Source organism: Mya arenaria, chromosome 5, assembly GCF_026914265.1.
Source record: "Mya arenaria isolate MELC-2E11 chromosome 5, ASM2691426v1".
Classification (NCBI taxonomy): domain Eukaryota; kingdom Metazoa; phylum Mollusca; class Bivalvia; order Myida; family Myidae; genus Mya; species Mya arenaria.
Genome location: NC_069126.1, coordinates 11,172,721 through 11,244,809, shown reverse-complemented (window position 1 = coordinate 11,244,809; position 72,089 = coordinate 11,172,721). Strand labels below are relative to the sequence as shown.

The following is a 72,089-nucleotide window of genomic DNA, read 5'->3' as shown; positions in this document are numbered from 1 at the left end:
AATAAAGAAGTCGTCACCGAGTGCGTTGTGGTCTGGATGAGCACATTAGACTACTTTTCATCACTATACAGTCTGTGTCTCGATACGATTATCGCTAGATACCGCAGCCCAAAATGGAAACGAAAAACCAGTCTACAAAAATAAATAGTAACGAGTACCTGGCTGCCACATAGTAACGAGTACCTGCCTGAGAGCATAACGTTAATCTACGTCATCAATTTCTGTTTGATTATCGGAAAACGAAAGTAGGCATTTCTAAAATTAGTTTTATATCTATTGTGCAGGAATTGATCACCGATTATGTTCATATCTATTTTGAGGATAGCATATTTTCTGCAAATTTTAAACTGCAATTTTTTGTGAGTGTCTTTAAATTCAACTTGCATTTTTCAATTTTGGTTCGCATTTTGCGAGTGTGCGAGTGCCGAAAATGAAATATTGTTCAACTTCAAGATAATATATTGTTCAACTCCAAGATCATATATAGTTCAAACACAGTGTTCAACTTCAAGATTCTATATTGTTCAACTCCAAGATCATATATAGTTCAAACACAGTGTTCAACTTCAAGATTCTATATTGTTCAACTCCAAGATCATATATAGTTCAAACACAGTGTTCAACTTCAAGATTCTATATTGTTCAACTCCAAGATCATATATAGTTCAAACACAGTGTTCAACTACGATTCTATATTGTTCAACTCCAAGATCATATATAGTTCAAACATAGTGTTCAACTTCAAGATTCTATATTGTTCAACTCCAAGATCATATATAGTTCAAACACAGTGTTCAACTTCAAGATTCTATATTGTTCAACTCCAAGATCATATATAGTTCAAACACAGTGTTCAACTTCAAGATTCTATATTGTTCAACTCCAAGATCATATATAGTTCAAACACAGTGTTCAACTTCAAGATTTGATATTGTTCAACTCCAAGATCATATATAGTTCAAACACAGTGTTCAACTTCAAGATTTGATATTGTTCAACTCCAAGATCATATATAGTTCAAACACAGTGTTCAACTTCAAGATTTGATATTGTTCAACTCCAAGATCATATATAGTTCAAACACAGTGTTCAACTTCAAGATTCGATATTGTTCAACTCCAAGATCATATATAGTTCAAACACAGTGTTCAACTTCAAGATAATATATTGTTCAACTCCAAGATCATATATAGTTCAAACACAGTGTTCAACTTCAAGATAATATATTGTTCAACTCCTAGATCATATATAGTTCAAACACAGTGTTCAACTTCAAGATTCGATATTGTTCAACTCCAAGATCATATATAGTTCAAACACAGTGTTCAACTTCAAGATAATATATTGTTCAACTCCAAGATCATATATAGTTCAAACACAGTGTTCAACTTCAAGATTCGATATTGTTCAACTCCAAGATCATATATAGTTCAAACACAGTGTTCAACTTCGAGATTCTATATTGTTCAACTCCAATATCATATATAGTTCAAACACAGTGTTCAACTTCAAGATTCTATATTGTTCAACTCCAAGATCATATATAGTTCAAACACAGTGTTCAACTTCAAGATTCTATATTGTTCAACTCCTAGATCATATATAGTTCAAACACAGTGTTCAACTTCAAGATTCTATATTGTTCAACTCCAAGATCATATATAGTTCAAACACAGTGTTCAACATCAAGATTCTATATTGTTCAACTCCAAGATCATATATAGTTCAAACACAGTGTTCAACTTCAAGATTCTATATTGTTCAACTCCAAGATCATATATAGTTCAAACACAGTGTTCAACTTCAAGATTCTATATTGTTCAACTCCAAGATCATATATAGTTCAAACACAGTGTTCAACTTCAAGATTCTATATTGTTCAACTCCAAGATCATATATAGTTCAAACACAGTGTTCAACTTCAAGATTCTATATTGTTTAACACCAAGATCATATATAGTTCAAACATAGTGTTCAACTTCAAGATTCTATATTGTTCAACTCCAAGATCATATATAGTTCAAACACAGTGTTCAACTTCAAGATTCTATATTGTTCAACTCCAAGATCATATATAGTTCAAACATAGTGTTCAACTTCAAGATTCTATATTGTTCAACTCCAAGATCATATATAGTTCAAACACAGTGTTCAACTTCAAGATTCTATATTGTTCAACTCCAAGATCATATATAGTTCAAACACAGTGTTCAACTTCAAGATTCTATATTGTTCAACTCCAAGATCATATATAGTTCAAACACAGTGTTCAACTTCAAGATTCTATATTGTTCAACTCCAAGATCATATATAGTTCAAACACAGTGTTCAACTTCAAGATTCTATATTGTTCAACTCCAAGATCATATATAGTTCAAACATAGTGTTCAACTCCAAGATCATATATAGTTCAAACACAGTGTTCAACTCCAAGATCATATATAGTTCAAACACAGTGTTCAACTTCAAGGTTTTATATTGTACAACTCCAAGATCATATATAGTTCAAACACAGTGTTCAACTCCAAGATCATATATAGTTCAAACACAGTGTTCAACTCCAAGATCATATATAGTTCAAACACAGTGTTCAACTCCAAGATCATATATAGTTCAAACACAGTGTTCAACTCCAAGATAACAACAATGTGCAAAATGGGGATCGATAGTTATTCACTAAAAGAAAAAAAACTCTTCGACGGCTAGTGAGAACATACATATCTTCATACATACTTATTAACAGTGGTGCATATCCAGTAAAATGATCCCTAAAAGTACATGTACAAAATTGTGTTGTCCTGAAATTCTTACAAAGACTTCAATTGTAGAGAACTACCTATCTAAAAGTCTTTCACAACCTTACTAAAATGCTAGCTCGGGACTACCCAGATGAATAAAATACATGCACGGTAGATCAATGTTTAATTGAAAGCAAGTCATACAACAATGTGCTAAGTAGGTCACCTTTGTTGACAAAGAACACATGCTATGTAGATCATGAACGCATCAACCAAAAAAATGTAAATCAATTCCTTTAAAATTTGCTCGAAAATTAATCATCTATGTAAGAAAAGGCGATTAAAGCTATAGAGCAGCGTCAACATTTAAATACACATGTTAAACTGTGAGGCATTTCCTGTTATTGGGTCCTGCTCAGAAAGTCGCCATGTTCTAATTGCAGCGGTTGTCCCACATTTACTAACACTAAGAAGTGTGCAAAAACTACCTCTAATCTACCTGTGAAATCTAGTCGTTGAAAGCGTTGGAATTTTTTTTTAGTACATCTGTCAGTGCCAACACAATTCACAATAACAACAACCACAAAGCCATTTACAACTACTACGCATACACCTATACTATTACGGTGCCAACAAGAACCAATACTATTCCTACTTATATACCACTAACACCCGTACAGCAACAACATAAGGAAAAGAAAAAAACTGTCTCTACAGCAACCGCCACTGCGTCTACAACTGCAGCGAGAACTTACAGCAACAACAACAACAACAACAAAAACGACAACAAAATCAACATAATCATCGATTCTTTAAAACTACTACATATACCTGCGATGAATTTGATTTCATGGTACATAAACAACCGGCTTCGATCACAAATTTTCCATGTTCGAAATGTGTGACAAATGAGGTCTTCTCCCAAGATATATCAACAATCTATAGTCCGATATGGTGCATTTAGGCGTATTTTATTACTTTACTTCTCCTATATTAAAATTAAAAGAAAACTTGGACGATTTTAGAGGGGGCGCGGGGCGGGTGCCCCCCCCCCCCATTGCGCTTGTGATTGCAACTATCAATAATTTATTATGTTTATCGGTATGACTCATATTTCGCTAACAATGCTGTCTTCACTAGCGGTCAATGGGTAAGGGAGAACCCTGCCACACAGCCCCCTAAAATGGTCTAATTTAATATTTCACGTCGATGTGGTAAAATAATAATGCATTAATCAAACAATAATGAACTAGCGAATCCAGGAAAGGGGCGGACGGGGGGGGGCATCCCCCCCCCCTTAAATCGTCCAAGTTTACCATTTTGTTTTAATAGAGGAAAACATAAGCCATAAAATACGCCCAAAATGCACCATCGGACAAGAAATGGTTAGCTTCTTTATTTGGGAGTACCCCCCACCCCCCAAAAAAAAAAAAAAAAAAAAAAAAAAATACCAACACATTATACCAATTAAATCAAGGTTAACCTCAAATCCTGGATCCGCCCCGGAAATGCACAATTTAAGGATACTACTGGCGTTTGTTTCTTTCGCTAGGAGCGGTGCAGATGCCTCAGGTGCGCCCCTTTATCTGACATACTTGAAGCGCCTCAATGCACATATTTCACTAAACATTGCAGTGTCTCATATATCGCTAAGCAATGCGGTTTATAAATGCACCTTTTCAAACTGTAAACAATACCTGGAAAACCTTCCTAAATCGAGGGTGTTTTATGTTGATAAATTGTAACGGAATAGTTATTTTGAAACAATACTATCACACCATCGTAGCACAGCAATGACGAATATTTATGTTGAAATGGAGCAGCTATCGATAGCTTAAACACGCTGTAAAGACTTATTGAACTACTTGACTGATCAATTCAACCTTTCGTAAATATCAGTAGCGTATAAAGAGATGCAGTAAACAAGATTACATTTAAATATTAGTTTTTGGACAGTAAAAATGGAGATTAATTCAGTTTTCGGAATTGTATTCGGACTTTATTGTATGTTTTATTTTATGAATTCTAACAGATCCTTAACGATCGAATTTCATTCCCTTATTTTAAGTATTATAATACATGGTTGATTTAATAATAAATGATACAAATCAAATAGTTAAAGCATTTCTAACTGCACACGTTATTATCATGATTTAAACTGTGCTTCTTAGTGATTTATGTTTGCCTTTAATCAGAGATAAATAGTGCTTAATGTTTGAAACGTTATACACTTCGGGATAATATTATCAATCAGGCCTAAAAAAATACATTTGGTTCGGGTTACCCAACCCTACCTACGGAAAAGGCTCCGACCCTTTCGGGTTTTTAAGTGACACTAGTAGTTCACATCAAATAATTAACCTTTAATTACTCTCTAAATAATGCATTTATGGAAAATATTAAATACTGATAACAAGATTGTTACTGTGTATTTAATAGTGAAAACGCACATATATTATATATGACTGGTGGGTCCTAAAAGATTAACAGTGATCTACTATCATCTCAAAAGGTAGAAATACCGTGTTTTCTGCACCTTTCTTTCAAATTAAACACGGTATCCTTTATGAGAACCATTGTTTTCGATATTTATTCATCCTTTTGCTAAATCAAAACACTTGCATTACTGTTGGTACATCTTATTTGGGAATAAGAGTGCATCTTCAAGTGTTTTAGTACGTAGTTTTGATATTTAACACTTTAAACAGAAGATTACTTTAACACCATCCTCCAATGATGAAAATAACGTTCCATATAAACCTAATAAAAATAGAATAAGAAAATGCCCACCGGCTCTACCTGTTTTTGAAAAGGATGTAACCCTAACCAACTCATTTTATTTTTTTGCCTCATCATCAGCATCATCAGCATGAACAATTAACCATAATGTAACGACCATACGCATGCGTTATATATGAAATAAGTAAACATCTATAAATTAAAAAAAAAAAATTCTGCTGCTGTTGCTTCTACTGCTACTAGAAGTAGTGCTTCACCACCACGACCACCACCTCAACAACCACCACCACCGCCACCAACACTGAATATTTACATTCACACTTCATTCCTTAACGATGGTTGTTGTTTATCAATTGCACTTTATTTCTGTATAAAGTGCAATGGCATTTCCCATCGATATCGCGTGCGTTTGTTCGATACTTCTGTCCTGTCATTGGGCGCAATAATACTAAGGGGCGGGGCATATGAATTTACTACGGAACTATTTTTTTTTTAATGAAATCGTAGTAAAATTATTGGCAACATGCAACACTGTAATCTGAGGTAAAGCAGTTAAAACAAAATAAGCAACGATAATTTAATTGATTTTAATGTAGATGATTTCATGATGGATGGAACAGTTGAAGAAACGTTTGTGTTTAAAAATGCTGCTACATGTAAATGTCACGAAAATGCAAAAACAGTTAGTTCAAAATAACCTCTATTACGGGTGCTTGTATGACGTCATTAGTGATGTCATTGAAAAGGTTTTACATTAAGCTCGATTCGGGCCGCAACATAACTCGACAGCTGCATTTTGTTTCGACGTCATTTTTTTGCAGTGTTCATTCGTTTTGAAAGTGTTGTTTTTTCGAAAAATTGACTGGATTACTGGGATTATTTTTACACAATACCTATTTGGTAATCAATTAATTACCTATTCAGTCCTACTTTAACCATTATTTGTTTTGATAACTAATTTAAGCCTGAACATTTTGTAAACATGTTCTTGATAAAATGTACAGCATCTTCAGCATCAGAGAAAAATATTTCTCTGTTCATTGCATACGACGTAATGGAATCATGTCCATATAAGTCGTATGTTATGAATAAAATCGACAGAAATAACTAAAGTTCGGAGGAGTTAGTCGTTTTAGACATAATTTAGTGCTTTTAATAGTCAAAACAACTGCAGAAAAAAAACTATAAATTTGCATCAGCTTGCCAGGAAAAGACAACTTAGCAGAAAATATGTAAGTTATATGTGGTTTATTTCATGTTTTGGTGTTTTTATGCAGCTACATCATATATTCTAAAATATGTTTTTGTGCAAAAGTTTGCATCGTTGACCAACTTTCGGTCAGAAACCAGGTCGCTCAGCCTTCATTGTTATGATGCGGGCCCTGAAAGCGCATATGTAAAACAAAATTAACGGCACGTGGATTTGCTGAATAATGCACGTTTTCTACCGATAACGCCCGAGTTTTTGCGTTTTTATACACCACGATAACGGACCGAAAACACACATTGTATGCAAAAATACGTATTTATAATATTCTTGACCTTAAAATATAGAAAATAAACATATAAATAAGGAACTATTTTATCTGTGCATTCATTGTCGTATAAATTAGGGTACGGTAGCTGTTCTAATTTACCCACCGTTGAGAACAACGAGAGAAAGAAAAGAGAAAATGCTCTTGAATAATCAATTTATTTTATCAGAAATGTAGATTTAAATGAATGTAAATATAAGTATTAATCCTTAACACTTCTCCGACAAGTACTACTACTACTACTACGACTACCACTACCTCTACTACCTCCACTACTACCACTACCACCATTTCAAACTCAGCCACGACTACTACTAACACCACTGCCATAACCATTACAAATGCCATTGTCACTATTCACCATACCAACCACTACCACTGCCACTACCAATACCATTGCCCTTACCAGTACTAATTCAAATGCCACGGCCAGCACCACTGCCACTACCAACTACCAAATATACCACTACAAATTCCACTGTAACTTCTCCTACCTATACCACTTCCACTTCACCGCTACTACCACGTCGATTGCCACTGCCACTGCCATTCCTACTGCCTCTGCCACTACCAGTACCGCTGCCACTACCAATACCTCTGCAACTACCAATACGGCTGCCACTACCAATACCTCTGCCACTACCTATACCACTGCCACCACCATTCCTACTGCCACTGCCACTACCTTTACCACTGCCACTACCATTCCTACTGCCTCTGCCACTACCTATACCGCTGCCACTACCATTCCTACTGCCACTACCACTACCTATACCGCTGCCACTACCTATGCCACTACCACGTCCATTGTCACTGCCACTACCATTCCTACTGCCACTTCCAATGCCACTGCCACTACCTATGCCACTACCACGTCCATTGTCACTGCCACTACCATTCCTACTGCCACTGCCACTTCCAATACCACTGCCACTACCTATGCCACTACCACGTCCATTGTCACTGCCCCTACCATTCCTACTACCACTGCCACGACCTATACCACCGCCACTAACAAAGCCACTACTAAGTACATTCCCTATGTCACTATCAGTGCTTCTTCCACGTCCATTGTAACTGCCACTACCATTCCTACTGCCACTTCCACTACCTATACCACTGCCACTACCAAAGCCACTACCACGTCCATTGCCACTGCCACTACCATTCCTACTGCCACTGCCACTACCATTCCTACTGCCACTACCACTACCATTCCACGCCACTGCCACTACCATTCCTACTGCCACTTCCACTACCATTTATACTGCCACTGCGACTACCATTCCTACTGCCACTGCCACTACCATTCCTACTGCCACTATCACTACCATTCCTACTGCCACTTCCACTACCTATACTAATGCCGCTACCAAAGCCACTACCAGGTCCATTGCTACTGTCACTACCATTCCTATTCCCGGTGCCACTTCCTATATCACTACCACTACCTATACCACTGTGACAGCAGACTTCCCGAAAGTTGAAAAAAAGTGGCAGACATTCTGTCTGACAAGAAATAAAAATCTGTCAGACCGAAAGAAAATCTGTCAGACCGAAACTAGAGGAACAAAAACGAAGTAATAACATTGCTTTATTCATCAATAGCAGCTTACTTCTAAATAAAGGCTTTATTGTATGTCTTTTATGAAAATCATCAGTCTGTTAAAATTCAAAAGTTCATCTGGATATTCAAAACACTCCTCATCAATAACGGGGTTAAAGTCCTGTTTGTCAGGAAGAGTGTTAAATCTCAATTTTAAGAGCCTGATGTAAGGACTTTCAAGCACATGATTTACAGAATCCTGTGTTATCTCAGTATCAGACACATGTGAAAATTCTGAGGCAAGGTCTTTTATATCCTGCTGGCATCCCTGCTCAAAAACGCTAGACATTTTCAGTGTTGGACAGGGTGACAACCTCCTGTGATGCCAATGGTTCTGGTGTAGTCTGTGCGATTATATGGGCAGACACATCTACTGATGATCTAGACTCTGCCTAAAAGTACAAAATTTATCATGGTCAGTGGATGTACAAATAAACTTTTATCAACCTTTTTTCACAAATAAAATGCCTTTTACAACATGCCAAATATTTAATAACTGTGGTGAATTTTGATTAATCTTTGAAAGCTTATATTATGGATTTGTTTTTTTGTACAGAATAAATATTTTTTTAAATTTAAAAAGGTAGAGCTATTTTTTAAAGATAGAAGTAACAATTGCCTACCAGCAATGTGTCCATAGCTTTCTGTGGATGGAATGTTATATTTCTGGAGGTTTGAGTTTCACCATCATCATCGCAGGTTATTTATTACTTGCTTTTCTTTGTCAATAACGAGTCATTTCCTTTTTCTTTGCAATTTCACAAAAGAATTCTTTCATGACATTTTGTTTTATACTCATTTTCCTTTCAGAGCATTTATCGATTGATAATATTCTCTTTATTTACCTAGCATTCGTAAAATCTTAGAGAAGCCATGTTGGATGCGAAAATGACTGACAGTATGTAACATGCGCGACCATTGGTTATTCTTAGGGCACTGTGCCGAAAGCGACCAATGAAAACACATGTAACGTTTCCTTTAGCGCTCATGCTAAAATCCGGTTACCGGGATTTTATGCTAAAACCCGGTCACCGGGAATGAAAAATAGCCGGACAGTCGGACCGATATTTGTTCAGAAATCGTCGGACCTGATCAAAATTTGCCGGACATGTCCGCCGGACCGACGGCTTTCGGGAAGTCTGATACCACTGCCACTAACAAAGCCACTACTACGTCCATTTCCAATGCAACTATCATTGCTTCTTCCACGTCCATTACCACTGTCACTACTATTTCTACTGCCAGTACCACGAACTATACCACTGCCACTACCAAAGCCACTACCAGGTCCATTGCCACTGCCACTACCATTCCTACTCCCGGTGTCACTTCCTATATCACTGCCACTACCTATACCACTGCCTCTACCAAAGCCACTACCAAGGTCCATTGCCACTGCCACTACCATTCCTACTCCCGGTGTCACTTCCTATATCACTGCCACTACCTATACCACTGCCTCTACCAAAGCCACTACCAAGGTCCATTGCCACTGCCACTACCATTCCTACTCCCGTTTTCACTTCCTATATCACTGCCACTACATACACCACTGCCACTACCATTCCTACTGCCAGTGCCGCTACCTTTACCACTGCCACTACCATTCCTACTGCCAGTGCCACTACCTATGCCACTACCATGTATATTGTCACTGCCACTACAATGTACATTGTCACTGCCACTTCCTATACCACTTTCACTACCTATGCCACCACCACGTCTATTGTCACTGCCACGACCTATCATACTACCACTTCCACTACCTCTACCACTGCCACTACTTATGCCACTACCATGTATATTTGTCACTGCCTCTACCATTCCTTCTGCCACTGCCACGACCTATACCACTGCCACAACAAAAGCCACTACCATGTACATTCCCAATGCCTCTATCATTGCTATTTCCACGTCCATTGTCGCTGCCACTATCATTCCTACGGCCGTTGCCACTACCTATACCACTGCCACTAGCAATCCTATTGCCCCTGCCACTACCATTACCACTGACACTACCATTCCTACTGCTACTACCACTACCTTTACCACTGCCACTACCATTCCTACTGCCACTACAACTACCTATACCACTGCCATTACCATTCCTATTGCCGCCACTGCAACTACCTTTACCACTGCCACTACCAATACCTCTGTCACTACCTATACCACTGCCACTACCATTCCTGCTGCCTCTGTCACTACCTATAACGCTGCCACTACCATTTCTACTGCCCCTGCCACTACCTTAACCACTGCCACTACCATTCCTGCTGCCGTTGCCACTACCTGTACCACTGCCACTACCATTCCTGCAGCCTCTGTCACTACCTATACCACTGCCACTACCATTCCTGCTGCCTCTGTCACTACCTATACCACTGCCACTACCATTCCTGCTGCCTCTGTCACTACCTATACCACTGCCACTACCATTCCTGCTGCCTCTGTCACTACCTATACCACTGCCACTACCATTCCTGCTGCCTCTGTCACTACCTATACCACTGCCACGTCCATTGTCACTGCCACTACTATTCCTACTGCCAGTTTCACTTCCTATACCACTTTGCAAACCAAAGCCACTACCACGTCCATTGCCACTGCCACTACCATTCCTACTGCCAGTGCCACTACCAAAGCCACAACCACGTACATTGCAACTGCCACTACCATTCCTACTGCCACTACCACTACCACTACCATAGCCACTACCACGTCCATTGCAACTGCCATTGCCACTACCTATACCAGTACCACTACCAAAGCCACTACTAGGTCCATTGCAACTGCCACTACCATTCCTACTGCCAGTGTCACTTCCTTTACCACAGAAATGTTTAAAAAGACGATTTATAGTCGATATTTTAAGTGCATCCTGTTACGTCTCATATAGTCATAAAAAATTAAATTAGAAATAAAGAAAGGTAAATATCAAATTTAAAGTCGCACTTTGAGGGAAACTTGAAATGTTTTATAAATGCAAATGAATATTAAATCATATATTTACTTATTTAGGGATGTTTTTCTCACTTGTTATATCACTCACTAAAAGGTTTCTGCACATATATCTCATTAAAGTATCATGGATACACTGTGGAACAGGGATGTAATACATCAACACTGTAGTACAGTAGTCTCGCTGTGGCTGAAACTGTGCATTGCCAGCAATTAAAAGTACAACACAGCAGTCTCGTTTTGATTGAGCCTGAGCATTGCCAGCAATTAAAAGTACAACACAGCAGTCTCGTTTGACTGAGCCTGTGCATTGCCAGCAATTAAAAGTACAACACAGCAGTCTCGTTTGACTGAGCCTGTGCATTGCCAGCAATTAAAAGTACAACACAGCAGTCTCGTTTTGACTGAGCCTGTGCATTGCCAGCAATTAAAAGTACAACACAGCAGTCTCGTTTTGACTGAAACTGTGCATTGCCAGCAATTAAAAGTACAATACAGCAGTCTCGTTTTGACTGAAACTGTGCATTGTCAGCAATTAAACGTACAAAACAGCAGTCTCGTTTTGACTGAAACTGTGCATTACCAGCAATTGAAAGTGCAACGCAGCAGTCTCTCTGATTTAGACAGTTCATTGCCAGCAATTGAAAGTGCAACGCAGCAGTCTCTCTCTGATTTAGACAGTTCATTGCCAGCAATTGAAAGTGCAACGCAGCAGTCTCTCTTTGATTTAAAAAGTTCATTCCCATAATTGGAAAGTGCAACTCGGGCTTAACAAAGCACAGACTAAACGTTCTCAAGTCATACTCAAATTATTAATGTGCATGTACAAATAACCTTTTAAATAACTCAAACCATTGTTGTATTTTGTAGGCACCTCTTTTTAACATGACATTGGAGCTTTCAACATCACACTTCTCGTGTTTTATCTGTCGAACATACTTTATACAGCGTAATTAAATGACAATTATCCACTATATGTAATGAATACGACAAGCTGAATGCATGTTATCGTAAAATCGCTTTATTTGTTAATTCGAACTCCAGACTAAAAACACCCACTCATACATTATACGGTGGAAGTCTTTCTGAGAATAATTGTTTATAGGACGTACTTAGAATTTGTTCTTTATTTTCTCTATAATCCACAGAGAATAAAATAAAGAATTGAAAATAAATAAACAATCAAATAATCACCCCTACTCCTTGGTGTTACCATAGACAAGAAATCCGTGTTTCATCTTTTGTAAACATACACCGTCGTCACTTTGGCTAACGAAAAGATTCATCATGATTACGAAATATGTACCATGTTGGAGCCGAGCGGAATGGTAGCAAGAAGGCGGACCTTTACCGTGCTATAACTATCGTGCTGATAATTTACAAAGCTATTCACATAGCTATGTAAAGGGCGAGTGTATTATTTCAATAACGATGCTTTCGGGTGACGTAACAGTTTTGGGCCGTGTTGTCGAGGGCATTGTCTAATAAATCTAGCGTGCGATATAAGTGAATAGCGTTATAATTTATCCTAATGGCAGTTATAGCACGGTTGCGCACATTATATTTGTTACTGTTCCGATATGGGAGGTAATGTGTAGACGAAAACAGGGAAAACACTGTCAAACTTGGTACAAAGTTATTTTATCGATTCGTTAAATAGTGCGTTTGATTTTGCCTGACCACGTGATGCAGTTGGTCGGAAGGCAAGATTTTTTTTATAATTGACCTTATGAACAGGAGTAAAATGAGTTGTGGCATGTGGGTTTAGAAGCGGATCGCATATGTTTGAATAGTTGATTTTAAAAAATAAAGACTTTTAATGCGTTATGTGTAATAGTGTGTGTGTGTGTGTGTGTGTGCGTGCGTGCGTGCGTGCGTGCGTGTGTGTGTGCGTGTGCATGTATCGGTTTCCGATTACATTTCGTCGTACGTGTATTGCTTACTGCGTACATTTCGTTGTATGTGTATCGCTTACCGCGTACATTTCGTTGTATGTGTAACGCTTACCGCGCACATTTCGTAGTACGTGTATCGCTTAACGCGTACATTTCGTTGTATGTGTATCGCTTACCGCGTACATTTCGTTGTATGTATAACGCTTACCGCGTACATTTTGTACAACGTGTATCGCTTACCGCGTACATTTCGTAGTACGTGTTTCGCTTACCGCGTACATTTCGTCGTATGTGTATCGCTTACCGCGTACATTTCGTCGTATGTGTATCGCTTACCGCGTACATTTCGTCGTACGTTTATCGATTACCGCGTACATTTCGTCGTACGTATATCGATTACCGCGTTCATTTCGTCGTAAGTGTATCGCTTGCCGCGCACATTTCGTATTATGTGTATCGCTTACCGCGTACATTTCGTCGTACGCGTATCCCTTACAGCGTACATTTCTTTGTACGTGTACCGCTTACCGCGTACATTTCGTACAACGTGTATCGCTTACCGCGTACATTTCGTAGAACGTGTATCGCTTACCGCGTATATTTCGTAGTATGTTTATCGCTTACCGCGTACATTTCGTCGTATGTGTATGGCTTACCGCATACATTTCGTCGTATTGGTATGCTTACCACGTACATTTCGTCGGATGTGTATCGCTTACCGTGTACATTTCGTAGAACGTGTACCGCTTACCGCGTACATTTCGTAGAACGTGTATCGCTTACCGCGTATATTTCGTAGTATGTTTATCGCTTACCGCGTACATTTCGTCGAATGTGTATCGCTTACCGCGTAGATTTCGTAGAACGTGTACCGCTTACCGCGTACATTTCGTAGAACGTGTATCGCTTACCGCGTATATTTTGTAGTATGTTTATCGCTTACCGCGTACATTTCGTCGAATGTGTATCGCTTACCGTGTACATTTCGTAGAACGTGTACCGTTACCGCGTACATTTCGTAGAACGTGTATCGCTTACCGCGTATATTTCGTAATATGTTTACCGCTTACCACGTACATTTCGTCGAATGTGTATCGCTTACCGCGTACATTTCGTAGAACGTGTACCGCTTACCGCGTACATTTCGTAGAACGTATATCGCTTACCGCGTATATTTCGTAGTATGTTTATCGCTTACCGCGTACATTTCGTCGAATGTGTATGGCTTACCGCATACATTTCGTCGTATGTGTATCGCTTACTGCGTACATTTGTCGTACGCGTATCGGTTACCGTATATTTTTCGTAGAATGTGTAACGCCTACCGTGTACTTTTCGTTTGTGAGATAATTTGCTAAAGCGAAGGTACTTAAATTGGCAATTATACATAAAGCAAACTGTCGCTCATATGTCAACATTCAAATTTTTTTATTCCGAAGCCCCATTATTGAGCATACAAGACAACATAAAACATAACAAAATGATAAAAATTGCATGATTTATACTATAAAACATTCAACTGTTATTCAGAATTCTAACAAAAACTAAATGGTAGTTACACTATGTAACGCAATCTTGGTATATTGGATTACGAGTCAGACGTAAACAAGAAACGTTTTTCTCTTTTTAAAATCAAGGTTAACCGTATATTCAAATTTTTTAACCTTGTTTATGAAGTATTTATAAAGGTAAACAAGCTATTGGCTGTAGAAAGCAGGAAGAGTATATCGTATAAAGGGGAACATTAAAAGCTTTTTCCATGGCAGAGAATGTAAGATAAATTCTAACCTAACCCGAGCGCAGGGTGTTTTGTGGAAACGAGGTTTACCTAGGGTTGAGATGAACCCATCCCTTGGCGTTTTCCCCCACCTTACTTAAATATAGTAAAAAAAAATCTTCAACAAGGGTGGTAATTGTGTGATAACAATAAAAAAAGGAGTTCAATACGGGGACTTGTTTTCTTTCCCCGTCGGGAAGATAAGTATTTCCAGAATGTCCAAATACTTGGATCTACTTATCTGGGTGGGAGAAAGATTCATGTCACATGACTGTTGCAGTTTCGTGCCAAGCTAAGCAATTTGCGACGACAATACACTTACAGCACCTTTGTAACTTCATACTTTTCCAAATTTAGGAAACCCTGACAGCATCGTTAAGGTTTTAGAACACAGATCTAAGTTATAAATGTATAAATGAACGGTTAAAAATGCATTTGTCAAACTTGTTTTAGCCCCTGTTTAATCGGCTTAGTATATCTATTATTTAAATCTATTATTTACTTTAAACGAATTTAGTAGATATTGTCATCAAAATTGCATTTTATGTTTCAGTGATAGTAGTAGTTCAAAGCCAGCTGGTTGCCGAAAAGGGGGAAACTGTTATAATCCAATGTCCGATTCCCGGGGTTTGCACATTCCCCGAGTGGGCGGGACCACCCCTTCTAGCCATTCTCCTGACAACTGATAATGTAGTAAACGAGCATGGAATAGAATTCACTGGGACAGAGATTTGTAAATTTCTTCTGCGCGTACAAAACACAGTGGAGAGTATACGTGTAAAGTGAACGGGAGTGAAGCGACGGTTAATCTTACTGTTAATTGTAAGTACATAGTTGGGAGAGTATACGTGTAAAGTGAACGGGATTGAAGCGACGGTGAACCTTACTGTTGATTGTTAGTTCATAGTTGGGAGAGTATACGTGTAAAGTGAACGGGAGAGAAGCGACGGTGAACCTTACTGTTAATTGTAAGTCCATAGTTGGGAGAGTATACGTGTAAAGTGAACGGGATTGAAGCGACGGTGAACCTTACTGTTAATTGTAAGTACATAGTTGGGAGAGTATACGTGTAAAGTGAACGGGAGTGAAGCGACGGTTAATCTTACTGTTAATTGTAAGTACATAGTTGGGAGAGTATACGTGTAAAGTGAACGGGAGTGAAGCGACGGTTAATCTTACTGTTAATTGTAAGTTCATAGTTGGGAGAGTATACGTGTAAAGTGAACTGAATTGAAGCGACGGTTAATCTTACTGTTAATTGTAAGTACATAGTTGGGAGAGTATACGTGTAAAGTGAACGGGAGTGAAGCGACGGTGAATCTTACTGTTAATTGTAAGTACATAGTTGGGAGAGTATACGTGTAAAGTGAACGGGAGTGAAGCGACGGTGAACCTTTCTGTTAATTGTAAGTACATAGTTGGGAGAGTATACGTGTAAAGTGAACGGGAGTGAAGCGACGGTGAACCTTACTGTTAATTGTAAGTACATAGTTGGGAGAGTATACGTGTAAAGTGAACGGGATGGAAGCGACGGTGAACCTTACTGTTAATTGTAAGTACATAGTTGGGAGAGTATACGTGTAAAGTGAACGGGATGGAAGCGACGGTGAACCTTACTGTTAATTGTAAGTACATAGTTGGGAGAGTATACGTGTAAAGTGAACGGGATTGAAGCGACGGTGAACCTTACTGTTAATTGTAAGTACATAGTTGGGAGAGTATACGTGTAAAGTGAACGGGATTGAAGCGACGGTGAACCTTACTGTTAATTGTAAGTTCGTAGTTGGGAGAGTATACGTGTTAAGTGAACGGGAGTGAAGCGACGGTGAACCTTACTGTTAATTGTAAGTCCATAGTTGGGAGAGTATACGTGTAAAGTGAACGGGATGGAAGCGACGGTGAACCTTACTGTTAATTGTAAGTACATAGTTGGGAGAGTATACGTGTAAAGTGAACGGGAGAGAAGCGACGGTTAACCTTACTGTTAATTGTAAGTACATAGTTGGGAGAGTATACGTGTACAGTGAACGGGATTGAAGCGACGGTTAATCTTACTGTTAATTGTAAGTACATAGTTGGGAGAGTATACGTGTAAAGTGAACGGGATTGAAGCGACGGTGAACCTTACTGTTAATTGTAAGTACATAGTTGGGAGAGTATACGTGTAAAGTGAACGGGATTGAAGCGACGGTGAACCTTACTGTTAATTGTAAATTCGTAGTTGGGAGAGTATACGTGTAAAGTGAACGGGATTGAAGCGACGGTGAACCTTACTGTTAATTGTAAGTACATAGTTGGGAGAGTATACGTGTAAAGTGAACGGAAGTCAAGCGACGGTGAACCTTTCTGTTAATTGTAAGTTCATAGTTGGGAGAGTATACGTGTAAAGTGAACGGGAGTCAAGCGACGGTGAACCTTTCTGTTAATTGTAAGTACATAGTTGGGAGAGTATACGTGTAAAGTGAACGGGATTGAAGCGACGGTGAACCTTACTGTTAATTGTAAGTTCATAGTTGGGAGAGTATCCGTGTAAAGTGAACGGGATGGAAGCGACGGTGAACCTTACTGTTAATTGTAAGTACATAGTTGGGAGAGTATACGTGTAAAGTGAACGGGAGTGAAGCGACGGTGAACCTTTCTGTTAATTGTAAGTACATAGTTGGGAGAGTATACGTGTAACGTGAACGGGATTGAAGCGACGGTTAACCTTACTGTTAATTGTAAGTACATAGTTGGGAGAGTATACGTGTAAAGTGAACGGGATTGAAGCGACGGTGAACCTTACTGTTAATTGTAAGTACATATTTGGGAGAGTATACGTGTAAAGTGAACGGGATGGAAGCGACGGTGAACCTTAATGTTAATTGTAAGTTCGTAGTTGGGAGAGTATACGTGTAAAGTGAACGGGAGTGAAGCGACGGTTAATCATACTGTTAATTGTAAGTACATAGTTGGGAGAGTATACGTGTAAAGTGAACGGGAGAGAAGCGACGGTTAATCTTACTGTTAATTGTAAGTACATAGTTGGGAGAGTATACGTGTAAAGTGAACGGGAGTGAAGCGACGGTGAACCTTACTGTTAATTGTAAGTACATAGTTGGGAGAGTATACGTGTAAAGTGAACTGAATTGAAGCGACGGTTAATCTAACTGTTAATTGTAAGTTCATAGTTGGGAGAGTATACGTGTAAAGTGAACGGGAGTCAAGCAACGGTGAACCTTACTGTTAATTGTAAGTCCATAGTTGGGAGAGTATACGTGTAAAGTGAACGGGATTGAAGCGACGGTGAACCTTACTGTTGATTGTTAGTTCATAGTTGGGAGAGTATACGTGTAAAGTGAACGGGAGTGAAGCGACGGTGAACCTTACTGCTAATTGTAAGTTCGTAGTTGGGAGAGTATACGTGTAAAATGAACGGGAGTGAAGCGACGGTGAACCTTACTGTTAATTGTAAGTTCGTAGTTGGGAGAGTATACGTGTAAAGTGAACGCGAGTGAAGCGACGGTTAATCTTACTGTTAATTTTAAGTACATAGTTGGGAGAGTATACGTGTAAAGTGAACGGGAGTGAAGCGACGGTTAATCTTACTGTTAATTGTAAGTACATAGTTGGGAGAGTATACGTGTAAAGTGAACGGGAGTGAAGCGACGGTGAACCTTACTGTTAATTGTAAGTACATAGTTGGGAGAGTATACGTGTTAAGTGGACGGGAGTGAATCGACGGTGAACCTTACTGTTAATTGTAAGTTCATAGTTGGGAGAGTATACGTGTAAAGTGAACGGGAGTGAAGCGACGGTTAATCTTACTGTTAATTGTAAGTACATAGTTGGGAGAGTATAAGTGTAAAGTGAACGGGATTGAAGCGACGGTGAACCTTACTGTTAATTGTAAGTGCATAGTTGGGAGAGTTTACGTGTAAAGTGAACGGGAGAGAAGCGACGGTTAATCTTACTGTTAATTGTAAGTTCATAGTTGGGAGAGTATACGTGTAAAGTGAACGGGATAGAAGCGACGGTGAACCTTACTGTTAATTGTAAGTTCGTAGTTGGGAGAGTATACGTGTAAAGTGAACGGGATTGAAGCGACGGCGAACCTTACTGTTATATTTAAGTACATAGTTGGGAGAGTATAAGTGTAAAGTGAACGGGAGTGAAGCGACGGTGAACCTTACTGTTAATTGTAAGTACATAATTGGAAGAGTATACGTGTAACGTGAACGGGATTGAAGCGACGGCGAACCTTACTGTTATATTTAAGTACATAGTTGGGAGAGTATAAGTGTAAAGTGAGCGGGAGTGAAGCGACGGTGAACCTTACTGTTAATTGTAAGTACATAAATGGGAGAGTATACGTGTAAAGTGAACGGGAGTGAAGCGACGGTTAATCTTACTGTTAATTGTAAGTACATAGTTGGGAGAGTATACGTGTAAAGTGAACGGGATGGAAGCGACGGTGAACCTTACTGTTAATTGTATGTACATAGTTGGGAGAGTATACGTGTAAAGTGAACGGGATGGAAGCGACGGTGAACCTTACTGTTAATTGTAAGTACATAGTTGGGAGAGTATACGTGTAAAGTGAACGGGAGTGAAGCGACGGTGAAACTTACTGTTAATTGTAAATACATAGTTGGGAGAGTATACGTGTAAAGTGAACGGGATGGAAGCGACGGTGAACCTTACTGTTAATTGTAAGTACATAGTTGGAAGAGTATACGTGTAAAGTGAACGGGATTGAAGCGACGGTGAACCTTACTGTTAATTGTAAGTTCATAGTTGGGAGAGTATACGTGTAAAGTGAACGGGATGGAAGCGACGGTGAACCTTACTGTTAATTGTAAGTACATAGTTGGGAGAGTATACGTGTAAAGTGCACGGGAGTGAAGCGACGGTGAACCTTTCTGTTAATTGTAAGTACATAGTTGGGAGAGTATACGTGTAAAGTGAACGGGATTGAAGCGACGGTTAACCTTACTGTTAATTGTAAGTACATAGTTGGGAGAGTATACGTGTAACGTGAACGGGAGTGAAGCGACGGTTAATCTTACTGTTAATTGTAAGTACATAGTTGGGAGAGTATACGTGTAACGTGAACGGGAGTGAAGCGACGGTTAATCTTACTGTTAATTGTAAGTACATAGTTGGGAGAGTATACGTGTAAAGTGAACGGGATTGAAGCGACGGTTAACCTTACTGTTAATTGTAAGTACATAGTTGGGAGAGTATACGTGTAAAGTGAACGGGATTGAAGCGACGGTTAATCTTACTGTTAATTGTAAGTACATAGTTGGGAGAGTATACGTGTAAAGTGAACGGGAGTGAAGCGACGGTTAATCTTACTGTTAATTGTAAGTACATAGTTGGGAGAGTATACGTGTAAAGTGAACGGGATTGAAGCGACGGTGAACCTTACTGTTAATTGTAAGTCCATAGTTGGGAGAGTATACGTGTAAAGTGAACGGGATTGAAGCGACGGTGAACCTTACTGTTAATTGTAAGTACATAGTTGGGAGAGTATACGTGTAAAGTGAACGGGATTGAAGCGACGGTGAACCTTACTGTTAATTGTAAGTACATAGTTGGGAGAGTATACGTGTAAAGTGAACGGGATTGAAGCGACGGTGAACCTTACTGTTAATTGTAAGTCCATAGTTGGGAGAGTATACGTGTAAAGTGAACGGGATTGAAGCGACGGTGAACCTTACTGTTAATTGTAAGTACATAGTTGGGAGAGTATACGTGTAAAGTGAACGGGAGTCAAGCGACGGTGAACCTTACTGTTAATTGTAAGTACATAGTTGGGAGAGTATACGTGTAAAGTGAACGGGAGTCAAGCGACGGTGAACCTTACTGTTAATTGTAAGTACATAGTTGGGAGAGTATACGTGTAAAGTGAACGGGATTGAAGCGACGGTGAACCTTACTGTTAATTGTAAGTACATATTTGGGAGAGTATACGTGTAAAGTGAACGGGATGGAAGCGACGGTGAACCTTAATGTTAATTGTATGTTCGTAGTTGGGAGAGTATACGTATAATGTGAACGGGAGTGAAGCGACGGTTAATCATACTGTTAATTGTAAGTACATAGTTGGGAGAGTATACGTGTAAAGTGAACGGGAGTGAAGCGACGGTTAATCTTACTGTTAATTGTAAGTACATAGTTGGGAGAGTATACGTGTAAAGTGAACGGGAGTGAAGCGACGGTGAACCTTACTGTTAATTGTAAATACATAGTTGGGAGAGTATACGTGTAAAGTGAACGGGAGTCAAGCGACGGTGAACCTTGCTGTTAATTGTAAGTACATAGTTGGGAGAGTATAAGTGTAAAGTGAACGGGAGTGAAGCGACGGTGAACCTTACTGTTAATTGTAAGTGCATAGTTGGGAGAGTTTACGTGTAAAGTGAACGGGAGAGAAGCGACGGTTAATCTTACTGTTAATTGTAAGTTCATAGTTGGGAGAGTATACGTGTAAAGTGAACGGGATAGAAGCGACGGTGAACCTTACTGTTAATTGTAAGTTCGTAGTTGGGAGAGTATACGTGTAAAGTGAACGGGATTGAAGCGACGGCGAACCTTACTGTTATATTTAAGTACATAGTTGGGAGAGTATAAGTGTAAAGTGAACGGGAGTGAAGCGACGGTGAACCTTACTGTTAATTGTAAGTACATAATTGGAAGAGTATACGTGTAACGTGAACGGGATTGAAGCGACGGCGAACCTTACTGTTATATTTAAGTACATAGTTGGGAGAGTATAAGTGTAAAGTGAGCGGGAGTGAAGCGACGGTGAACCTTACTGTTAATTGTAAGTACATAGTTGGGAGAGTATACGTGTAAAGTGAACGGGAGTCAAGCGACGGTGAACCTTACTGTTAATTGTAAGTACATAGTTGGGAGAGTATACGTGTAAAGTGAACGGGAGTGAAGCGACGGTGAACCTTACTGTTAATTGTAAGTACATAGTTGGGAGAGTATACGTGTAAAGTGAACGGGAGTGAAGCGACGGTTAATCTTACTGTTAATTGTAAGTACATAGTTGGGAGAGTATACGTGTAAAGTGAACGGGAGTGAAGCGACGGTGAACCTTACTGTTAATTGTAAGTTCATAGTTGGGAGAGTATACGTGTAAAGTGAACGGGAGTGAAGCGACGGTTAATCTTACTGTTAATTGTAAGTACATAGTTGGGAGAGTATACGTGTAAAGTGAACGGGATGGAAGCGACGGTGAACCTTGCTGTTAATTGTAAGTACATAGTTGGGAGAGTATACGTGTAAAGTGAACGGGATGGAAGCGACGGTGAACCTTACTGTTAATTGTAAGTACATAGTTGGGAGAGTATACGTGTAAAGTGAACGGGATTGAAGCGACGGTGAACCTTACTGTTAATTGTAAGTACATAGTTGGGAGAGTATACGTGTAAAGTGAACGGGAGTCAAGCGACGGTGAACCTTTCTGTTAATTGTAAGTACATAGTTGGGAGAGTATACGTGTAAAGTGAACGGGAGTGAAGCGACGGTTAATCTTACTGTTAATTGTAAGTACATAGTTGGGAGAGTATACGTGTAAAGTGAACGGGATTGAAGCGACGGTGAACCTTACTGTTAATTGTAAGTACATAGTTGGGAGAGTATACGTGTAAAGTGAACGGGATTGAAGCGACGGTGAACCTTACTGTTAATTGTAAGTACATAGTTGGGAGAGTATACGTGTAAAGTGAACGGGATTGAAGCGACGGTGAACCTTTCTGTTAATTGTAAGTACATAGTTGGGAGAGTATACGTGTAAAGTGAACGGGAGTGAAGCGACGGTTAATCTTACTGTTAATTGTAAGTACATAGTTGGGAGAGTATACGTGTAAAGTGAACGGGATTGAAGCGACGGTTAATCTTACTGTTAATTGTAAGTTCATAGTTGGGAGAGTATACGTGTAAAGTGAACGGGAGAGAAGCGACGGTGAACCTTACTGTTAATTGTAAGTTCATAGTTGGGAGAGTATACGTGTAAAGTGAACGGGATTGAAGCGACGGTTAATCTTACTGTTAATTGTAAGTTCATAGTTGGGAGAGTATACGTGTAAAGTGAACGGGATTGAAGCGACGGTGAACCTTACTGTTAATTGTAAGTTCATAGTTGGGAGAGTATACGTGTAAAGTGAACGGGAGTCAAGCGACGGTGAACCTTACTGTTAATTGTAAGTACATAGTTGGGAGAGTATACGTGTAAAGTGAACGGGATGGAAGCGACGGTTAATCTTACTGTTAATTGTAAGTCCATAGTTGGGAGAGTATACGTGTAAAGTGAACGGGATTGAAGCGACGGTGAACCTTACTGTTAATTGTAAGTACATAGTTGGGAGAGTATACGTGTAAAGTGAACGGGAGTGAAGCGACGGTAAACCTTACTGTTAATTGTAAGTTCATAGTTGGGAGAGTATACGTGTAAAGTGAACGGGATTGAAGCGACGGTGAACCTTACTGTTAATTGTAAGTACATAGTTGGGAGAGTATACGTGTAAAGTGAACGGGATTGAAGCGACGGTGAACCTTACTGTTAATTGTAAGTACATAGTTGGGAGAGTATACGTGTAAAGTGAACGGGAGTGAAGCGACGGTGAACCTTACTGTTAATTGTAAGTACATAGTTGGGAGAGTATACGTGTAAAGTGAACGGGAGTGAAGCGACGGTGAACCTTACTGTTAATTGTTAGTTCATAGTTGGGAGAGTATACGTGTAAAGTGAACGGGATGGAAGCGACGGTGAACCTTACTGTTAATTGTAAGTACATAGTTGGGAGAGTATACGTGTAAAGTGAACGGGAGTGAAGCGACGGTGAACCTTACTGTTAATTGTAAGTACATAGTTGGGAGAGTATACGTATAAAGTGAACGGGAGTGAAGCGACGGTTAATCTTACTGTTAATTGTAAGTACAAAGTTGGGAGAGTATACGTGTAAAGTGAACGGGAATGAAGCGACGGTTAATCTTACTGTTAATTGTAAGTACATGTACATAATGTGGAGAGTATACGTGTAAAGTGAACGGGATTGAAGCGACGGTTAACCTTACTGTTAATTGTAAGTACATAGTTGGGAGAGTATACGTATAAAGTGAACGGGAGTGAAGCGACGGTTAATCTTACTGTTAATTGTAAGTACATAGTTGGGAGAGTATACGTGTAAAGTGAACGGGAATGAAGCGACGGTTAATCTTACTGTTAATTGTAAGTTCATAGTTGGGGGAGTATACGTGTACAGTGAACGGGATTGAAGCGACGGTTAATCTTACTGTTAATTGTAAGTACATAGTTGGGAGAGTATACGTGTAAAGTGAACGGGATTGAAGCGACGGTTAATCTTACTGTTAATTGTAAGTACATAGTTGGGAGAGTATACGTGTAAAGTGAACGGGAGTGAAGCGACGGTTAACCTTACTGTTAATTGTAAGTACATAGTTGGGAGAGTATACGTGTACAGTGAACGGGATTGAAGCGACGGTTAATCTTACTGTTAATTGTAAGTACATAGCTGGGAGAGTATACGTGTAAAGTGAACGGGATTGAAGCGACGGTTAATCTTACTGTTAATTGTAAGTTCATAGTTGGGAGAGTATACGTGTACAGTGAACGGGATTGAAGCAACGGTTAATCTTACTGTTAATTGTAAGTTCATAGTTGGGAGAGTATACGTGTACAGTGAACGGGAGTGAAGCGACGGTTAATCTTACTGTTAATTGTAAGTACATAGTTGGGAGAGTATACGTGTAAAGCGAACGGGATTGAAGCGACGGTTAATCTTACTGTTAATTGTAAGTACATAGCTGGGAGAGTATACGTGTAAAGTGAACGTGATTGAAGCGACGGTTAATCTTACTGTTAATTGTAAGTTCATAGTTGGGAGAGTATACGTGTACAGTGAACGGGAGTGAAGCGACGGTTAATCTTACTGTTAATTGTAAGTTCATAGTTGGGAGAGTATACGTGTAAAGTGAACGGGATTGAAGCGACGGTTAACCTTACTGTTAAATGTAAGTACATAGTTGGGAGAGTATACGTGTAAAGTGAACGGGATTGAAGCGATGGTTAATCTTACTGTTAATTGTAAGTACATAGTTGGGAGAGTATACGTGTAAAGTGAACGGGATTGAAGCGACGGTTAATCTTACTGTTAAATGTCAGTACATAGTTGGGAGAGTATACGTGTACAGGGAACGGTAGAGATGCGACGGTTAATCTTACTGTTAATTGTAAGTTCATAGTTGGGAGAGTATACGTGTAAAGTGAACGGGAGTGAAGCGACGGTTAACCTTACTGTTAATTGTAAGTACATAGTTGGGAGAGTATACGTGTAAAGTGAACGGGAGTGAAGCGACGGTTAATCTTACTGTTAATTGTAAGTACATAGTTGGGAGAGTATATGTGTAAAGTGAACGGGAGAGAAGCGACGGTTAATCTTACTGTTAATTGTAAGTTCATAGTTGGGAGAGTATACGTGTAAAGTGAACGGGATTGAAGCGACGGTTAATCTTACTGTTAATTGTAAGTACATAGTTGGGAGAGTATACGTGTACAGTGAACGGGATTGAAGCGACGGTTAACCTTACTGTTAAACGTAAGTTCATAGTTGGGAGAGTATACGTGTAAAGTGAACGGGATTGAAGCGACGGTTAATCTTACTGTTAATTGTAAGTACATAGTTGCGAGAGTATACGTGTACAGTGAACGGGAGTGAAGCGACGGTTAATCTTACTGTTAATTGTAAGTTCATAGTTGGGAGAGTATACGTGTACAGTGAACGGGAGTGAAGCGACGGTTAATCTTACTGTTAATTGTAAGTTCATAGTTGGGAGAGTATACGTGTACAGTGAACGGGATTGAAGCGACGGTTAACCTTACTGTTAATTGTAAGTACATAGTTGGGAGAGTATACGTGTAAAGTAAACGGGAGTGAAGCGACGGTTAACCTTACTGTTAAACGTAAGTTCATAGTTGGGAGAGTATACGTGTAAAGTGAACGGGAGTGAAGCGACGGTTAATCTTACTGTTAATTGTAAGTTCATAGTTGGGAGAGTATACGTGTAAAGTGAACGGGAGTGAAGCGACGGTTAACCTTACTGTTACTTGTAAGTACATAGTTGGGAGAGTATACGTGTACAGTGAACGGGAGTGAAGCGACGGTTAATCTTACTGTTAATTGTAAGTTCATAGTTGGGAGAGTATACGTGTACAGTGAACGGGAGTGAAGCGACGGTTAATCTTACTGTTAATTGTAAGTTCATAGTTGGGAGAGTATACGTGTAAAGTGAACGGGAGTGAAGCGACGGTTAATCTTACTGTTAAACGTAAGTTCATAGTTGGGAGAGTATACGTGTAAAGTGAACGGGAGTGAAGCGACGGTTAATCTTACTGTTAATTGTAAGTTCATAGTTGGGAGAGTATACGTGTAAAGTGAACGGGAGTGAAGCGACGGTTAATCTTACTGTTAATTGTAAGTACATAGTTGGGAGAGTATACGTGTACATTGAACGGCAGTGAAGCGACGGTTAATCTTACTGTTAGTTGTAAGTTCATAGTTGGGAGAGTATACGTGTAAAGTGAACGGGAGTGAAGCGACGGTTAATCTTACTGTTAATTGTAAGTACATAGTTGGGAGAGTATACGTGTAAAGTGAACGGGAGAGAAGCGACGGTTAATCTTACTGTTAATTGTAAGTACATAGTTGGGAGAGTATACGTGTAAAGTGAACGGGATTGAAGCGACGGTTAATCTTACTGTTAATTGTAAGTTCATAGTTGGGAGAGTATACGTGTAAAGTGAACGGGAGTGAAGCGACGGTTAATCTTACTGTTAATTGTAAGTACATAGTTGGGAGAGTATACGTGTAAAGTGAACGGGATTGAAGCGACGGTTAATCTTACTCTTAATTGTAAGTTCATAGTTGGGAGAGTATACGTGTACAGTGAACGGGATTGAAGCGACGGTTAATCTTACTGTTAATTGTAAGTACATAGTTGGGAGAGTATACGTGTAAAGTGAACGGGAGAGAAGCGACGGTGAACCTTATTGTTAATTGTAAGTTCATAGTTGGGAGAGTATACGTGTAAAGTGAACGGGAGAGAAGCGACGGTTAATCTTACTGTTAATTGTAAGTACACAGTTGGGAGAGTATACGTGTAAAGTGAACGGGATTGAAGCGACGGTTAGTCTTACTGTTAATTGTAAGTACATTGTTGGGAGAGTATACGTGTAAAGAGAACGGGAGAGAAGCGACGGTGAACCTTACTGTTAATTGTAAGTTCATAGTGTGGAGAGTATACGTGTAAAGTGAACGGGAGTGAAGCGACGGTTAATCTTACTGTTAATTGTAAGTTCATAGTTCGGAGAGTATACGTGTAAAGTGAACGGGAGAGAAGCGACGGTTAATCTTACTGTTAATTGTAAGTTCATAGTTGGTAGAGTATACGTGTAAAGTGAACGGGAGAGAATCGACGGTTAACCTTACTGTTAATTGTAAGTACATAGTTGGGAGAGTATACGTGTAAAGTGAACGGGAGAGAAGCGACGGTTAATCTTACTGTTAATTGTAAGTTCAAGGTTGGGAGAGTATACGTGTAAAGTGAACGGGAGAGAAGCGACGGTTAATCTTACTGTTAATTGTAAGTTCATAGTTGGGAGAGTATACGTGTAAAGTGAACGGGAGAGAAGCGACGGTTAATCTTACTGTTAATTGTAAGTTCATAGTTGGGAGAGTATACGTGTAAAGTGAACGGGAGAGAAGCGACGGTTAATCTTACTGTTAATTGTAAGTACATAGTTGGGAGAGTATACGTGTAAAGTGAACGGGAGAGAAGCGACGGTTAACCTTACTGTTAATTGTAAGTTCATAGTTGGGAGAGTATACGTGTAAAGTGAACGGGAGAGAAGCGACGGTGAACCTTAATGTTAATTGTAAGTTCATAGATGGGAGAGTATACGTGTACAGTGAACGGGAGAGAAGCGACGGTTAACCTTAATGTTAATTGTAAGTTCATAGTTGGGAGAGTATACGTGTAAAGTGAACGGGATTGAAGCGACGGTTAATCTTACTGTTAATTGTTAGTACATAGTTGGGAGAGTATACGTGTAAAGTGAACGGGATTGAAGCGACGGTTAATCTTACTGTTAATTGTAAGTACATAGTTGGGAGAGTATACGTGTAAAGTGAACGGGATTGAAGCGACGGTTAATCTTACTGTTAATTGTAAGTTCATAGTTGGGAGAGTATACGTGTAAAGTGAACGGGATTGAAGCGACGGTTAATCTTACTGTTAATTGTAAGTTCATAGTTGGGAGAGTATACGTGTAAAGTGAACGGGAGTGAAGCGACGGTAAACCTTACTGTAAATTGTAAGTACATAGTTGGGAGAGTATACGTGTAAAGTGAACGGGATTGAAGCGACGGTTAATCTTACTGTTAATTGTAAGTTCATAGTTGGGAGAGTATACGTGTAAAGTGAACGGGATTGAAGCGACGGTTAATCTTACTGTTAATTGTAAGTTCATAGTTGGGAGAGTATACGTGTTAAGTGAACGGGAGTGAAGCGACGGTTAACCTTACTGTTAATTGTAAGTTCATAGTTGGGAAAGTATACGTGTAAAGTGAACGGGAGTGAAGCGACGGTGAACCTTACTGTAAATTGTAAGTACATAGTTGGGAGAGTATACGTGTAAAGTGAACGGGAGTGAAGCGACGGTGAACCTTACTGTAAATTGTAAGTACATAGTTGGGAGAGTATACGTGTAAAGTGAACGGGAGTGAAGCGACGGTGAACCTTACTGTAAATTGTAAGTACATAGTTGGGAGAGTATACGTGTAAAGTGAACGGGATTGAAGCGACGGTTAATCTTACTGTTAATTGTAAGTTCATAGTTGGGAGAGTATACGTGTAAAGTGAACGGGAGTGAAGCGACGGTTAACCTTACTGTTAATTGTAAGTTCATAGTTGGGAAAGTATACGTGTAAAGTGAACGGGAGTGAAGCGACGGTTAATCTTACTGTTAATTGTAAGTACATAGTTGGGAGAGTATACGTGTAAAGTGAACGGGAGTGAAGCGACGGTTAATCTTACTGTTAATTGTAAGTACATAGTTGGGAGAGTATACGTGTAAAGTGAACGGGAGTGAAGCGACGGTTAATCTTACTGTTAATTGTAAGTACATAGTTGGGAGAGTATACGTGTAAAGTGAACGGGAGTGAAGCGACGGTGAACCTTACTGTTAATTGTTAGTACATAGTTGGGAGAGTATACGTGTAAAGTGAACGGGAGTGAAGCTACGGTTAACCTTACTGTTAATTGTAAGTTCATAGTTGGGAGAGTATACGTGTAAAGTGAACGGGATTGAAGCGACGGTTAACCTTACTGTTAATTGTAAGTACATAGTTGGGAGAGTATACGTGTACAGTGAACGGGAGAGAAGCGACGGTTAACCTTACTGTTAATTGTAAGTTCATAGTTAGGAGAGTATACGTGTAAAGTGAACGGGATTGAAGCGACGGTGAACCTTACTGTAAATTGTAAGTACATAGTGTGGAGAGTATACGTGTAAAGTGAACGGGAATGAAGCGACGGTTAATCTTACTGTTAATTGTAAGTACATAGTTGGGAGAGTATACGTGTAAAGTGAACGGGAGTGAAGCTACGGTTAACCTTACTGTTAATTGTAAGTTCATAGTTGGGAGAGTATACGTGTAAAGTGAACGGGATTGAAGCGACGGTTAACCTTACTGTTAATTGTAAGTACATAGTTGGGAGAGTATACGTGTACAGTGAACGGGAGAGAAGCGACGGTTAACCTTACTGTTAATTGTAAGTTCATAGTTAGGAGAGTATACGTGTAAAGTGAACGGGATTGAAGCGACGGTGAACCTTACTGTAAATTGTAAGTACATAGTGTGGAGAGTATACGTGTAAAGTGAACGGGAATGAAGCGACGGTTAATCTTACTGTTAATTGTAAGTACATAGTTGGGAGAATATACGTGTAAAGTGAACTGGAGTGAAGCGACGGTGAACCTTACTGTTAATTTTAAGTACATAGTTGTGAGAGTATACGTGTACAGTGAACGGGAGTGAAGCGACGGTTAATCTTACTGTTAATTGTAAGTTCATAGTTGGGAGAGTATACGTGTAAAGTGAACGGGAGTGAAGCGACGGTTAATCTTACTGTTAATTGTAAGTTCATAGTTGGGAGAGTATACGTGTAAAGTGAACGGGAGTGAAGCGACGGTTAATCTTACTGTTAAACGTAAGTTCATTGTTGGGAGAGTATACGTGTAAAGTGAACGGGAGTGAAGCGACGGTTAATCTTACTGTTAATTGTAAGTTCATAGTTGGGAGAGTATACGTGTAAAGTGAACGGGAGTGAAGCGACGGTTAATCTTACTGGTAATTGTTAGTTCATAGTTGGGAGAGTATACGTGTAAAGTGAACGGGAGAGAAGCGACGGTTAATCTTACTGTTAATTGTAAGTTCATAGTTGGGAGAGTATACGTGTAAAGTGAACGGGAGAGAAGCGACGGTTAACCTTGCTGTTAATTGTAAGTTCATAGTTGGGAGAGTATACGTGTAAAGTGAACGGGAGAGAAGCGACGGTTAACCTTGCTGTTAATTGTAAGTACATAGCTGGGAGAGTATACGTGTAAAGTGAACGGGAGAGAAGCGACGGTTAATCTTACTGTTAATTGTAAGTTCATATTTGGGAGAGTATACGTGTACAGTGAACGGGAGAGAAGCGACGGTTAATCTTACTGTTAATTGTAAGTTCATAGTTGGGAGCGTATACGTGTAAAGTGAACGGGAGAGAAGCGACGGTTAACCTTGCTGTTAATTGTAAGTACATAGTTGGGAGAGTATACGTGTAAAGTGAACGGGAGAGAAGCGACGGTTAACCTTACTGTTAATTGTAAGTTCATAGTTGGGAGAGTATACGTGTAAAGTGAACGGGAGAGAAGCGACGGTTAATCTTACTGTTAATTGTAAGTACATAGTTGGGAGAGTATACGTGTAAAGTGAACGGGAGTGAAGCGACGGTTAACCTTACTGTTAATTGTAAGTACATAGTTGGGAGAGTATACGTGTAAAGTGAACGGGAGAGAAGCGACGGTTAATCTTACTGTTAATTGTAAGTACATAGTTGGGAGAGTATACGTGTAAAGTGAACGGGAGAGAAGCGACGGTTAATCTTACTGTTAATTGTAAGTTCATAGTTGGGAGAGTATACGTGTAAAGTGAACGGGATTGAAGCGACGGTTAACCTTACTGTTATATGTAAGTACATAGTTGGGAGAGTATACGTGTAAAGTGAACGGGAGAGAAGCGACGGTGAACCTTACTGTTAATTGTAAGTACATAGTTGGGAGAGTATACTTGTGAAGTGAACGGGAATGAAGCGACGGTGAACCTTACTGTTAATTGTAAGTACATAGCTGGGAGAGTATACGTGTAAAGTGAACGGGAGTGAAGCGACGGTTAATCTTACTGTTAATTGTAAGTACATAGTTGGGAGAGTATACTTGTAAAGTGAACGGGAGTGAAGCGACGGTTAACCTTACTGTTAATTGTAAGTACATAGTTGGGAGAGTATACGTGTAAAGTGAACGGGAGTGAAGCGACGGTGAACCTTACTGTAAATTGTAAGTACATAGTGTGGAGAGTATACGTGTAAAGTGAACGGGAAAGAAGCGACGGTGAACCTTACTGTAAGTACATAGTTGGGAGAGTATACGTGTAAAGTGAACGGGAGTGAAGCGACGGTGAACCTTACTGTTAATTGTAAGTACATAGTGTGGAGAGTATACGTGTAAAGTGAACGGGATTGAAGCGACGGTTAATCTTACTGTTAATTGTAAGTACATAGTTCGGAGAGTATACGTGTAAAGTGAACGGGATGGAAGCGACGGTTAATCTTACTGTTAATTGTAAGTACATAGTTGGGAGAGTATACGTGTAAAGTGAACGGGAGTGAAGCGACGGTTAACCTTACTGTTAATTGTAAGTACATAGTTGGGAGAGTATACGTGTAAAGTGAACGGGATGGAAGCGACGGTTAATCTTACTGTTAATTGTAAGTACATAGTTGGGAGAGTATACGTGTAAAGTGAACGGGAATGAAGCGACGGTTAACCTTACTGTTAATTGTAAGTACATAGTTGGGAGAGTATACGTGTAAAGTGAACGGGAGAGAAGCGACGGTTAATCTTACTGTTAATTGTAAGTACATAGTTCGGAGAGTATACGTGTAAAGTGAACGGGATTGAAGCGACGGTTAATCTTACTGTTAATTGTAAGTACATAGTTCGGAGAGTATACGTGTAAAGTGAACGGGAGTGAAGCGACGGTTAATCTTACTGTTAATTGTAAGTACATAGTTGGGAGAGTATACGTGTAAAGTGAACGGGAGTGAAGCGACGGTTAATCTTACTGTTAATTGTAAGTACATAGTTGGGAGAGTATACGTGTAAAGTGAACGGGATTGAAGCGACGGTGAACCTTACTGTTAATTGTAAGTACATAGTTGGGAGAGTATACGTGTAAAGTGAACGGGATTGAAGCGACGGTTAATCTTACTGTTAATTGTAAGTTCATAGTTCGGAGAGTATACGTGTAAAGTGAACGGGATTGAAGCGACGGTTAATCTTACTGTTAATTGTAAGTACATAGTTCGGAGAGTATACGTGTAAAGTGAACGGGAGTGAAGCGACGGTTAATCTTACTGTTAATTGTAAGTACATAGTTCGGAGAGTATACGTGTAAAGTGAACGGGATTGAAGCGACGGTTAATCTTACTGTTAATTGTAAGTACATAGTTCGGAGAGTATACGTGTAAAGTGAACGGGAGTGAAGCGACGGTTAATCTTACTGTTAATTGTAAGTACATAGTTGGGAGAGTATACGTGTAAAGTGAACGGGAGTGAAGCGACGGTTAACCTTACTGTTAATTGTAAGTTCATAGTTGGGAGAGTATACGTGTAAAGTGAACGGGAGAGAAGCGACGGTTAATCTTACTGTTAATTGTAAGTACATAGTTCGGAGAGTATACGTGTAAAGTGAACGGGAGAGAAGCGACGGTTAATCTTACTGTTAATTGTAAGTACATAGTTCGGAGAGTATACGTGTAAAGTGAACGGGATTGAAGCGACGGTTAATCTTACTGTTAATTGTAAGTTCATAGTTCGGAGAGTATACGTGTAAAGTGAACGGGATTGAAGCGACGGTTAATCTTACTGTTAATTGTAAGTACATAGTTGGGAGAGTATACGTGTAACGTGAACGGGAGTGAAGCGACGGTTAATCTTACTGTTAATTGTAAGTACATAGTTCGGAGAGTATACGTGTAAAGTGAACGGGAGTGAAGCGACGGTTAATCTTACTGTTAATTGTAAGTACATAGTTGGGAGAGTATACTTGTGAAGTGAACGGGAATGAAGCGACGGTGAACCTTACTGTTAATTGTAAGTACATAGCTGGGAGAGTATACGTGTAAAGTGAACGGGAGTGAAGCGACGGTTAATCTTACTGTTAATTGTAAGTACATAGTTGGGAGAGTATACTTGTAAAGTGAACGGGAGTGAAGCGACGGTTAACCTTACTGTTAATTGTAAGTACATAGTTGGGAGAGTATACGTGTAAAGTGAACGGGAGTGAAGCGACGGTGAACCTTACTGTAAATTGTAAGTACATAGTGTGGAGAGTATACGTGTAAAGTGAACGGGAAAGAAGCGACGGTGAACCTTACTGTTAATTGTAAGTACATAGTTCGGAGAGTATACGTGTAAAGTGAACGGGAGTGAAGCGACGGTGAACCTTACTGTAAATTGTAAGTACATAGTGTGGAGAGTATACGTGTAAAGTGAACGGGAAAGAAGCGACGGTGAACCTTACTGTTAATTGTAAGTACATAGTTCGGAGAGTATACGTGTAAAGTGAACGGGAGTGAAGCGACGGTTAATCTTACTGTTAATTGTAAGTACATAGTTCGGAGAGTATACGTGTAAAGTGAACGGGAGAGAAGCGACGGTTAATCTTACTGTTAATTGTAAGTACATAGTTGGGAGAGTATACGTGTAAAGTGAACGGGAGTGAAGCGACGGTTAATCTTACTGTTAATTGTAAGTACATAGTTCGGAGAGTATACGTGTAAAGTGAACGGGAGTGAAGCGACGGTTAATCTTACTGTTAATTGTAAGTACATAGTTGGGAGAGTATACGTGTAAAGTGAACGGGATTGAAGCGACGGTTAATCTTACTGTTAATTGTAAGTTCATAGTTCGGAGAGTATACGTGTAAAGTGAACGGGAGTGAAGCGACGGTTAATCTTACTGTTAATTGTAAGTACATAGTTGGGAGAGTATACGTGTAAAGTGAACGGGATTGAAGCGACGGTTAACCTTACTGTAAATTGTAAGTACATAGTGTGGAGAGTATACGTGTAAAGTGAACGGGATTGAAGCGACGGTTAATCTTACTGTTAATTGTAAGTTCATAGTTCGGAGAGTATACGTGTAAAGTGAACGGGAGTGAAGCGACGGTTAATCTTACTGTTAATTGTAAGTACATAGTTAGGAGAGTATACGTGTAAAGTGAACGGGATTGAAGCGACGGTTAACCTTACTGTAAATTGTAAGTACATAGTGTGGAGAGTATACGTGTAAAGTGAACGGGATTGAAGCGACGGTTAATCTTACTGTTAATTGTAAGTACATAGTTCGGAGAGTATACGTGTAAAGTGAACGGGAATGAAGCGACGGTTAATCTTACTGTTAATTGTAAGTACATAGTTGGGAGAGTATACGTGTAAAGTGAACGGGAGAGAAGCGACGGTTAACCTTACTGTTAATTGTAAGTACATAGTTGGGAGAGTATACTTGTAAAGTGAACGGGAGTGAAGCGACGGTTAATCTTACTGTTAATTGTAAGTACATGTACATAGTGTGGAGAGTATACGTGTAAAGTGAACGGGAGAGAAGCGACGGTTAATCTTACTGTTAATTGTAAGTACATAGTTGGGAGAGTATACTTGTGAAGTGAACGGGAGAGAAGCGACGGTTGATCTTACTGTTAATTGTAAGTTCATAGTTGGGAGAGTATACGTGTACAGTGAACGGGATTGAAGCGACGGTTAATCTTACTGTTAATTGTAAGTACATAGTTCGGAGAGTATACGTGTAAAGTGAACGGGAGAGAAGCGACGGTTAATCTTACTGTTAATTGTAAGTACATAGTTGGGAGAGTATACGTGTAAAGTGAACGGGAGTGAAGCGACGGTTAATCTTACTGTTAATTGTAAGTACATAGTTGGGAGAGTATACGTGTAAAGTGAACGGGAGTGAAGCGACGGTTAATCTTACTGTTAATTGTAAGTACATAGTTGGGAGAGTATACTTGTGAAGTGAACGGGAGAGAAGCGACGGTTAATCTTACTGTTAATTGTAAGTACATAGCTGGGAGAGTATACGTGTAAAGTGAACGGGAGTGAAGCGACGGTTAACCTTACTGTTAATTGTAAGTACATAGTTGGGAGAGTATACGTGTAAAGTGAACGGGAGTGAAGCGACGGTTAATCTTTCTGTTAATTGTAAGTACATAGTTGGGAGAGTATACGTGTAAAGTGAACGGGAGTGAAGCGACGGTTAATCTTACTGTTAATTGTAAGTACATAGTTGGGAGAGTATACTTGTGAAGTGAACGGGAGAGAAGCGACGGTTAACCTTACTGTAAATTGTAAGTACATAGTGTGGAGAGTATACGTGTAAAGTGAACGGGATTGAAGCGACGGTTAATCTTACTGTTAATTGTAAGTACATAGTTCGGAGAGTATACGTGTAAAGTGAACGGGATTGAAGCGACGGTTAATCTTACTGTTAATTGTAAGTTCATAGTTGGGAGAGTATACGTGTAAAGTGAACGGGAGTGAAGCGACGGTTACTCTTACTGTTAATTGTAAGTACATAGTTGGGAGAGTATACGTGTAAAGTGAACGGGAGTGAAGCGACGGTTAATCTTACTGTTAATTGTAAGTACATAGTTGGGAGAGTATACGTGTAAAGTGAACGGGAGAGAAGCGACGGTTAACCTTACTGTTAATTGTAAGTACATAGTTGGGAGAGTATACTTGTAAAGTGAACGGGAGTGAAGCGACGGTTAATCTTACTGTTAATTGTAAGTACATGTACATAGTGTGGAGAGTATACGTGTAAAGTGAACGGGAGAGAAGCGACGGTTAATCTTACTGTTAATTGTAAGTTCATAGTTGGGAGAGTATACGTGTACAGTGAACGGGAGAGAAGCGACGGTTAATCTTACTGTTAATTGTAAGTTCATAGTTGGGAGAGTATACGTTTAAAGTGAACGGGAGAGAAGCGACGGTGAACCTTACTGTTAATTGTAAGTACATAGTTGGGAGAGTATACTTGTAAAGTGAACGGGAGTGAAGCGACGGTTAATCTTACTGTTAATTGTAAGTACATGTACATAGTGTGGAGAGTATACGTGTAAAGTGAACGGGAGAGAAGCGACGGTTAATCTTACTGTTAATTGTAAGTACATAGTTGGGAGAGTATACTTGTGAAGTGAACGGGAGAGAAGCGACGGTTGATCTTACTGTTAATTGTAAGTTCATAGTTGGGAGAGTATACGTGTACAGTGAACGGGATTGAAGCGACGGTTAATCTTACTGTTAATTGTAAGTACATAGTTCGGAGAGTATACGTGTAAAGTGAACGGGAGAGAAGCGACGGTTAATCTTACTGTTAATTGTAAGTACATAGTTGGGAGAGTATACGTGTAAAGTGAACGGGAGTGAAGCGACGGTTAATCTTACTGTTAATTGTAAGTACATAGTTGGGAGAGTATACGTGTAAAGTGAACGGGAGTGAAGCGACGGTTAATCTTACTGTTAATTGTAAGTACATAGTTGGGAGAGTATACTTGTGAAGTGAACGGGAGAGAAGCGACGGTTAATCTTACTGTTAATTGTAAGTACATAGCTGGGAGAGTATACGTGTAAAGTGAACGGGAGTGAAGCGACGGTTAACCTTACTGTTAATTGTAAGTACATAGTTGGGAGAGTATACGTGTAAAGTGAACGGGAGTGAAGCGACGGTTAATCTTTCTGTTAATTGTAAGTACATAGTTGGGAGAGTATACGTGTAAAGTGAACGGGAGTGAAGCGACGGTTAATCTTACTGTTAATTGTAAGTACATAGTTGGGAGAGTATACTTGTGAAGTGAACGGGAGAGAAGCGACGGTTAACCTTACTGTAAATTGTAAGTACATAGTGTGGAGAGTATACGTGTAAAGTGAACGGGATTGAAGCGACGGTTAATCTTACTGTTAATTGTAAGTACATAGTTCGGAGAGTATACGTGTAAAGTGAACGGGATTGAAGCGACGGTTAATCTTACTGTTAATTGTAAGTTCATAGTTGGGAGAGTATACGTGTAAAGTGAACGGGAGTGAAGCGACGGTTACTCTTACTGTTAATTGTAAGTACATAGTTGGGAGAGTATACGTGTAAAGTGAACGGGAGTGAAGCGACGGTTAATCTTACTGTTAATTGTAAGTACATAGTTGGGAGAGTATACGTGTAAAGTGAACGGGAGAGAAGCGACGGTTAACCTTACTGTTAATTGTAAGTACATAGTTGGGAGAGTATACTTGTAAAGTGAACGGGAGTGAAGCGACGGTTAATCTTACTGTTAATTGTAAGTACATGTACATAGTGTGGAGAGTATACGTGTAAAGTGAACGGGAGAGAAGCGACGGTTAATCTTACTGTTAATTGTAAGTACATAGTTGGGAGAGTATACTTGTGAAGTGAACGGGAGAGAAGCGACGGTTAATCTTACTGTTAATTGTAAGTTCATAGTTGGGAGAGTATACGTGTACAGTGAACGGGAGAGAAGCGACGGTTAATCTTACTGTTAATTGTAAGTTCATAGTTGGGAGAGTATACGTTTAAAGTGAACGGGAGAGAAGCGACGGTTAACCTTACTGTTAATTGTAAGTACATAGTTGTCGATCTTATTTAAGATATTATAAAAAAATACACTTTTTTAATTAAAAGTACACTGACAAATCTGGTTCCCTTTCCATTTATTATCTCCGAAATAATGACAAACAACCAAATTCAATTACTAAATTGTAATTTGTATTTAGCACTCGGGCAACCGACTGATATGTTAATTTGATAATTTTCGCCCCTTTATTATGCGACTTAGAAATTCTGGTTAAGGTTTTGAATGTAAGCACACATAGGTTAATATCGCAGCACCTACTTGATGTATTGCATTGAGACTTTATACAATGATTCTCAACCACCCAACCTACTTGAATAACCAAGTTAGATAACTGTATTTTGTAAATAATGGCCCTTTATCATTGGACTTAGAAATTCTGGTTAAAAGAGTTTCGATATCCTGAAGGACTTGTCTATGCATTTAGCTATTCAAATTAGCTGTTTTGTTCAACATCAATTTTAATTTATATTTTTCTGTGCACAATCACCAATTCATTATATATCCCACCAACTGATAAGAACTTTAAACAATGCTCCACTGTAATTGAGGAAATTATGGTTACTCTTGAATCATTGTATACATACTATAACCCTTTATTGTATTGCATGCTATTTCCATCAAGTCTGTATTTCATTAAAGGCTGAATGTTTTTCAATTTTACACAAATCTTCGCAGACATCATTCTAATTAATTTTACAGTGATCCATGCATGTTTCGCCAAAACTTTTCAATCCTTAAACTGAAAAGCGGCGGAATAGTCGAGCGCGCTGTCTTTGTGACAGCTCTTGTGATATATCCTCTTCCTTACCTTTGTTTGGTATCATAAACTGAAAGGGGTCCTTGAGACAGGCACATGCCTTTTCTGGGCAAGAACTTAATAAACTAAAGATAATTTTAATGTTTCATTTATATCAATAATACATGGCCTTTTTTCTTTCAGAACTTAGTCTACGTCATTATTACACATGGCCTTTATTCTTTTAAGACTACGTCATTATAACACATGGCCTTTATTCTTTCAAGACTACGTCATTATAACACATGGCCTTTATTCTTTTAAGATTACGTCATTATTACACATGGCCTTTATTATTTCAATACTACGTCATTATTACACATGGCCTTTATTCTTTCAAGACTACGTCATTATTACACATGGCCTTTATTCTTTCAATACTACGTCATTATTACACATGGCCTTTATTCTTTCAATACTACGTCATTATAACACATGGCCTTTATTCTTTCAATACTACGTCATTATTACACATGGCCTTTATTCTTTCAATACTACGTCATTATTACACATGGCCTTTATTCTTTCAATACTACGTCATTATTACACATGGCCTTTATTCTTTCAATATTACGTCATTATTACACATGGTCTTTATTCTTTCAATACTACGTCATTATTACACATGGCCTTTATTCTATTGCATGTTTTATTTGTTTCAGGCGAAGGATCGAGCGGTTCAAAGTCGTAAGGAAATTATGTCACCTTATTGAATATTAGTGAATAAAAAAATACAACAATAAAGCAAGTCGATACTTTAATTATAATAATCAATATATTTTTACCATAATTCTTTCAAGAAGGCATACATGTATTGCAAGCAAAACTACCTGATGACAAGTGTTTAGCTCGACTATTCGAAGAATTAGGAGGGCTATACTACTCGCCCCAGCGTCTGGTTACAGTTTTAGAGCAAGTAGGCATATTCACTTAAAACTCCAATACCCTTCGTTCAATTGTTCAGGACTATCACAGAATGAGGTTACATAACTCCATAACTCCATGTTATCCTTAGTTAATACAATTTATTTCCCCTGATTAACTTACGTTAAAGTTTTAGGGCATATTGTTCAGGTTAAAGTTTAAGGGCATGTTGGAATATTTACTTAAAACTTTTATACCCTTCATTCAATTGACTTAATAATGCACACAAATATTGACGGTCATATTACAGTAAGGTTATTTAATACCATTTTATCTTTAATACAAGTTATGGCCCCTGGTTGACTTAGGAACTTAGGTTAAAGTTTTAGGGCACATTGTGTCCGGTTAAAGTTTTAGGGGAAGTTTGGAATACTTATTACTTTTATATCCTTCATTCAACTGACTTCACACATTTCTTTACGGTCATCACACAATTATGTTATATAACTCAATATTAACCCTAAGTGCAAATTAAGGATTTTTTTGATTTTTTAACTTTTCTTCTTTATATTGCTTTTGACAGGCACACTTTTACATTTTCATCCAGGTTTTCACAAAGTGAAACCTGGTTATTTGAATGACGTACTTCGTTGTTCGGACTGGCCGGTGGTAGGACGGCGTCACCCATGGTATCGAATAGTTTAAGTTGGGTTTGTCATAAAGTGACCAAACTTGGTACATATGAAGAGTTTATGGAGACCTTTCATGGGATTGCGTTTAGGCTCCTAGGGTCAAGGTCATGGTCACTGTTACTACAATAGAAACATGGTTGGTACTAACTAACTTTAGTTTAGAGTTGACATAATGCGACCAAACTTGGTATATAGGAAGAGTTTATAGAGACCTTTCATGGGATTGTGGTTGATGCCCCGAAAGTCATGGTCAAGGTCACTGTTACTAAAATGGAAAATGGTTAGTACTGACTAACTTTATTCAGTGTTGACATATTGTGACCAAACTTGGAAATAATGGAATCGTTTATGGAGACCTTTCATGGGATTGCGTCTGGGGCCCTTAGGGTCAAGTTCAAAGTCACTTTTACTAAATATAGATAACCGTTTGGTACTGATTAACTTTAGTTAGGGCTGACATATTGTGACAAAACTTGGTATGTAGGAAGCGTTTATGAAGGACTTCCATAGGATTTTATATGGGGCCCTTAGGGTCAAGATCAAGGTTATTGCAACTTAAAATAGAAAACAACAGTTAAAACTGAATTTCGAAACCAAGGCCGAAATTCTTCTGTCAATCAATGAAAACCTGGTTTCGTCTCATTGCTGCTTTCTTTTTAATGTGACGTTTTTATTGCTTTTGTCAGGCACATATTTCATCAATATTGTACTTATTTCTAAGACAAAGTGGCGTATAGCCGAGCGTACTGACCTACGACAGTGTTCGTTATTATAAACGATTTGTTTTCAATTTAAATGTTTTGGTTTGTTTCAGATATGCTATGTAAAAGCGCAAGGAGCTTCAAGTTAAGGAATGGATATTCCTAATAGTTCGCGCAGTATAATTACAAATGAAAAACAGACCATTGAAAGAAATGTTATTTATTCGGATTGAAATCCTAACAAATGACTAATAAGCAAACACTCATGGTGCGATTGCATATCGTTGTTGAGAATGTTATTATGCCCCCCTTCTTAGAAGAGGGAAATATTGCTTTGCGATTGTCGGTCGGTCGGTCGGTAGACAAAAGCTTGTCCGAGTGATAACTCAACAATTCCTGTACGTATGGTCATCAAACTTGACAGGAATGTTGGGCCTGACCAGTAGATGACCCCTGTTGATCTTAGGGCTCATCGGGTCAAAGGTCAAGGTCACAGTGACCTTAAATGGTAAAAGAATTTTAAAGTTTGTCCGAGTGATAACTCAAAAATGCCTAGACCTATGTTCATCAAACTTGGTATGGAAGTTGGGCCTGACCAGTAGATGACCCTTATTGTTTTGGAGGTCATCGGGCCAAAGGTCAAGATCACAGTGACCTTGAACGGTAAAAGGTTGTTCAAGTGATAACGTGACAATGCCTGCACCCATGGCCCTCAAACTTGACTTAGAGTTTGTGTCCTGACCAGTAGATTACCCCCATTGATTTTAGAGGTCATTGGGACAAAGGTCAAGGTCACAGTGACCTTGAATGATAAAAGGTTGTCCGAGTGATAACTCAACAATACCTGTACCCATGGCCCTCAAACGTGACTTGGATGGTGGGCCTGACCAGAAGATGACCCCTATTGATTTTAGGGGTCAAAGGTCACAGTCACCGTGAAAGCAAACTCGACAATTCCTGGACCTATGGTCATCAAACTTGACATGAAGGTGGACCTGACCAATAGATGACCCCTATTGACTTTGGGGGTCAGCGGGCCAAAGGTCAATGTCACAGTAACCTTTAACGCAAAAAACAACAAATCTTTTCCCAGTGATATCTCAACAAAGCCTATGATCATGAAACTTGATATGGAAGTTTGGCCTGACTAGTAGATGCCCTTTATTGATTTAAGGAGTCATCGGTTCAAAGGTCATGGTCACAATGACCTTGAATGCGAAAATGTTGTTCGAGGGATAACTCGACAATGCCTGCACCCACAGCCCTCAAACTTGACTTGGGGTTGCGTCTGACCTGTATATGACCCCTTATGATTTTAGGGGTCATCTGTTCAAAGGTCAAGGTCACAGTGATCTTGATAGAAAAAACTTGTCTGTGTGATAACTTGGCAATGCCTGCACCCATGGCCCTCAAACTTGACATTGAGATTTTTGGTGACCAGCTGATGACTCCTATGGATTTTGAGGTCATAGAGTCAAAGGTCATGGTCTATCCTCACACTTTGAATGGTCATAATTTTAAAACTGCCTCAGCGGCATCCAATGTCAGTGGCAAATCAGCTGTCATTTCGGTCCATGCATAGTTCATTCAATTGTCATTATAATTCTGACAACATGGCGCTCAGGGGGGCATAATGTTTGAAAAACATTTCTTGTTTATATATTTAGTTATGCATTATGTATGTCTTAGTGCGTCCGTGCATGCGTGTGCGTTTACAAACGAACAGTTATTGCTTAAAGAAAGTTATGTACCAGAAACGTTTTGTGTTATGCAAGTTACAAAGGATAGAATGGTGACATTGTTGTTGTTTTTTATTATTATTATTTCATCATATTTGAGTTACGTGCATTATGAATACGTTTTAAGTTATGCCACGTGATGAGTTGTGTTGCCACTGTCTTTCAGAGTTGTGTGTTTAAGATGTGTATCTCTTTGCTATGATGTTGTGAATAAAGAAACAAACCAACATGCCATATTTATTTTGATATCGACACAAACTATCTAGAAGAGTCCTGCTTTGGACGGAAAAAAGAAAAACAAACAGATGTATCTCCATCGTGCTAGAAAACTCGTCTACCTTAAACCTCGTAAATATCGTTGACGTTAAGGATATCTCACTAAAACGTATATACATTAAAACGGAAAAGGGGCCAGCCAGATATACGTACATGAAGCGGTCCATAAGCCTTCAACTATCGACGAGATTACAGTTTAAGGGTCATTCCTGTCCAGATGACAAATGCCTGTTGATGGAAACTAGAATCGTTGAGCCTTCCCTGAAGCCACGTGAAACACTAAAGTCAAGACAACACACGAATGGCGGCGTAATTACAGCAAATTATTAAAAAGACCCCCTGAACGCACTAAAACGTTCACGATATGTAGATCAGTATAAGGCCAAATAAAAAAAGGTCCGTTTCAGGTTACCCGACCGACCCTATTTTTTCCCGCCGACCCTAACATATATTTCCCTGAAAAAAAAGTGTTTTTGAGTACGAAAAGCATTTATTACGAAATGTTTACGAAAAGATGACAATATGAGAGTTGGATTTCTGATTGTATTTACTGTAATTCACCTTAGAGTTCGGACACCTTAAAATATTATTTTTTTCGCTGTCCGAATTCATAGAAAATAACCATTTTTTACATTTTATTTTATTTACATCTATGTTAAACATGCCTTTCTTCTTCATGACTGCATTTTACCACTTATTAATTTATCCGTAGTTATCAATGGTTATAACGCCTATAGGTGTAACTTCTTCACCAAGTTAATTAAAATCCCATTCAACACCATTTTATACATGCATTGAAATGAATAAAAACCTTCTCTCGGCTTCAGATCAAACAGTCACACTGTGTGACGTCACATAACTCACAGTTATACCCACGAGGATCTCATGGAGAGCATGGGTATTGTTAATATGCAGGATTAATGTGTCTGGGTGGTGTTTTCGATTGTAACATAAGTATTGCATTTCTAACTTTAATTCATCACATTAAATAGTTACCTGTATCATTGAATGTGTTGACTTTTATTGTTCTATTGATGTTTCAATGAGTATTACTGTACCATTATTGCTTCATAAAGTCTATATTAAAAGTGTGGTATAAGTTTCAAAGTTTATTGGCGGATCGTTTAACAAACATGTCATGTCTGTGTTTTCTTAATTGATTGGCCTTGTTGTTTCTTTAATCCACCATTAAATATATCACACTTCGCTTTCAACAGGCAATATTTACACCTCAACTTCCATTCCTTAATTTCCTTTCGGTAATTGCGTTCATCAATCGATGAACGCAACATCTTCGGATATGTTCGGATCGTAATTCATTGCATAACAATATACATGAAAGCTATTGATCTTGTTATTGGTTGTATTGTGTCTGCAGGTCCCGTAAAATATAGATCAACATTTTTAAAAGTGTTAGTTTATTAAATTTTAAGTATATTGGTACCAGAAGTGTTTCAATTTTACGATTTAAAGTGATTTCAAGTGGTTGATCTTTTCCCGCGTTATTGTGACGTCATTTGAAAAAAAAATGTTTCCGGTTATAGTCGGTTCGTTCTATTTACAGAATGGGTAAGAACGGATTACTGAAAGGTTTTCTTTAATGAAATGAAGTATTTTTTTAACAATTCTTGAATGAAATAATGAACTATTGGTGTAAATATAAGGAATGAATTGCGGGGTTGATGTCATTATCGGGGATATGAACGCAATTGGGTTGGTCTGAAAGCAATTGGGTTGGTCAAAGTACGCGTGGAGTCCTTCGGACTCCACACGCATTGACCAACCCAATTGCGTTCATACCCCGATAATAACATCAACCCCGCAATTCATTCCTTAAATAAATCGTTTAGGATAGGTAGTAACTAATTAACTTGTCACAGTGATGTATACGGTTAGGCAATCTAGCCAGCCAAATACATTTTAAGGATAAAGATCAAAGATCTTTGTCTGTGAGACTTAGTAACTGTAAAAGTTATAATCGATGTCCTTTGGGTGTCCGAAAATTAGGTACGCAAAATAAATTATTTTTGAAAATAATAATGGGTGTCCGAATTTTAAGAGTGTCCAAACTCTAAGGTGAATTACGGGTAGTTTGTGCTTGTGTGGCAGGTATATTTCAATTCTTGAACTATATTTTCTTGTCAGATACAAATGTGTCTGATACTGACTTTCGGATTGATATGTCAGACTTAAGTGTGTAATTTTGGCAATAAAACCTGCATGTTACTCGTTCTTCAAAACTGAACCCCCAGGTCCACTTGACAGCATTGAGGTTTCCTTGGCTGATGGCTTATATGGTAAATTTGCTGTCCCACTCTTCATGTAAATATGTTACAGGGAGGTTAGCATTCTACAGAGGGTGATTGAAAGCAAAAAGGTGCATAAAGAAAAGTAAAACCGTTCCTGGAAAGTCTTAAATAATAGCAGAGTGGTGTAGCATAACTTAGTTGAAATTCAACCATCATTGTCAAAGTATTTAACCAGACAAATAAAGAATGTTCTTTTGAAGCATGGAACATGTTTAAAAACTGCTGATAAACCTGAAAATTGATGACTTTTATTTTTTTTTACAGTCTGAGTCAACAGTTATTGAAATCAATATATATATATATATATATTACTACCCTATTGATTTTGGCAGTGTTACCTGAAACGCATCTATTTTTTTATTTGGCCTTAAGCGTATTAATACAACTAAACTAATAGTCATAGGTTAATAGTTGGAGGGCAGTCTCTATGGCAACGTCTATGGACGTAGACCGACTCAAATGGGTTCTTATTTTCTTTAACATCCCTGGTATTATAGCGGTTAGATTTTGGTTATGGCCTATTAAAGGCTTAGTTTAAGGAATGTTTGGCATGACAATCCCCTGCTGTGCATCTCCTGCTAATTGCACTGATGTCACAGTAGGGGCCAATTTCCTGTTTATTTGTTTATTGGCTTATGGCCATTTAGGGTCCAATATTATAATAAAACCTACAAAACTACACAGCAGGATACTCAGATTGGAGATCTATTAAGAAAGCACCAGGCAGTTAGATTAAGATCAATACACAGAATTTGTGTACTATACACCGATTTTTTTTAATTTATTTTTATTTATTTATTTATTTTTATTTTATTTTTATTTTTTTATTTTTTTTTTTTTATTTTTTTTTTTTTTTTTTGGGGGGGGGGGGGGCACTTATTGAAGGCTTAAACTAGGCCTTAAACATCCTTGGTATAATAGTGGTTAGATTCTGGTTATGACCTATTCAGATATATATAATTTCTTAAATCTACGTCATATAAGATTCATATGTCGTTGTTAACTAGAATTTTACAAGAACGGACACTAGTGATGACCGTAACCGTAAATGTCACAACTACAAAATGTTCTGTCAATATTGTTAGAGTTATTTTTGACCGCTCATTTCAGAATAAATAGGACCTGGTACATGTATAAAATGTATGTACACATCTTCTATAATACGACCCTAGTATCAGGGTCATAGTACCCTGGTGATGTGATTTGATATTAATGACGTAAGACAACAAATAATAAAAAAAGTTTTAATATATCGTAAAATTATGCTTCTCAAAATCACGAAACATACAAATATATAGCTTGGATTATAAATGCACAAAAGCAGAATAGTCGACACACATATATATGGGTTTGCGTCATTCAGTTGATCTGTGGCGTTATATCACTTATAGCTGCTTGCCTTAAGTTCATATCGCACGAGATCTCGACCAACTAGAAATGATACATTACCACACTTCAACCGACTAAAACAATTTTCTTTTATTTCATACATTTTAAATTGAAATAATAATAGTTTAATTTACAAGAACATTTAAGCTCAACGAAAAATGTCTATTTTAGCTTTTGCGGAGTATTGTGGTAGAATTGCGCATCTGCGATTTTAAGTATCTTCCATGGCCGAGTGGTAGATGCTTTTTCTCCCACCTCCGTTAAACAAAATAAAGTTAAGATGTATTTTTCGCTGGACCTCTTGTGTGCGTGGTGAAACTTATTCGCGTATAGATATGTGATAATTCGTGGTCGTCATGGATATGCGCGAAGTGATTAAGATTATGTAAATAGTCAAATCGTTATTTAAAGCTGCACTCTCACAGATTTACCATTTTTACATTTTTTATTTTTTTTTGTCTTGGAAAGAGCAAAATTTTGCATAAATATCTGCAAACCAATGATAAAAGATTGCTGACAAAAGATCTGATCGCAGATTTTCATATTTCCGTTCGAAAATTAATGTTTTATGGCTTAAACCGTTACTAACGGTTTAAGAAAAATGCATAAAACATCAATTTTTGAACTTAAATATAAAAATTTGCAATCCAATTTTGTCAGCAGTTTTATATAACTGGTTTCGATGGATTTTCGCAAAAATTGGCTCGTTCCAAAAGTTGTCAAAACGTTCAATCTGTGAGAGTGCAGCTTTAAATAGTTCTGAGGAGAGTGCAGCATTATTTCTTGTATGCAGCGTGAAAGCCTTTTTTTGGTACCATTTGAAGCGAGAAATAATTAGTTTGGATTTTAAGTATTGTCACAAGACAAGGTTTCTTTGATGCTACAGACGACGGTCTTCAACAAGGCAGGTAATTGTGTGATAACAATAAAAAGTTCCATACGGGTACTTGTTGGATGTCTAGCATGGCCAAATTTTAGGATCTACTTATCTGAGGTGGGAAAAAAAATCCACCAAGGCCAAATTTTTGGATCTACTTATCTTAGATGGGAGAAATGGACTTCTTTTGCTATTTCCATATCTTATTGTTTAAATCATACAATATTTTAGACGGAAGTTTAACAAGTATGAAATAAATACGTATAAAACATGCTTATTCTAGACGTAACCTTGCTTTAAAATTTAGTTTCGACACGTATAATGTGTCTGATTGTCTATCAATCAGCCTTCCGGCTGTCCTTTTTAGCACCGACGTCTAAATTGATCGACCAAATAAACACATACTGTCAACAACAGTCATGAAACTGCTCAAGAAACCCTTCATTTGATAAACCGTCTCAACAAATATTTTACCTTTTTCTCGTTTGAACATCAATAGTTAACAAAGTCAGCAATAATCTCGAAACTGCTCAATATTTTTTTCATTATGAAAAACGTATATCAGGGGTCACTCTTACACATATTCGCTCTAGTTTTCGTCTGAACATCAATTGTTATACTATAAACTGCTCAAACAATTAAACAAATACCAACAACAGAGAGCGGTTGAGTTCCAGGATACATATTTATCCTACATTCCTGCTCTCAATTATGATTTCAATCCCTCTATTTGTATGTTTATCAAGGCAGAGCACAGCCAAACAGAACAGTCCTGATAGGAAGTACATCATTCCAGCGAAACTGAACGGCATTACGTAGGAGTCGAACGTTTCATACAAGAAACCTGAAAAAGAAGTTGATAAGTTTAGGTCATCCTCTTGATTGGGACAAACATGGTTTACACAGTAATTTACTTCAACGCAATTTAATTTGTAATAATTGTTTAAAGCTGCACTCTCACAGATATACCATTTTTGCAACTTTTTTATTTTTTGTCTTGGAAAGAGCAATTTTTGCGTAAATCTCTGCAAACAAATGATAAAAGATTGCTGACAAAATATCAGATCGCAGATTTTCATATTTGCGTTCGAAAATTAATGTTTTATGGCTTCAATCGTTACTAACGGTTTAAGAAAAAATCATAAAACATCAATTTTTGAACTTAGATATAAAAATCTGCGATCTGATCTTTTGTCAGCAGTCTTATATAACTGGTTTCCAAGGATTTTCGCTCGTTCCAAGACAAAAAATAAAAAAGTTGTCTAAACGTTCAATATGTGAGAGTGCAGCTTTAAAACATTGACTCAGTTGTGGGATGTAAACTGCTAAGTCATTGTATGGGTAGCAACGAGTCTAGGTTGTTATTTCAAATCATATGCCTTATTTGGTTTTTTTGATACCAAACGACGTTACAAGGTGCTTGTGTTACCTGCAAGAGGGGCGTTGGTGAGGAAGGCTATTCCCTGGAAAAGTGCTACCAGACCAAACGACCTGGTCAACCGTTCAATTCCCAAATGGTCTGCCAAGACTATTGTCCGCATTGACACATGCGTTGCTGAAACGAACAAAATATCAAATACAGATTTATAATGTATACAATGTTAAAATACCATTAAAACAATGCTAAATACTTTGGCAAGCCCTGTAGCCTATACCTTCAGATCCTGCCCAAATTCAGAGGGATCAATGCCTAACAAAAATCTAGCAGTAGGCATACAATGTATAACGCTACAAGACAACACACATTACCCACAATTGACCAGTTATCGTCACTTGAAAATGCTTGGGTAACCACCTTGGCACAGTCAGTAAAAGCTAAGTAAGAACAACACTTAAGCCTCTGTTGTTTGAGCCGCGTGCCACTAGCAATGGTTAAAGTTGTCCATATTGACTGCGTTTCATTTCATTATAGAGATACTTATATTGTGTTGTGCATAAGAAGTATATATTTATAGTCACTCATGTGTATCAGCCTTTAATTTATAAGAACAAATTACGGAAACATTGGTTGGCGTGACTGTTTTCAGTTTTTGTTTTATAATTCATTGGTAGGCATTGTAATAGATGATCCAATATGAAAATAGTTATTATAATATGCAGACTCAATATGTGTTCAGATTCGTTACCTGGGTGACTTTGCTCTCACAATATGTCAGACCATGGCGTGAGTTAGCATTTCACTAAAAGGCAACAGGGCAGTCCAATGTAAGTTCCAAATAATTTGCAGACCGATTTTGTTTATTCGTTTTAAAAATTTCTTACCCATGCAGAGCCCAAAGACACCGCTGCATATGGCCAAAGTTGCAAACCCATTGCACCATGGCATGAGAAAGCTCACAGCAGAAGCCATGAATAACGTCACTATGTACGTGTGCGTGCAGTTGACGTTGAGACAGTCTGTGATGAGGCCCGACAAAATCCTGCCTATGATGTTCGTGATTCCCACAATGGAGATAAGCGTGGCTGCCTCAGATGTCGTCAGTGACTTGGTAACGCCCAGATCGGGAATGTAAGTCAACGGGACGGACTGAACTGTAATGTAAGGATATCATTATTATACAATTAAACAATGTAGGAAGCCAGTTTAATGTTATAAGATGTTTTGAGCGCATTTATTAATCGTAAAAAATAATATTTTCTATTAATTATCTGAATATGCAAATATAAAATAATGGTAAGCATACATAGAGTGTTTTAACACATATTATGCTGGTGTTGTTTAAATACATGTGTAATACTTCAATAGTATTATTAGTGTTAAGAAACTACAAATGAAACATTTAAGAAAAAAGCCTGTTGCTGAAAAATAACATATCCCTAAAATAGGAAATCAACATGTAATGTTTGCATGTACATGTCAGACGTCACTGTATGAGCCTATCATTGTAAGTTTAAGTGTTCATATCCCACTTAAATACCTCCAGATATCATGTCTATACTACAGAGAAGTGGATCAGCCGCCACTACTGACCGCTTCTGAAAACAAAAACAATTACAAAGTCCACAAAACATTGGTTAATGACTTTCAGACGCCACAAAGGAGGCATCAGTTGTAAAGTGTCCCATAGAAATAACGACATTCAGTTAGTGTTCGAAACTTTTCAGTGATCAAAATTGTTTTCCCAATTATTCAAATTCATTACTCTGAGTAGTCCGTTATTTCACTTGATTCAAGTAGAGGGTGAGGAATCAGGAGACTTCAAAGGGATTCTCACATTGGTCACAACGGGTCAAGACCGATGTAAACTAACAAGTATGTGACATTTATTCCAAACTATCTTTTTAGCTATGTCTTAAAAAAGATTTAGTTATGCTTTTGTTGGGTCTATATTAAACTATTCATGTGAAATATGGGGTTATACTAAATCGAAAGAAATAGAACGTATTCATTTAAAGTTCTGTAAAAGATTATTACATGTTAAAATCAACACTTGTACTGCTGGTGTATATAGAGAATAAGGTAGATATCCTTTATATATTACTAGATACTTACTTATAATTAATTACTAGTTAAAATAGCTAATACTAATAATATATTGTTAAGTGTTGTATGTCTACAAGCTGTAGCTGATAGGAATAAAGGATATTCCAAATGGGTTAACAATGTTAAAAAACATTCCAGAATTATTATGGTTTTACACATATATTCGATAATGTACAAAATGTAAACGTAAACGCATTTGTTAACGAATTTAAATGTAGATTTATAGATACATTTAAGCAGAAATGGCATGGTTCATTACCTAACAGCTCTGTTCTTGACATGTATAAGGTATTCAAAAATGCATTCCAGTATAAAGAATATCTGAATATATTACCAAGGAAATACCGACTTTATATTTGTAGATTACGAATATCTGTACATCCATAAATTGGACGATATGCCAGAAATAATATTCCACGTAATGAACGCTACTGTTTGTGTTATAACCATCTTGATATTGAAGATGAATACCATTTTGTATGTATCTGCCCATGTTATTTAGTTATAAGACAGAAATACATAAAACGTCATCATTATGTTCGCCCCTCCGTGTTTAAACATCATCAACTATTAAACTCTGTTAATAGATTTGAGCTCATTAAGCTCTGTAAATACGTTAAGGAATAACCAGTATCCGCAACTGTATTCTAAACAATGATACATAATTCTGTTCATCCTCTTTTACAACCTGTCTTTAAGCTGTTAAACTACTGCGTTTACATATGTACACCTTATAGTAGTTAATTATGATTGCATAACGCTCCTGTAACACAAATATTTGTGCAACTTTAAAACTTACCTTGTACATACATATGCCATATTTAAGTGAATTATTATGTGATGATGATGTACGTTAGTATAGGTCTTAATAAAATGTGTGTTCTGTTCTGTTCTATTTAGAATATTTTAGATTTGCTTGTATTTAACGACGCAATCCTTGGTCAAACTTTCACGGCGCACACAGAAACTATCATAAAAGTTACGTTTTTCTTGTAGCTTAATCCTTTACCTTTCTGAATGTGTAAAATGTAGACGATTTGGTCAATTAATTTAGGAAATATTTGACATTGTTAAGAGCAATATGGTTTGGGAGATTTTTGAACAAGTTTACCTTATATACTTTATATATACAATGATATTTATATATACAATGATATTTATATATACATTGATATTTTTGCAAGTGAAATTCCTAAAATTGTGTTGAAATGACATATTATTACTATTAAAACAATATCAAAGGACTGAAGGGCCATATTCTTGTGTCCAAGCTATGTGACGATCACCTTTGATTAAAATATTACGACAGTGTGTATTGGTTGTAGACAATATTTCCGAATGTGTGTAATCTGTGTGAGTCTTTCTTCAAGATACAATAACATCTTTCCCGAAACAACCACAAACAATTAATATTATTAAACACTTGTTGAATATAAAAAGGGTAGAACAAATGGCTTGTGTCTTACCTGTCCAGCAAACGTTGGTTAATAGGAGTAAAACGAATATTTTGTCTCTAAACAAGTTGATATTTGTTTTCAAAATGTCAGCAAGCGTTGAAGACCCTTGGCATGTTCCTGCAACATTTTCGTTGTCCATGGCAACAGAGGGCTTAACCATCTCATCAGATCTATGATAACCAACAGTATGTCTATGTTTTAAGTTGTTCAGAGATCCACTATAGAAAACACTTGACCCCGACATTTGGTTTTTCATGGGTTTTAATCTCGTTCTTAAGCAGTTCGTCTGACTTGAGAATTCCCTCGCCTCTAAAAACACCGAAGTGTCCGCTGGCAGGCGTACCATATTTGCAGTGCTCACAGTTAGCCTACATGACATATTCTTAATCTTTGGTACGTCATAATCATGCTCATCACACATCTCCTTGTATTTCCTTTCCAACAACAATTTCCGTAGCTCTGTGGTGCCCTTTGAAGAGTCACTTGGGCCAGAAATATATTCTGAGCTACTCTCACGGCCCACCGTGTAACAGTCTGACAAGGGACGGAAGAGAATGCCACAAACAACCCCATTTAATAGCACACCAGCTAGGATCAGAATCGTTCCTCGCCAGTCGTACTGGCTAATAAGCATGTCCGTTATGTAGGCATAAGCAAATGTCCCGAGCCCACTACCGCTCATGGCGATCCCAGTAGCAATCGCTCGCCTTCTGTTGAAGTAGAGGCCGACAACGATGATGGCAGAAATAAAGGACATGCTAAAACCAACTCCTGAAAAAGAAACGAGAAACGAACATCATTGTTCTGGCTTTTATCGTGGTATGACAAAGAATAATGTTACATGAATAACTTGTGATGTTTTATATATTTGATCATAAGCATGACCGTTATATCACATAAAAATCCCGAGCTCGCTACATCTCATAGCGATGCCAGTAGCAATTACACGTCTACTATTGATGTTGAGGCCGACACTCACTTTCTTTAATGACTTTCGTAAAACTTTGAGGTAATTATGTTGACACATACAAATTTAATTTATCATATTTTTAACATTCGTATTTTCCCGAAAATTCGCTTGAATACGTAGAACGTAAAAATATCATTTGAAACAAAAACGTATTTTTTCTCCGACATAATTAATCTCTTTGATAATCGAATATTGAGCAATTTTATGCTTTGAACTATTTACCTGCGAGCTCCTAGGTACCTGAATGGGAATGCCTGATATCACGCAGAAAATCAGTAATGAATATTTCAAAGCATTGGTTCTGCATTCGTTATGCTTGTATTATAATTAAACGTTTGAATTAAAGTTGCTCTAGGCGGAACAATTAATAAAGTATCATAAACTTAGCATTAGTCACCGATTATTACCACTTTAAACTGCAAAACAATCCCTTGTTCATAATTATAAATGTTTTAAGCCTATCTATATTCCATTGCACTCACACATTATCGTGTAATAGAACATTGTTAAATTATCCTTTGTCCTTTGTATTTTAGGAATACATAGAAGGCGGGCTTCTTTATGGTTTACATATGCTTCAAAGTTTTGGACAATCTTTGCTGGTGTTTCAGGGCCCGGATTTACTAACGTCTTATGTCAGAGATTGAGCAAACATGCTTAGAAATGTTGTACCTGTTACAAATGGTATTTTCTACAATCAATCAGACACCTTATATAAAAACAATGGCTCAGACTCAAGACTTAAGTGTATACGGATCCTGGATATCAAGTATCAAATTCGTATTGGGTAGTTTACATGTTGCTACATGTATACATTGCTTAACTAATTGTGTTTGTTCGATACCCTTTGTTTCCTTAGCAACCATAATCAACACGTTATCCGTGATATTCAAAAATGTATATATACATACCTAACTGTTCCTTAAATGTTAGGAAAAGAGTGGTATCATTCATGACAAAACTATATCATGGTCTACAATAAAAACCTGTTTCCATGAACTTAAAAGAACAGCCCTCGTAATTGCAGTGACGAAATACATCATAAAGTAAACTGTTAGTAAATCGTTTTGAGAGTTTGTATTGAAACAGACGGATTCGAGTTATATACTTCTTGACTTATGTGTTTAATAAATTACCATTCTGTTTTGTTCTTTATTTTACTTTTTCTACAGCAATTAACTGCCGAACACGGTAGGCCTTGTAACTCAAAAGAGAAAAATAACAGCTTTAAGTTAACATTTAGCTACCTGCAATTATGCCATAGGTGATGATGAGCATTTCTACGTTAGGAGAGAAGATGCTGACGACGAACGCCACCACGGATATTAACGTCCCTACGATCGTGATTTGCCTGCACGTGTAACGCTCGAGTAGGATGCTGACAACTGGACCTGAAAACGTACGAGAATATTTTTTTATATTGTTGTAAGATAGACAATAACTATGGGACCAACTGACATACATGTTGAAGGTGAATCACACGAATATTTCAGAAAGTAACACGAGTTGCTGTAGATATTTATATTGAATGTGAATAAAGCGTTAGAGATAGAGATAGTAGAAGGTAGAGTTAATAAGTAGAAGGGGTGTTCATAGTAGTCCACGATTTTTCGACGGCCATACGGTCATTCGAGAGCCAATAACGGCCTCTGTTTTTTCAGTTTACAGTGTATTTTTTGGCAAATTTATCTATACTGGAAAAACGAATATGAAATGAAGACATAAAACATAAGAACAAAAACACAGTCATCTAAGAAAGAAATCAACATATATCTACTCTCTATGACCAGTTTTGACCACATAGTGTGTAGGTGATATTGGTGATGAAATGGCGACTATTCAGCAAATGAGTATCTTCAGTACATGGTCTTGATATCTTCAGAAACCTGGGTTGAAGTACTTTAAAATGATCGCAGTTTAAGAAGTGAAGTAGTTCTGGAACCTTGGCTCAAGAAAAGAACACGGTTTATTTACATAATTATATTGTTCTTTAAATTGATTTCAGGATCTTTCGTATTTCAATAAGTTTGTTGCAAATGAATCCATAGTTCTCAACCGGATAGGAACACATTTGCACATCAAGACAATAACAAAGTTGTGCACTTAAGAAGAATTGCAATGTATTGCATATGTTTATGGCAGTAAAGGAGACACACTTTGTATATATCTTTGTCTGTAACGTATCTTTCATTGATAACTATTAGTATGTTTTAGTCTATGTAACACTGTTCATACTTTGCACTCGACACAACATTACTACTTTACGCGATACTTTTTTGTTTTGAAAAAAATCGAAATGAACGTAACGTATGTTTTGATGTCGTTTTAAGGATTGATTGTACAGGTGAAAAAAGTTGAGACCGAGTTATGCAAATGACTACATTTTGTGTTCCAAAGATATGGATATGTTTAACGATGATAAACATATCCATAAGATTATAAGAGCCGTTTATGTTTCATTGAGTCGTTTTAAGCCTCTTTTCAATCCTTTTAACCAGTGTCAATACCTGCCAGTCATTTCGACGACAAGAATAAAGAATGCTTTGTTGGATTTGAACATCAAACTGCCTGAGATGAACTTCCTGTAAGACAAAGTTGGTGTAGAATGTATATTAACGACCATAGACACGCACGATACTTTTTTTTTTGGTGCCAATCTGGTCTATAGTCCCATTAAATATTCAGATGTTTTACAATGTTTTTACGCTTGACTTCGATTTTTTTAAAGAATTTCAAGATTTTTCGTCACATGATAGGCACCATGTTTTAGAAAAACCTCCGTTAAGATAGTGCATATTAAAATGATCACTGATTAACTTAAGTATCAAATGTGTTTCCTGAATAATAGTTTCAAAACAATTATGAAACAGCGCAATACAAGTGGTAAAACCAGGCATAGCTAAAGAGCTTACACAAAAGGATGATTATACCAAATCGAGGTTTTATTAGGCACAAAACGTTTATCTTGTAATAATAATAGTACAGATACTTAAAACTATCCATTAAGTATTTGAATATTAGCTTAAAGAATATTATAACATATATGATATAAAGGAGTAGTTTATTAAGTTAAGTGAATCAATAATGTTAAACTTTAGTTACTAAAAACCTCATATACACATTTGAGTTACCTCCCCTAGAAGTAAAGTTGCCACTGACGTGTAAATTCAGTACAGAATGAAAACACAATTGTATACAGCTTTTTCATTTCATTTATTGTCGAAGGTAAGTGAAAATTAATCACATTTTGACATAAAATTCGTTATCGTTATAAGATGGTTAAATTCACCAATGTTCTCTAAACAATGTCGCATAGATCTAGCTCACATAGTAACTTGTATTTGACTCATTCACTCGTTGAGTAAATGCTATTTGAAAATCTCTTTTGAACGAAATGCTGACAAAAACAAAACAAACATTTCGGTAAAAAATACTGGTCACAATCATTATAAAGAAAATTTGTGTTGTTTTACACTGTCTGGTGTCACAGATTCGATGAATTTGTCTCTTTAATTATTCTCTTGTCGTATACAATAACTGTCATTTGTCGGTGTGTATTCGGGATTTTTTTTATATAAGACAGTTATATATATTTTTTGTTATCTAACTTATTCAGCAGCGTGACTTTCTATTTCTACATCATAAAAATTGATTTGGAAAAATATAATTCATTGTGTAAGACTGTGTGTTCAGGCCCCAATTTTTCGAAGCTTATTTCAATAAGCCAAATAGCATACTTATATTAACTTTTGATGAATGAAAACTGGTTTTATCTGATCATCGTGAAGATAAATCCTATCTAAAGTATAAAATCTCTTTAAGAAATTAACATTACGTAATTTATTGAAAAACGAAAATAGTGAGCTAAACTTAATCCTGTTATAAGGGACTAAAGAAGTTTCGAGAAATCCGGGCCAGAGGTTGAAAAGATGTCACAGTTTGGATTTGCATTTTTAGCATATTCTTAGATAACACTTCAGATCATGAGACAAGCAGTGATAAAAATATCATGTTATTTTATCTCGCAATGTATAGTTTATTAAATTAAATTATTATTAGTTTCATGTTTTTAGTTCATTTATATATAAGAGAATTTCAAGAACTAACGTGTTAAACAATATTGAGAACTTAAAGTTCTAGAACTTGTTATTCTTGAAATATTTAAGATCTTCATGTCCTTGAACAAGCCAATTAACATTCCTTCGTTCTATTTGTTCTACAAAAGAGTGCCTATACCACGATTTTTTCTTATCTAATTGTTAAGTTTTGAATCATGATAATTGTTGCTTCGCTTTACTTCCCTCACTCTGCCCTTCTTAATCCTTACCATTTTACAATGTTCTAACTATTACACATTGTCGATGCACAGTCTAACATTATGCATAATTATACCTCCTTTATCTGGATAATTAATCTTCATTTACCTGTATTTATGTCTCATATTTAACAACTGATCTCTGGTGTAGTGTACTATTACTGCAAGTATAGGTGAAAAAATAGTGCAAACATCCTAGATATCTGTAGTAATCTACATATTTTATTACTATAAGGGATTCAAATAAATGTGTAATAATAAATAAAGATTTGTCCGATGTACTTTTACCATATATGACGGTACTTATTGAATATCCAGCACGCATAATGAAAGGACATAATAGCACACGGACCAAATGCAAACGAAATAGACGATGAGCATATTAATTGTACTGACAACATAATTATCTGTTCCCTGAAATTAGTCAGATAAGAGACATGGCTTGTTCAAATATGACCATGGTAGTTTAAGGTTGACCTTATCATGACATAGACCAGGTGTTAAGGTTGTTACGTTTTCGGCTGAAAGATAGCATATGACAAGTAAAGCAACTCATCAGAAATTATAAAATTATATAACATGCTTAAGTGTCAGTTTTTTATTGCTGGAGAAAACCTTAGGTGAGAACTTGGTGTGAGTTGGCTGTTACATGTAAACTCAACAAAACACAACTGAAAATTATTTTATTCGTACGCACAGTGTACAACATGTGACGCATACGTTTAGATCAAGGGCCGACAGCGATGCAAAAGTGGATGGGGAAGGTCAAAAACTGAAAGATTTAAAAAAAAAACATGTTCTATTTAGCTTTGAGGAACGATCTTTTTTGGAGTGAAACATTTATTCTTGGGGACATGTTTTGGGTTAGTTAGGAGTTAAACAAATTTTACAAAAAAAGATTTTAACAGATTTTGGATCAAAAAGCATTCACATTATTACGGAAAAGTCTGTCGATATTAGTACTTCGTTTTTATGTCTAAATGCCACAGGCTACCTATTCAACAAAGTCTTGAGAGATCTTGATAATATCGTGTCATATAGGAAAGTTATTCAGAAAAATAATGAAATTTCGTGGATGAAATTTACTTCCGTGTTACAAAAATGCATATATCTTTTTTTTTAAATAGCTGCTATCAACACAGCCACAAGACATTGTTGATTGGGCAGTTCCGTTAAATTTGACTCACACACATTTTCTTTTTGTATTACGACATTTCCGGTAAACGTAAATGCTTTTTGATTGTAAATCTGATGAAATATTCTTTCGTAAAAAAATGCTCAACTCCTAATTCCAGTTTTTCATGTTGCATCGGATATACGAGTCATGCTTGTTTTATATCGAACCTCAAAACTAAATAGAAGATATTTTTTTTAAACATTTAAAATGTTGGTCCCTCAATCGACTTTTGCATCGATGCCGACTCTAAAAGTTTATAAAGTAATTTCTTCTTGATTAAGTTACCTTAGGGCGCAGCGAAGCGACAGTGGTTTCAATTACTTAATAAATTTTAACCGACTTAGTTTAGCCCCTCCAAAATTGTATCAGCTTTAGAATTAAGCCGTGTGCCTGTCGAAACGACCTGTCAATCACTGCAAGATATTGTAGCGTCATTTAAATCAGCGTTGACACTGTAATCGCGCCTTTGCATTTGCAAACAGTAGGCGTGGCAATAAGCGCATGTGCAGTTACAGCAATTTACATTATCATGACAAGTCGTCTACTGCAATAAGTAACGATTCTTCACAAATCAGGAACTAAACATTTGAAAAATTAAGGGAACCTGATTGGCTTACAATGTATGGTAAACACTTATATATAATTGTTATCAAGATTATATTACAAGTGAAAAACGCTAGTGGGAGAATGGCGACTATATCAAATATCATTGGGAAGTCGGTTAACTAACCAGGAAGTTCAAGTATAAACGCCAATAATTGTTTGCAAATTCTCAAATTACTAACAATGCTTCTAATGGGGTATGTCGTTTATTTAGCTCACTTCACTGCTTAAAGTGACACTCTTATTCAAAATCAATAAATACACATGTATAACAAACATCAATTTTGACTGATAAACTACTTACGAAATAATGCATTTATGAACAATATTATTTACTGATAACAAGATTGTAACCGTGTATTTAATTGCAGAAAGCGCAAAAATATTAAATGATTGGTTAATGCTAAAAGATTTACTATGGTGTACTATAGTTTCATAACGTAGAAATAACATGTTTTATGCGCATTTCTTTTAAATTGGACTCGGTTTTCTTCATAAGAACCATTGTTTTCGACATTTATTCATCCTTACTTTAAATAATACAACAATATCATTTATTGTGGTAAATCTGATTTAAGAGTGCATCTTTAAAATTTATAAGAGCAGAAACGAATGAAAATCGCAATGATTTAAGGAAGTCTTTAGTTCTGTGTTCCCTCCCCTGTAGTCGGTTGTACTTTCTTAAATTATATAATTAAAAATGGAATATAATTCAAATGAAGTCACAACCAGAACTTTTCCATTTATATCCGTGTTTTAAAGTCTGTTTTACTTTTAATATACGCAAACTATTACACATTCTTAACATCAAAATATTTTGCAAATCAAACATTATTGCAGGTTTGTTTCACAAACTAAATTTTATTGAAATCTGATACTCTCTAGTATGTTATCCAACTCAAAATAAACTCAACCTTGGACACCTAGGGCAATGCCATATTTCACCTCAGGGAGGACATTATTTTGAACAATCTTGGCTGCATACCAATTATCAATGGTCTAGGCCCTGAGGTCTCAGAAAAGAAGATTTTCATAGATTATTCTATATAAGAATATACTAAACCTAAGAACCCCGCGGTGTGGCCAACTTTGGCCTCAGGAATTTGAATAATCTTGGTAAATGCCACTTTATGAGGCTACTTACGCGGACATGCGGTTTAAGATGTAGAAGAAAATCTTGTGAATCCCGGAGCAGGACCATTCCTAACCCCATGGACATAATTTAAACAATGTTTGTGAATGATTAGTACATGAAGCTGCATACCGAATATCTAGGGTTTAAGCCTTGTGTTTTCAGAGAGGGTATTAAAGCTGCACTCTCACAGATTGAACGTTTTGACAACTTGTTTATTTTTTGTCTTGGAACTAGCCAAGTTTTGCGAAAATCCATGGAAACCAGTTAAGTAAGACTGCTGACAAAAATTAAGATCGCAGATTTTTATATTTAAGTTCAAAAATTGATGTTTTGTGCATTTTTCTTAAACCGTTAGTAACGGTTTAGGCCATTTAACATTCATTTTCGAACGGAAATATAAAAATCTACGATCTGATATTTTGTCAGCAATCTTATATCATTGGTTTGCAGATATATACGCAAATATTTGCTCTTTCCAAGACAAAAAAAAATAAAAAAGTTGTAAAAATGGTAAATCTGTGAGAGTGCAGCTTTAAAAGATTTTACTTTATAAAAATATAGAAAACTTGTGGCCGCATTGCGGCAGGCCCGCATTGATCTTAGGGACATAATTTGAACAACCTTGGTAAAAGACTTCCTGAGGCTGCATACCAAATACCATGATGTTTCAGAGTAGAAGCTGGTTAAAGTTTTGAAACAAGGGCCGACTGACATTAGACGATCACAATCAAAATATAGAGCAAAACTGACATATACTCATGCCCTGACAAATATGAATTTCGACAAAATCGATACAGTATCTACCATAAAAGAGTTTTGATGTGATTAACCTTTAATAAAATATTTGTAATAACAATTGAATTGAATTTATTCGCCACCAAAGCTTTAAGCATATGAACACAGAGAATGGAAAAAACAAAACTAAAGAACGACACAAATAAGTGGATAGTTGCGACAATTTGTTAAAAACATACGTATAACCCATAACTATTGCTGAAGAATGTACTTTTATTCTAGGTTGTATGTATATTGTACTCTTAAGCCACACCAAATTGATATTTCGCTCCACGGATTTACCGCTCCTATTTTTTTGAAAATGTAAAAAAAAAATTATTTTTTTTGTGCGCCCGCACCTCCATTTTGATCGCCAATCAAAATGGCGGCTTCCGGTATAAACAATGTGGCTCGAAGTTTGGAAATTAAATCTTATTTTTGACAATAAATATGTTTTGAGCATGCTTGAAGTCATTGTTAATCGTCTCATGCACTAAAGGATCATTATTTAAAGCAATCATTATGCAATAAAGCATGTGTATCTGAGACTGGTAGCGATTATATTGCGTAATTAGTGACTCGTTTTGAATGGAAATCGGAATGATCAACTTAGTACTATTTTATTCAAGTCATAATACAAGGGACCAAAATTTTACCTCGTTACGACGATGCTGAAGATGACAGGTCAACTTAACTGAAACATGAGTCATTGTTTGGTCCAAATTGATGCATCAAGCTCATTTTTGATCAAATTCTGACAAAACAACAGTTTTGAACAAATATCTTTTCACAAATAGCGATATAAACACTGGTCTGGATATACCTCAACATAAGTAAGCCTAAGTTTATCACCTTATATTTTGTTTTTATTTGAGCATAATCCGGGATTGTAATGCACTTGTCAATTGTAACCACTGCCCCGCCCACCCCTCGCCCTTGTTCCGGGGGTATACCGGGGACAGAAGAGGCAATGGGCTGTGTTTTTACCTTTCAGGTGGCCCCGCAGTGCCTAGTGAATGTGGTTTTGTCTTCATATTGAAAATAGTCGGGAATGGGCCTCACATAGGTATTCGGGGTTTCGGGGCCATTTGGCAGGGATTTTACCAGCAGTGTGTCCCTGCAGGTCGGGTATTTTACCCGAGTTTTGAGAGACCGGAAGTCAAAGTCCCCGCTATTCCGGACTCAGTGGGGGGGGGGGGGGGCATATACAATTGGCTGGTGCATAAAAACATCTAAATAACCAAAAAAGTACGCTGAAAAATACCCTTGTTCTTTTTGTTTTAATAAGCACATGTCATTGCATTTCCTGTGATAATAAAAACAAAATTTAGTCTATGTTATATGGAGTCTGATGTTTGATGATGCCTGTGTAAGTGGTCATTTTTTACAAATCCCAAATCAATCCTAAGTTATGTCTAAATACAGTTGCATATGATGTTAAACTGATTTAGGTAGATTTATATAAGTCGTTTCAAACTTTTTACTAAAAGCAGGGTTATTTATTATTATGAATGAGCGTCATATTAAAGTACGTTTTATTTAATTATATAAGAAATTAGATTTATCCATATAATGTTTGTACTAAACACGGATGAATAAATAGTATGTATTCCGACATTTTCCCAATGTCCATTAGAGGTTCAGTTCAAGATGGCATTAAAATGGGTTTAAGGGCAATTATTTTGAACAATCTTTCTTATTTATATTGAATATAAGGAAAAATATATTTTTCGCTCTTCGCTCGCTTCTGTTTTTATGAAAACTGACAAAAAAAAATATTTTTTTTTCGCTCGCTCGCTCGCTCCAATTTGTTTTTGGCAAAAATCCGAGGAACTAAACATTAATATGGTGTGGCCTTATTGCGTAAATGTAGTTTAAGACAGTGGTATCGAAAGCTAGATTGAACCGGTTCCTGCAGCTCACGACCTTGTAGAGTTTTTGTTCGATAGTCGTCTTGGTTTGATATCAAGGCTGTTCGCAAAAACAAGTTATTTTAGTTTTGTTATATCATGTAAATACTTCCTAATCCGATAGTTGATGTGCATGTTTCACGTTACCAATACATTTGATCATAACAAAAGTTATATAATTAATAAAACATGCTAAGGTTATGCGAAAAGAAATGCGCTCGAGTGGAAATATATGCAAATTATAAATTATATACTGTATGCAATAATGACCTTCGTATTTTGTATGTTTCATCCAACAATTTGTTTAACCCAAATATGAACGAAATAAAACCCTTTGTCATTTTAAATCGTCGGCGCGTTTTTATTATTGTAATAATTTGTTTATGGTCTGTTGAGGCGTCTCGGGTTTTTGAAGTACTTTTTTTAATTTCAAAATGAGATATTGCCATCAATGAAGCCAAATACCGTGGAATATCACAATGATAAGGTCAGTCGAGACCAGTTAGGTAAATCTGACCACAGTTGACCCTCGTACTGTACCATGGTGAATAGTTGAGACACTATAGAGCGATACTTACCTGATGTATATGCCACTCTTGTTTATTTATGTGATAACTGTACCACATTAGGCGTGACCAATGTTTTTAAATACCAGGATTTATTTACTTTATTATAAATAGTGATTTGGCTGTAATGAACAACAAATTTGTTCTGGCGAAATACAACAACGACCATCTCGATGTTGAAATGACACATATATGGACAACGCTTAAAATTCATTTTAGAAATTAAATTATTAAGTGAGGAGAGTGCTTATAATAGTTTAGGTGTAACAAGACTTCTGATAGTCGTATAATGCACCAATCAAATATAACCACGCCATCCCCCCTCCCCCCCCCCCCCAGGTTCGAGAATAGCGGGGACTTTGACTTTCGGTCCAGTCTATCCCGGGTATAATCCTCGGCCTGCGGGGACAAACTGCTGGTAATATCCCCGCCATATGCCCTCGCACCCTGAGATACGTAGGTACGACCCATTCCCCGCTATTTTCGGAGCGAAAACAAAACTAACGCATTCACTCGGCACTGCGGGGTTACCTGAAAAATTAAAAACGGCCCATTTCGCCCGCTATCCCCGGTATACCCCGGACCTGTGGGGCGCGAGGTTACAGATTACTGGTGCATGACATGATTGCATTGGACCTTGACATGATTATAGCAAAGCGTATAAACAATGAAACTTATTTTGAAATGTTTGTCTTAAAACGGGGTTGTACATCACAAACATAGAACGTGTTCAAAGTGCAAACAAGTAAAATTATCGATTCATCAATCCATCTGTGTAAATACTAATGAAAGGACTTTAATCATTTACTACAAAACAAAACTAAAGGTTACGGTTTCAATTGCATTATTATATTGATAGTTTATTAATAGTTGGTTAGCGTAGCCAGAGTTAACAGAAACGTTCTTGTTTCTTTTAAAGCTGCACTCCCACAGATATACCGTGTTTACAACTTTTGCGTAAATATCTGCAAACCAATCATAAAAGATTGCTGACAAAAGATCAGATCGCAGATTTTCATATTTCCGTTCGAAAATTAATTGTTTATGGCTGAACAAACGGCTTAAGAAAAATACACAAAACATCAATTTTTGAACTGAATATATAAAAATCTGCGATCAAATTTTTGATCAGCAGTCTTATATAATTGGCTTCAAAGCATATTGCAAAACTTGGCTCGTTCCAAGACAAAAAATAAAAAAGTTGTCAAAACGTTCAATCTTTGAGAGTGCAGTTTTAAAGGGAAACCAGTTTGCTCGTATTTATAACTTGAACCTCCAAATGACGGGCTGACAGTAGAGAAATAATCTGATGAAATAAGGAAAAGTACATACCCATGAACATACTCATTCCCAGCAATGAAGATCCAATCCAGGAAGTCTTTGCCTTGCCTTGGCCAAAATAGTCCAGTAATTCCAAGAGAAGCACTCCGAAGGAGAACATAGTCCCGTCGAGCATAAAGTTAATCAAGAACGAGCCTAGACACACCATCCAGCCCCACCCACCGTCCGGGGCTCGGGAAAACTCACTACTGTCCAAGCTGTCTGATCCCTCCTCCGTGTCTCCATGTCCAGGAGCTTCCTTGGGCCGTCGAGCCATATGTGTAAAAGACGCCCCGGCAAACTGCACACCTTTTTATTCTGGGTACTCTGATACTTTACCCGGAATTTCACCTACAAACGGTCTTGGGACTTTAACAAATTGTCAAAGATGCCGCCCGGGACGCTTGGTGGACACTTTCGTGCAAGTGTGTTGCAGTCGCTCTGTGAGAAATCCAAATATCACAGCTAAATGACTAAGTTTTAGTTACTTGCAATTGAAACATCCGAGGTAATGGAACTTTGTATCCCTACCACTTGCAAAGTGTACCACACAGTGTAAGTAGGGGAATATTTAAATCTCTGGGCGCGTTAGTGAGCATGAGCTAGACTTTTTTTATTAGTTAGTACGAATCATGACGATATATCTACCTGCTAACAAAGTCAATTTTTATTCACTTGCTTTACAGTGATAAGAGATCCTTCCAAACCTGTTACAAAAATATGTGTCCCATATTGTGGACAAACGTAATAAAGAAGAGAATAAGTAGTTACAGCTTATAAACGTTGAAGTTAATACAAAAACGTAGTTTTTGATTAATTAATTATTATAGATACGTTGTATTCCAGCCTTAAATATTATCAACAATAATTACAGAAATATATATTTACTCCAAACAAGGCAGTTCAAATTTCTATGAAAAATTATTTAATGCTTAAAGTGACACCCTTATTCAAAATCAATACATACACATGTATAACAAACATAAATTTTGACTGATAAAACTTAACTAATACATTTATGGAAAATATGAATTACTAATAACAAGTTTGTAACCGTGTATTTAATAGCTGAAAATATTAAACGATTGGAGAATTATTATTATTATTTTTATTATTATTATTATTATTATTATTATTTTATTATTATTATTATTATTATTATTATTATTATTATTATTATTATTATTATTAAACTAATGAAAGCCAGTTCACTGAAATCCAATGTTAAAACTTTAAATCTATTTAATATATTAATATCACTCACGATTTCGGCTGAACCAAAGTCCCTTTTAAAGCAAAAACTAAACAATTATTCTATCCTGCACCTTTTTCTACTATGAGCGAAAAATATGCTTTCATGGTTTATCTATTGCCGCATGCTAATGCTATCTACTAAATGGATAAATGTTATATCTATCATCATGAAGTATGTCCGCTTCAAGCCAGCGCGCTTAGCCAATTTACTTTTACTCTATACTTCTTAATAGCGTTAATCACAAACTATGAACTAGAAAACTGAAAACTCATCTACTTGTTAAAGCTGCACTCTCACAGATTAAACGTTTTGACAACTTTTTTTTATTTTTTGTCCCGGAACGAACTAATTTTTGCGAAAATCCATGAAAGCCAGTATTATCAGAATGCTGACAAAAAATCAGATCCGAGAATTGTATAGTTAAGTTCAAAAATTGATGTTTTATGCATTTTTCTTAAACCGTTAGTAACGGTTTTAGCCATAAAACATTTATTGTCGAACGGAAATATGAAAATCTGCGAACTGATTTTTTGTCAGCAGTCTTAAATCATTGGTTTGCAGATAATTACGCAAAAATTTGCTCTTTCTGAGACAAAAAATAAAAAAGTTTTAAAAACGGTAAATCTGTGGGAGTGCAGCTTTAAGTGCTCTGATATGTTTAAATGCTAGCATGCCACCAAATATGCAACGTTTCTGACATGAGTGATAACTCACTATCATATGAATACTTCAACTCCTTAAAAACAATAAATAACTGGTTTGAACTAACAACATCGGCAGCAAGAAATGAACATTGAGCGCTACATGTTTGAATAACATTCTATACACATTAGATCGTACGACGATGGTTGTTTGAAAGTTTATTTTTTTATCATGAATATCCAATACCACTAAGCATTTTGACGAAATATTGGAGACAGGGAAAAGTATGAAAATAAAGCTTCATCAGCTTAGGGGGTTTTAGTGGTCAACATTTTATTTTGTCCAAAGAGAAGGCGGTAATTCTTAAGTTTTCCAATACATTTGATTTGGCTGACCCAGTTATTTGGCAGTTATCGCAATATAATATAGACCACTAAATATATATGATAAGTATGTACATGCACATACTAAATGATTCTGCGACTCTGTCGCATCAAAACATTTACTTTCGCTCTGTGAAAATAATGTCCTTTGATAAAAAGTATATTCAAATGTATACATGCAGATGAATTTATGCAGTTTCTCCAGTACAGTCTTTTTATGCAGAATATTCAGTAAGGTTTTTTTTAGATTTTATGAAAAAAACACAAGTAAATGCTACCAAATGAATGCTACCCAAAGCGATCCCCAACGAAGTGTTGTTTTCAAACGGTTATAATACCACCCTCTTTGACTCAAGCATATCATTGTGTTAACATGACGAGTTTTACGCTCGGGAGCTAGTTTACCCCCTTGGGCAAATTTACCCGAGGTGCAAATATGTACAACGTAAATACCCACGACGGTAAAATTACCCTTGCTGACAAATTTGGCCCGAGTCTAAAGTTGATATTTCATAATATTCAAACATAACTATCATTTGACCTTCAGGGATATTTTGAATTTGGCAGGGTTTACAGTAAATAACTGACTACTGAATCAAACAGGAAGAAATTTGTTACAACATTATCTATTCTGTCATACCTTTTTTTCTCAGCTAGTTCTAACTCTTGTTTCATATTTCATCAGCATTTTCCTTATATCATTGTTACATAATCACGGTGGAGAACCCACGTGACTTATTTGGTAAAGTGCACGGCAACAAATGTCAACAAGTCTCGATCCAGGTAAGGTTTTTAAAGATAACTTTCTTAATATTTGGAGAATTTTTGTGAAATAAAGACCATAAACCCCGCATTTAAGAGCTCTATTCACGGTAATAAAGAAGTTTCTCTAATATCCTAAAGTTTTTTTGAAAATCTTGACCAACTGGTTTCTCAGAGTTGAAATCTAAGGCAAAGTACACGGCTTTTGACAAATCTATCGCTTTACTTCATGTTAGCCGTAAATAATTCATACACAAATCTTATTGTAAGCAAATTTGATCTATTTTATAGTTTTCAGCGTGTATTGTTGAACTTCTTATAGCTATTTCAAAGGCGAAAATGAACTAAAACCAAATTGATAAAGTACACGGACATTTTAGGTTTGATAAAGTACACGGTCATTTTAGTTTATGTTTGAAAGTAGAGTGCGGTTTACAAACTAATCGTTGTATAAGCATTTTCTATTCGTGAAGTCAGAATGTATAGTGTTTAGTTTTTATTTAAGTTGTATCAATAAATTTTGCATTATAACGCACACCTAAATATCTAAATATTTAGCAATCATATTTAATTAGGAGTTGAAAGATAGTATATGGGATAATTTAAGAGAAAGTCTGCCGTTATAAGTCCGATTACTTTTAAATATGCAGATCAATACAGATTCATACACACATTTCTTCAAAAATCAGATGTTTTACTTATAAATTATAATCTTCTGGCCTACTCGGTACCAAATTGATCACATCGTTGCAGCCATATAGCCCGTACACACATATACAGCTCTATTTACGCCTACTCAGTTGCAAACCATCAAGCTCATTTAGAGCCAAACGAATTCCTTTGTAGCTCTAATTCAACCTTCTTTAGGCCAATAAGTAATAGACCTGTTTGGCAACCATAAGCCCTCTCAGAGCGAAAGAAAACATTTTTCCATTCATACACCCCATTCAGAGCCAGGCAAATACATGCGCAGCTTTAATGAAGCATAATCAGGTGTCAAATAGTACAGTTTGGCAACCATAATGTCATTTCAGAGCCAATCTAAAACATATGCAGCTCTTTTAAAGCGTTAGACTAATAAACTTCAAATTGTGGCAGCCATAAACCCAACCAAAAGCCAAACACACATATGTGCATTTCTAAAGTCATTTCAATGCTTTATTGACTACATTTTAGCAACCACAATGTACATTCAGTGCAGAAAGGTCATGTGCAGCTACAATAAGCATTCGTAGTGCCTAAAAACCATATCTTGGCAATCATTAACAGTGTGAGGAATCACGTGACTTCGACGGGGTTTTCACATGTGTTACCACGAATCAAAACCGATGTAAACAAATAAAAAATTGACAGTTATTCCTAAATAGAGTTTTTTTAGAGAAAATATAGGAAAATATTTCTTAGCCTATAAAAGACTATGATATTTTTTTGCTTCTACACGTGTAAAATATTTTAGATTTGCTTTTCTTTTAACGATGCAATCCTTGGCCAAACTTTGAACTCGACGTAATTTTGTAGAACGATGCAACGCTGTGTGCGCCGTGATTCTTTGTTTTGTACATATTTTTTTGTTATTAGTAATAGTTTATATATCAGACATGCGGTAAAAAGTTAGTTGTGCTCATTTCTTTCATAAAACGAATTGTTCTTTAAATGTTTCATAGTTTTTTCAATAAAAATCTAGTTTTCAAGAAAGGCTGTTGTAAACGTGAATAATATATATGCTGCCGTTAACGTGAACTTCTTCTCACCTAGATAAAGCAAACTGTGTTTAATCGGTATGCTTAACAAACGTATCATAACATGCTTATTTTATTATATTGTATACTTTGTATTGCTCTCTTAATTGTAACGAGAATGTACACAACCCCAAACTCTTATTCATGGTATGAATTTACATCAATTTGATCGACTTGAAAATTTATGTTGCCTGAAGGCCATCAAAGGGAGACTGCCAAATACGCATTGTCCCTCTGTAATTTCACCAATTGTTTACAAAGATAAATGGATGAAGTAATACATACAATAAAATGGAAGGCAAATACTCTTCAGCCAAACCCGTCCCTTTTACGTTCCAAAATGAGAGAAATTCAACAGCAAAAAAAAGGATTACATTAAATAACTAAATCGCTATTTCTAAGGTTACTCATAAAACTGGCCACACTCCAATTAAATCCACTGCTTCGAAAATGGTCAAAATATCTTTATCCAGAAGGAAACAGGAAATAATAAGAAGCAATGACAAAGAAATTGATTACCATGAAAATGACCTTCCCTAGTAAGATGACCATTTGCATCTTGCATGGCCTTTCGTGTAAGAAAGGTTCATCCCATTCCGAGCCTAGTGTGTTATGCGGAAACAAGGTTTACAAAGTTGTCACATTTCAAATAATACCATAAGACAATGTTTCTATTGTGCTACAGATGACGGTCTTCAAAAAGGGAGGCAATTTTGACGCCATAAAATAGAATATCACCAACCAGACATCGTAAGTGGAATCACAAGCCTCGAGTTGTGAAAAACAAAATTACATATTTTATTCAAATGCATAATAGCCAGGCCTTAGGCCCATGAACATATACATATGTACATCAATGGAATTCATAATATATAGAATTAAATTCACTTCCATCAATCGATCGTAGGCCACAATATTAATGCACGTACACTTATTATACTAACAGGGTAATCTCGAAACACAAATTGAACACAGACAGTACACATAGAATGTCATATAACCATTGTGAGGTGATAGTGGATACAAATATCATTTAAATGAGTATTTAACATCATTATAAATATAGCAGGGACTCTCAATTTAAAAGCCTTGTAGATACACATTGCTAATTTCCTTTAAATAGTCTTATTTGAATGTGTAAAAGTTCAACAAATTTGGTTATATTTAGTCTATTTAAATAGTATTTATGTATGTACTGTCTTCTTAAATAACTAAATAAAGTAAATTCAAACAAGAAATTAAATTCATCTTCTATAATATGGCAGACTTGACTTTTCCTTTCATATTCAAATATAGAAGTAGGTGTATGCCATCTACCGGCCTCAATTTCTTACCTGTGTGACGAAAGTCAAGGTCTCGTCAATCCTTTTCTGTATTTAACTATATAATATATTAACAGCATACAAACATGGCTGTAACTTTCAGTCTGCAAACAATACAAAAGTTTTCGCTCTAGATGAATAACTAAATTAACTAAATTCAGCAAACCATTCTTTTACATTTTTAGTCTCTGTTACAGTTCACATTTAAATATATACTATATATGACCAACATTTTGAAATAAACATACATCTTAAAATCCTAGTGATTGTAATATATCTATAAAAACTTTTGCCCATGACTAACAATTTGGCAATCTTTCTCAATCT

General features: G+C 37.1%; 3 protein-coding genes and 1 long non-coding RNA gene across 6 annotated transcripts; 1 reads left to right on the top strand and 3 right to left on the bottom strand.

Moving 5' to 3' along the window:
* Nucleotides 1–7,506: 7,506 nt before the first annotated feature.
* LOC128235422 (uncharacterized) lies at nucleotides 7,507–8,274 on the bottom strand. Its single transcript, XM_052950243.1, has 2 exons — nucleotides 8,211–8,274; nucleotides 7,507–8,009 (listed from the first exon to the last, which is right to left on the bottom strand). The coding sequence occupies exons 1-2, from the start codon at nucleotides 8,272–8,274 to the stop codon at nucleotides 7,507–7,509; spliced, it is 567 nt and encodes a 188-aa protein (XP_052806203.1).
* Nucleotides 8,275–8,593: 319 nt separating this feature from the next.
* Nucleotides 8,594–9,483, bottom strand: LOC128233504 (uncharacterized). Its single transcript, XR_008260707.1, has 2 exons — nucleotides 9,242–9,483; nucleotides 8,594–9,010 (listed from the first exon to the last, which is right to left on the bottom strand). It is a non-coding gene; the product is annotated as an uncharacterized LOC128233504 (long non-coding RNA).
* A 1,011-nt stretch (nucleotides 9,484–10,494) lies between these two features.
* LOC128235421 (uncharacterized) lies at nucleotides 10,495–11,517 on the top strand. The gene has a single exon (XM_052950242.1). The coding sequence runs from the start codon at nucleotides 10,495–10,497 to the stop codon at nucleotides 11,515–11,517; it is 1,023 nt and encodes a 340-aa protein (XP_052806202.1).
* A 35,393-nt stretch (nucleotides 11,518–46,910) lies between these two features.
* Nucleotides 46,911–67,123, bottom strand: LOC128233406 (monocarboxylate transporter 14-like). Of its 3 annotated transcripts, none has more exons than XM_052947070.1 (7): nucleotides 66,924–67,123; nucleotides 65,672–66,100; nucleotides 55,107–55,250; nucleotides 52,899–53,660; nucleotides 50,211–50,480; nucleotides 49,378–49,503; nucleotides 46,911–48,792 (listed from the first exon to the last, which is right to left on the bottom strand). In XM_052947070.1, exons 2-7 carry the CDS (start codon nucleotides 65,934–65,936, stop codon nucleotides 48,635–48,637), a joined length of 1,725 nt encoding a protein of 574 aa, XP_052803030.1. In that variant the 5' UTR covers nucleotides 65,937–66,100; nucleotides 66,924–67,123; the 3' UTR covers nucleotides 46,911–48,634. The 3 variants fall into 3 exon arrangements, with proteins under 3 accessions (XP_052803030.1, XP_052803032.1, XP_052803031.1); XM_052947072.1 differs by having other exon boundaries at nucleotides 65,672–66,010; XM_052947071.1 differs by having other exon boundaries at nucleotides 66,985–67,101.
* Between the last annotated feature and the right edge of the window lie 4,966 nt (nucleotides 67,124–72,089).

Coding starts and splice junctions, on each gene's coding strand:
- LOC128235422 (XM_052950243.1), bottom strand. CDS start 8,274: ATGGTAGTGGAAGTGGCAGTAGGAATGGTAGTGGCAGTGGCGTGGAAT. Junction 8,010..8,210: donor GAATGGTAGTGGTAGTGGCA/GTAGGAATGGTA, acceptor GCGGTGGTATAG/GTCGTGGCAGTGGTAGTAGG.
- LOC128235421 (XM_052950242.1), top strand. CDS start 10,495: ATGTACATTCCCAATGCCTCTATCATTGCTATTTCCACGTCCATTGTC.
- LOC128233406 (XM_052947070.1), bottom strand. CDS start 65,936: ATGGCTCGACGGCCCAAGGAAGCTCCTGGACATGGAGACACGGAGGAG. Junction 55,251..65,671: donor GGGAATGAGTATGTTCATGG/GTATGTACTTTT, acceptor GTACGTTTTCAG/GTCCAGTTGTCAGCATCCTA. Junction 50,481..52,898: donor AACCAACGTTTGCTGGACAG/GTAAGACACAAG, acceptor CTTACATTACAG/TTCAGTCCGTCCCGTTGACT.